Raw genomic sequence first — 60,948 nt, 5'->3', positions numbered from 1 at the left:
AATCTGTTTTAAAAATAAAAAAAAAATTTTAAAAAAAAGCCATTTAGCGGGTCAGCGGGTACCCGTCTAACCAAAAGGCTGGCCCATTACCCGACCCGCCAAACTTCTTTTTTAACGGGTCGGGTACCCGACCCGGTATTTTTTTAAAAAACCAGAAAAATACCCGCTAAAAATTATCGGGTCGGCGGGTCAGAGGGTCGGGTCAAACGGGTCGGGTATTTTTGAACACCCCTATCTCTCGTATTGTACTTGTATCAGTATTTGTTTATGAAAGAATAGAAAAGGTGATGTTATTTTTTAGGCAAAAAAGTGCTTTTCTAATTCAGCAACATCACTTTAAAACTAGCCCTGTTTGTTTGATACAATGTAAAATATATTGAAAATAAATAAATAATTTTAATGGAAAATATCTTTTAATTTCAAGGAAAATGACAATGATAAATCAATTTTCCTTTGTTTGGATTCTTGCAAGAATAATAATAATAATAAAGAATTAAAAATAGGAGTTGCAATGTGAAGTTGATGAGAAAAAAAAAAAGTTAAAAGAAGGTAAGGAGAAGGAAGAAAAAACATAGCTTTCTTGTTTGTTAAGGAAAATGTTTTCTAACATTAAGGATGGATGTAATTTTTAACCATTGCGAAATTTGCTTCCCACGACCCTTCACAAACCAAATAAAGAAAAATGGGAAAAAATGGATAAAAAAAATTATCAAATTTGCATAAAAAAAAAACACGGTGAAATTAATCAATCCATGGCGTTGTTTTTCTAATTAATGTCACGACATTTTCTTTGAAACATCAACCCCATATATCTATTTCCACAATTTGATTTGATCAATAAAAAACAAGCTTAAGTTTAGGTCATATAATAATTGAGGACATGCGATGTTTAGTAAAAAAAAAAGAAAACAAATGAAAATAATTAGTACGAGATTCAAAATAATCTAAAATAAACATGTTGGTCCACAAACATCTCAATAATTATTCTCCAACACTCATGCATGAACTACATTACAAACATAGACTTCTAAAGCCACGAGGAATTCGAAAATAATTAAAAACAACACCGAAGTTGCAACTCCTAATGAACCCCTAATGATATTCTCTCTTGTTCTTTGAAATAAAATTTCAAAAGAACATAATTTAATCTTGGATTTTCATAAGCAATTGCGCACAACTTTATTCTTGAAACATAAAACTCGACCGGTACAATTAATCACATCCACCAATATAAAGATCTTAGACTTGGTGACATTTTTGTCTTGAGCAACTTGTTGACCTCATTTGCTGTTCTCGCACCTACCATGATTTACGCAACAAAGTTAGATTCATTATGTTTAATGAAGATGTAAAAGTTTTTAATAGTGAGGAAATTTTTTTTTTTGGTGTTTATAGAGCCACAAGGGCGGGGTGAGAATCGATCCCAAGATCTCTTGAATTTGGGAGGGAAGCTCTAACCACTTAAGTTATCCCTCACTCTCATAGTAAAGGATTATTGTGTGCATAATAATTGTGTACTCCGTATTATGCGATCCTATTTTTTTTCATATTAAAATGATCTCTTATCAAATATGCCTTAATTTAATTATACAAGGACACAAAAATAAAGAATAAGAAATACCTGCATAATAAGCACCATCTGCATATCCAAAGAGTTCCGCGTGTGTATGCTCTCCAGTGAAGAAAACATTTTTAACAGGAGCCTAATACATATGTACAAAATCACTTAAATTCATTACATATAGTCTTCCAAATTCATTTCAAACAACACTGAAGACTACATATAACAAAACCCTTATTATATAGCGAGGTAAATATAGATAAAACTTACCTTAAGGTTGTTATGCTTTTCAATCGAGTACCCAACTGGCCAATTAGTGAAAGTGCCTCTGTAAAATCTATCAGAATACCATCTAGGGATCATTATATCAGTAGCATCAGGAATGTCATTTCCAAATATTTTCCGTAGAACTTCCATTGCTTCTGCTTTTGTTTTTTCATCTGGTTGTGCCTCTATCCTCTTTGACTCATCGTCTGTGACTGTAACGAACAGAATGTTGGCTCCTGGATACTCCATTTCTAGTTGCTGCAATTGTACAAAATTATAAATGTAAATTTCTTAATTTTTTTTTTTAGGCTGTTGAAACTGAAAGTAGTCCAAATTAAACTAGGTGATTTTATTTCACATAATAATGTACCTGCCAAATTGCATAATATCCACGCCTTTCATGGACATAAAAGAAAAACTCGTTTCCTTCGCCGGTTGGCCAGAATTTCTTAGGGAACTTGAGGAAGATCTTTGTGTATACACCTATGCTAAATTCATCAATGGCACGCCTTTTCCAAAACTGCAATTCATTCAAGTTAATTCCTCAACAACAACAACAAAAACTAGAATTAAATCAGTAGTTTAGACAGACCTTGGGGCATCGTACATAGTACATGACCCGAATTCAAGACGTGGCATCTCAACACCTTCATCTAAGGTATAGTAAATTAGTAATTGACGGAGACATGAAGTATATAAACTAAAATTGGGCATCAACTATTAGGTTAAACTTTTAATTGAGTTAGTGCTCTAACATGGTTTCAGAGCCAATGGGACACAAAAGCCATGGGGTCAAATCTCATCCAACCCACTTTTTCACTTGAATACTTAGCGTTGAGGATAGGGGGCCAGGCCAAGATGAATCCACATTTCAGACCTAACAGGCTCTTATGTGAGGGACGTGATGGGGTATATAAATCAATGTAAGAATCAACTACAAGGTTATTATGCATGCATTTGGTTGAGTAGGTACGTACATACTCTAACATTGACATCGGAAACACACGTAGTCTTACACACTTAGGTAAGGATGAAATACTTACGGGTAATTGTGGTTTAAAGGAGATGAGATCACTTTGGAGAACGCCAATACTCGGGGATAGAATGACAGCTTGGCCTGTATATACTTTGCCGTCTTCTGTTTTTATCGTCACTTTTCCTCTCTTTGAGTAATCAACCTCTTTCACAACCTAATAAATAATAATTTACAACAGATGATAAATGAAACTTTTATTATTTGAAGACGAATGGAGTAATTAAAATGCTTAGATTCTTATAAAAAAAAATTATGATGCCTAAAACATACGTAGCAATTTAATATCTAAGTATACCTGTTTAAAGATGACCCTAGGGTCATTGATAGTATCATTGGTGTAGGTGAGGCAAGTTTTGGCAATTTCATGAACAATGCTCTCGAATCCTCTGGAGTCAGCTACGAAGTACTCACCCTCACCAAAAAGACTAAACTCTGGCCTTGGAATTATATGCTTAAGACTTGTTACCCTAGGTGACTCGGCTTGCTCGCCGTCGAAAGAGTAGAAGTCAATCATCTTTTCTAGGGGTGTTTTCGGCTCCCTGTATGTCCAATATGTTTCAAAGACAATAATATCATCGGTAAATGTCACATGTACTAAAAAAAAACCATATGAAATAATGAGATCTTATAAGATTTCTATTAAATGTATTTTTCAAATACGTAATTTTCATATCTTTATTCATTAACCTTTTATTGAGACGTTCAGCTGCCAAAAGAGACATATCATCATCTTTCCCTTTCTTAGCACTAAACCTTTCTGATATCTTCTCTGCATAGTCTTCATTACTCTCCGCCATGTCTAATGCCGCATCCACCTCTTCTTTTGAATACAGTCCACCCCTTTAAGACAACAATAATATCACAATATAAAAAGAATGAAGTAAGTAATTATTTACTAATCAATCCCCGTTAGTTGTTTAGGCTTTACCTACTCAGATGACTCTATAGTTACAACAACAAAAACAAAGCCTTAGTCTCAAAATGATGACTATATAGTAACAACTGGTATAAAACTTTATTTACGACTCGATGTACTCACTCTTGCTTGTAGGTGTTATATGAGACATTGCTGAAGTCCGAGTAAAAGGACTTAAGCTTGATTTTCTTGGCGATCTCATACATCGGATTCTTAAGAGGACCTTCTGCACCATGAAGCCAATTTGCTCCTTTCTCAACAACATGCCCTCCAAATTCAGTCTTGTGAATCCTACCACCAATCCTATCCGTGGCTTCCAAAATGATAAAGTCCTTGATGCCTTCATCATGCAGGTTTTTAGCTGCTGAGATTCCTGAGATTTGTAGTAGAAAATAAAGTACATTGTTAAAATTGCAACTTGTACTTTTTATTATATACCTTCCTCTGTTTTCTTTTACTTGCAACACTTTCCTAAAAAGGAAATATCACAATACTTGCAACACACTATTAAAGGGAAGTTACTTTAGGGAAAAACTATATTATTTCCCTTATTTAAAGCACATGGCCCACTACATTACACTCCTAACAACCACTCATCCCATTTTAAAGTGTATTATATCATATGAACCCCACATTTCTTAAATACCGTGAAAAAGTGTGTGTTGCATCTAAAAGAAAACGGAGGAAATATATATTTTTTAATTTTTTTAATTTATTTATCATATTGACTTGGCAATTATGCCAATTGCCTAGATACCACACCACCTTGGACATATATTATTATATACAATTCGATCTAAAGTAAAATTCGATTTTTAATTTCAAATCCAATAAATTCGCTATATACAACTTTTTCATTAAATCCAATCTGAATTAAAATTCAGATTTATTTTTGAATTTGATCTGAAAATTCAAATTAACATACCTTGCAACATTTTAGGGCCTAATGTGATTATTAAAATTAAATTGCAATTATTGAATTCAAATCTTGAAAATGTAGTTGTGCATGATTAAAATTAAAATTGTTTTACATGATTTATATTAATGAAATTTAAAACAATCTTTATTAGTAAACTCACTTCATTTATCAATTTTCCATTTTATAGATCTAAACAAGGTCAATCCGATACGATCCAAAAATCCGTATATTTCAAAATTTTCAATCCGATTTGATCTGAATTAATAATATGGGTTGGATTGGATTTTCGGTTTTAATCCCAATAACGAACTCCCCCAATTTCAGTTATACAAATTCATAAGTAAAAAACAACAACTTTGCAAAGCATTTAGCAGGAGGTACAAAATTACATTTTTCTTTTCTTTTTTTTTTTTCCTCCAGAAAATCATACAGTATCAAAGCAATTCCATTTAATCTCCCCTTAATTTTTCACATTTACATTTTTTTTTATTTCATCTCCTCTCGTCCATCATTTCTCATTTCTTATAATAAGTTAATAATGATGAAAGTTCGCCTTATTCAAGAATTTGTATAAGAGTTTTTGTATTAATGCTCAATCAAAGGGTGATGAACTATAAATAATTAAATCCATTAAACCAAATTAAAATAATAAGTTCACCTTATCAATTAGTGTTACATGTTTAACTAATAATTATATATTCTCTTAGCATATTATAATATTATACAGAGTATAATATATATGATTTGAATCTATGTTTGGGTTTTATTCGTCCTAAGTTATTATTTTTAATAATTGTTGAATTGTACTAATCTATTATACAAAAAATGATAATTTTAATACTATAATTACTTCAAAATTACTGGTTATAAGCATAAAATACACTTTAAAATCATAACTAACTATCGTGCGCTCCTAAACTTGTATGAATAATGCAAAAGTTATATATGATACAACGAACATAAATATACATGAATTGATAATAAGAAATAAAGTGAAAATAAAATAAGTAAAGTCAACTGAAAAATTATTAAAGTTTAGCATAATTATAATGAGAAGAACAAAACTTAAAATAGGATAAAGCAAATAAAGCAGCATAGAACTAGGTTAGTCAGTTAGTTAGTTAGAGTCTTGGGTGTTAGCATGCACTAAGATCGAATCCCTTGTCTGGAATCAGTTTTCAGGTTATAATTAGATTATCAATTGTAAAAATTAAGTATGGATAGAGTACTTATTTATATATATATATATATATATATATATATATATATATATATATATATATATATATATAGACAAACTTTTAAATAAATCGGATGTATAATAAATATTGAACATCCGTTATAAAGTTATCCCTAAAATGAACAAAGGTTACCCTAATATGAATAAAAGTTACCCTGATATAAATAAAAGTTACGAAGTATTTATGCTTTACTGATATGATAGAGTATAAAACATATTCTTGGGCCTCAACCATCAGCTTAAGCTTTTGGTTAAATTGGTCCTTTAACATGGTATCAGAGCCAACGTGACACAAAGGTTACGGGTTTGAATCTCATCCACCCCCCACTTTCAAGTGGAATATTAAGCGCTGGGTATGAGGGAGGCCCATGATGCATCCACACTTCTAGCCCAAACGGACTCTCGTGTGAGGGGGCGTGATAGAGTATAAAAACATATTCCTGGGCCTCAACCATAAGTTTAAGCTTTTGGTTGAGTTGGTCCTTTAACATGGTATCGGAGCCAGCGTGACACAAAGGTCACGGGTTCGAATCTCATCCACCCCCCACTTTCAAGTGGAATATTAAGCACATGGTATGAGGAGGGCCCATGCTGCATCCACACTTCTAGCCCAACAGGCTCTCGTGTGGGGGGCGTGATAGAGTATAAAACATATTCCTTAAGTTTTTGGTTGAATTGGTCCTTTAACAAAAAGTTACCCAAAAAAATTGTAAAAATGACCCTAAACTTAATAAAAAGTGACCCCCGATGTACAGTAAATTACTGTACACCGGATGTATACAAAAGTTATTCATATATATATAAATATATATATATATATATATATATATATATATATATATATATATATATATATATATATATATAAATATATATATATATATATATATATGTGGATTATATGCAATTGATAATGTTATATGTTTCTAAACATTAAATTTTTATAATTTTTCATATAGTAAGTATTAATTAAGATGGATAAATCAAATATATATGCATTAAAAATTGTGCATAATGTGAGGTTTAAATAACTTTAGAAAAATGGAGGGAATAATTTATAATTAGTTCGTTCTCTTGAAAAGTAAAGGAAAACTTGTGTCTCACCGGACATTCCAGCGCCAACAATAATGACTGAAGGGGATGAAGAAGCAGAAGCAAGAGTAACTAAGAATACCATGAAAATCAAAAGATGAAACTTCATTGCTTCACCCTCCATTTTTTACCCTAATATTATTGTTATGTGTAGAAAATAACACAAAAAACTAGGAAAAGATAAGTGATGGCGAAGTTTTGTAATAACGTTCTATAACGTATCTATATTTATAGGCTAGCTGGAAAAAAAAAAAAAAAAAAAAAAAAGAAGATATATGTAATAATGATGAGAGATTATATTAAGTAATTAAATACGGAGTATTGAAAAAGGTCGAAAGTGAGTTATGTTCTTATATTATTGTACACAGAAATTTAAGTAAATATCATACAGTTATACTTATACTGTAACAAACTAAGCCACGTCAGCTACGTTTGTTATAACAACCACTTAGTAGCCGCAATAAAAGCTACTCGTAGCAAATAAATGCTATGCAATGTGTTAAAATCACTTGTGTTCTGTTCTTGCTTATTCTTTCTGTTCTTGAGTTCGTTTTTGGGCAAATTTTCACACCTCCAAAATTACATAGAATGACGAACCACAGAAACCCTAACCCAATCTTTAACTTTATCATCGAGTACGTAGATCCGTACTTCAACTTCACTAAATTAAAGCTGCTCAAATTATTTTTAGTTATACGGTTTATTGCTTTTCTCCTACTTTATTAGCAAGCTAAGAGTTAAGTTCCCATATAAAGAACTTGTTTTCATCACATGAAATAAAGAAATCTTTCTGATTTTATTATGGTCAGATCTGATTTAATATTTTTTTTTTTGAAGAGGAGGGGGGGGGGGGATATCATCAAAATAATATTGTTAGATTTGTCTCATTATGAACTTTTCAAATATGTAATTTTCAAAAAAAATTTAATACACAATTAACGATATTTAACAAAAAATAAATGATAATTAGTTTGTTAGTTAAAGTCTTGGGAGTAGTAGTAATATCAAATCTCTTGTATATATGTTTGTTTGGAATCAATTTTCAGGTTATAATTAAATCAATCAATTGTAACATTTCGGGATATATCAGATTGAGTGTATGATCGATCAACTTAAGAATATATACATAATTATGTTGTATTACTTGTATATAACATTATTTGTAATAACATTATTTGTTATATATGCGGATTATATGCAATAATTGACAAAGATATACATATGTTTCTAATCATAAACTTTTTATAATTTGCCATACACAAATTTTTATTTGTGGCTGACCACACCGTGTAGCCGGGGATTACTTATTTAAGCTAAGGGTTACTTGTTTGGTCAGGAATTACTAATAGAGTTATAGTATAGGGGTTACTTATTCAACGATTATTTATTTAAGAATTTACTCGGTCATTCAGGGGTTACTCTCACATGAAAAATACATTAACCGAACAGAGTCACCCCAAAATAAGCAATCCTTGATCAGCTTAGTAACCCCTGAATAAGTAACACTGGCTACACAGTGTTGCCAACCAGTCAACCACACATAAAAAGCACTGTTTTCCACATAGTATACATTAAAGATGGAATATTGATAAATCAAATATGTATTAAAACTGTGCATAAAGTAAGGTGTAAACAACTTTTTAAAACATGGAGGGAATTATTTGACATTGTTTTTTGTTTTTAGTTTTCAATATTTTTGAAAACAAAAAACCAAAAACAAGAAACAAGAAAAAAATATTTTCACTTTTCTATTGTCAGTTTTCAAAATTAACATGATGTTAATAAGTTTGTCTAATTTTTGTTTTACTCTGTGACATATATCATTTGAGTTTGAAAACCCAAAAAACAGAAAATCACAATGATGCAAAACGAACCCTAATTATTATTCTGTTCTCTTAAAAAGTAAAGAAAAATGCGTCTCTCACCAGACATTCCAGCTCCAACGATGATGACTGAAGGGGATGAAGCAGCGGAAGCAAGAGTAACTAAGAAAACCATGAATATCAAAAGATGAAACTTCATTGCTTCACCCTTCATTTTTTTGCCCTAGAAGAAAACTTTTACAAAAAAATATTAGTTTTTCTATATATTTAGAGATCAGATATAATATAATATATAAAACCCTAGAAAAAGAAATGTAATGGCAATGTATTGTAGTAACGGGCTATAGCGTATCTATATTTATAGGCCACTTGAATAAAAAAAATATCAAAAAATGATGAGGTGGAATTTAGAGCTACAACATAGTACTGTATTACAAAAATTTCAATGATTTAACAGTAAATTATGATACTTAATGGAAATATTACTTGTTTCCAGCTATGCAAATTATCAATAGCCTTCTTACGGCCTTAAACGTCCAATCAACAACCGAGATAAGGTTACAAGGCATGCATCACGTTCAAATATTATCTACTATACTCATGAACGATACAGTGTAATTAGTCATTACCAATTTAATTTGTGTTTCCTATACTATCATCATTAGTGACTGTTAACAATAATTGTAATCCCTTTATTTGTCTTTTCCGATATGTTAGGATGTCCTAATTTACAGGGATCGGAGTGATTAATACCTTTAATTCAGATTTTTTTTCTTTATTAATTAGGTTTTGTGTTACGTCAACAGGAGAAATTATTGGGCAATTAAATACGAGTAATAAAAAAGGATACAATTCAAGCCTAGCATCGTAGTACACATAGACACTAGACCTAGAGCATGAAATGGGTTCGAGTTATATATACATTGAATTAGGAAGAATGTACAAAGTGAAGGCGAAAAGAATCAACTACTCCGTCAAACGCAAGTGATGGAGCACTGATACATCACCACGGGTGTGTATTATTATACGTTATATATTACGTAGTACTACGTATATCACTAGCTAAAACTAAGGTCATGCAGTGACACATGCATACATGTACTTAACAGTGTAGTTCAAATTAATCACTCGAGAGTCGAGACTCTTTGCTCAATATATTGTGACTCGTCACCCTTGGGAATGGGTACTTGCTCTTCTTTATAGGAGAGAGACTTGATCTCAAACAATTCATTTAAGGAGCCGCCTCTTTAGGAGTTTTGGATACGGACATTTGAAAGCAATATTGAGTTTCTCATCGCAACGCTAAAACAGAATTAACACCATATCCTTTGAGCAAATCTCCGTGCTCTAAGAATATGACCTGTTGCTGGGAATGAGAGATTGTTATATAAATTTGGGTGTACGTACGAAGCACCTTTCCAAGAGTATTATTTGTTCATTTTGAGGATTATTACTCATTTAATCATCAAATGAGCAAAAAATTATCCTTGAATGCACCATACAACCAGACGTATATAATTATTTTAGCTGGGAATAGAAAAATCCACCTCCATTTCACCTCCTCTCCAAACTTTTTGAGTTATAATAAAATAACACATTTAATGATCTAACTTCCAATTTCATCAATTAGTCTACATAAGGAATAAGGATCAGATTCCTATCAAGTCAATATTATGGCTAGTTTTGAATTTAAAATTAGAAAATAGCCATTTTGGTAAATTGTTTTACTAAATTAGCCTATTCCGTAAAAGCTCCAATATTTAGTTCAAGACTTGAAACTCTTTTCTCCATGAAAAAGATGAGAACTGATTAGCTCTACAACACTTGAATCTCTCTCCAAGCCTCTTGTATTCACCATCTCCGCTTCCTCGCCAATAGTATGAAATGGAACACTAGATAAGCTTTTCTACCCTAATATGAGTAATATCAATGTCATTTTGCCTTCTTTCCTAATTTCCTCTAATTGCAAAAATTAGCTCCAAATTCGTCAATATCAGAGAATAATCAATAATTTAGGGTTTTGATGCATGTGTTAATTTGGTCACTTCATATCAAATGAAACAGTAGTGTAGATGTGAATGTGAGTTTTTGTTCAAAACTTCGCACAATATATACTACCTCCGTTAACGGTTATTTGCAACATTTGCCATAAACGGAAGCTACCAATTATTTGCAAAAAATGTTTTTTTTTTCCTCTTTTAGTAATTTTTGTTGTATAAAATGACCAAACTGCCCTTACTTAACCAACTTACTCCCTTAATTATTTCACTAACCATATACTATTATAAGTTTATAACCCTAACTTAATCATCTAATCTTACAAAAAAAAAATCAGATCTTTTTTCAAAAAAAAAAAATATCCTTCATCTTCCAATCTTCTGTCCAGATCTGGAGGTGGTCTCCCATGGGTTTCGTTGGTGTGGTGGTAGTGGGTGGCACGAGCTTCGTGGAAGGTGGTGTCGTGGGTGTGGTGGTTTTGTGGGTTTCGTGGAAGGTGGTTTCGTGGGTGTGGTGGTTTTGTGGGTTTCGTGATGTTGGGTTTCAATCGGGTAGTGGGTTCTGCTGGGAGGCGTGGTGGTTGATTTTCGAGGGTGGGAGGCGGCGTTGATTTTCGAGGGTGGGAGGCGGCGTGGTGTTGGGTTTCGATCGGGTAGTGTTTGTTTGCGCACTTTGGTGGTTTTTGGTGGTGGTTGTCGGTGGGTTCGTAGGTGTTGGTGGTTTTCGGTGGGTTTTGGGTTGTCGGTGGGTTGGGTGGGTTCGGTGGTGGTGGTGGATCTTGCTGGGTTCGGTGGTGGTGGTGGTTTTCGGTGCTGGGTTTGGTGGTTCTGATTATTTGTGGTTTATTTTTAATTTTTTTTTTTAATTTTTTTTTTTTTAGGAAAGAGTGGTTTATTTTTAGTTGGATTAGTGCTTAAGTACATGCCCTTATATTTCAATAATCTTGTTTTAAAACTTTTGCCTAGGAGTCCGCGCATGTTCCTTTCGTTGCAAATAACTGTTAACGGAGGTAGTAATTTTTTTTGTTTTAGTGTAAGCTAAATAAGGATGTTGACTTGAGTTTTGACCGAGTATACTATAAAGTACTCCGTATATACTATGCACTCGATAAGGGTACACATGCATTCTTAGTAAACTTATTGAGCTAATCATTGGAACACATATAACTAACCTTGATGAGTTTATTTGCATATCTATACAATTACTAAAGTGAAATCTTTTGGTGGGAATATTCCTTCCCAATTTTATTTTATTTTTTTAAATTTAACTTTTAGTTTTTTTTTTTAATTATTATTATTATTTTTTTAAGAATTTAATTTTTAGTCTATTTGAAAATAAAATAATAATTTATACTTCTAGAAAGCATGTTTACAATGTATTGTCCATTTACTACAAGTACATATTAATTATCAAATTACATAGACAGTATTTTAATAATGCTATGATTCCTTATGACATTTTTTTCCCCCTTACTCCATTTATATCATCTAAATTCTCATAGTAGTATATTTAACCCTACAATATATTCATTTAAAAAATCCGAGTATTGCTTGGGTATTTATTTATAGGAAATTTTGTCAGAAAAAATCATTTATAACACCTATTTTGTTGGAAAAAACCTTATAAAAATTTTTTGGCAAGGAGAAACCAAATTATAAAATAATTTTGTTGAAGACAACCTGAGACCTTTAATCACTCAATTAACCACTAATTTTTCCTTAATTCTTCTAATTACTCATAACTCTAACTTAATATCTTTAATAATTAAGCTGATTTATAAATTTAAAAAAAATATATCACCCTCACCACCACCATCCACCCTCTTCTTCTCCCCCTCCCATGGCAGCAGCTCAGCAGCCCCCTCCCCCACCCCCAGCCGCCGCCAAACCAACCTCCACCACCAAACCGACTCCCTCCCTTTTCCCTTTACCGTCGTCGAACACCCTCCTCCGGAAAACCACCCACCAATACCACCTTCTGCCATAACCAAAACCCAGAAAACCACCCTAAAACCCCAACGAAAATGCTTCATACGCAACCAAATCCCCTCCTCGATCTTCAACAATCCCTTCTTATACGCCACAATCTCTCTCCTCCCATCTAATTTCAACTTCAAAATTCACAAATACAAAGAAGATCTAGTGTTGGTGGTTTCTTTGAATGAAATTATTGGGTTAGGGTTTAGGAGGGTGGTCACGACGAGGAAGAAGGGGGAAAGGAAGGGGGTCGGGTCGGTGGTGGAGGCTGATCAGTGGGGGGGCTAGGGGTTCCAGGCGGTGGTTGGGGATTGGGGGGGGGGGGGGTGCTGCTAGGAGGAGGAGAAGGAGAGGGTGGATGGTGGTGGTGAGAGTTTTTTTTTAATTTATAAATCAACTTAATTATTATAGATATTAAGTTAGAGTTATGAGTAATTAGAAGAATTAAGGGAAAATTAGTGGTTAATTGAGTGATTAGAGATCTTTGGTTGTCTTCAACAAAAATGTTTTACAATTTGGTTTCTCCTTGCCAAAAAATTTTTTTAAGGTTTTTTCCAGTAAAATAGTTGTTATAAATGGTTTTTTCTGACAAAATTTCCTTATTTATATTAAGTTATTAACTATTAACTAGTTTAATACAAAAGGTCAAAACCCCCTCTAGCTACCATCTCTCTCTCTCTCTCTTATTTTTTTTTTATTTTTTTTTTTGGAAGGTGATATAATTAATTTGTTAACTTTTGATCATCTGACATGAAATTCAAAATAATGGGACGACAAACACTTTAATTATGGGGCGTCTCTTGAATCGTTGAAGTAGGAATAGAAAGTGACATTTGACATGAAATTCGATATAATGTGGCACATCTTTGATCGGACATTGATGACGAGGTCTATGACACTATCATTGAAAAATATGTGGCTATTCGCTCCTTCGGTCCTTCCACTTATTTTCTATAGATACGTTTTCATCTTTTGAGTTTTCTTTTTATATGGCTACGTTTTCGGTTTTAATAATATGTTTACATGCTTTACTTACTCTCATGTTTACGTACTTAGGGCCTGTTCTCATACGTTGAAATTTAGTTCAGTTCAACTCTTAATTTCCTTCTCTTATAAAATATTCATTTCAGTTCGGTTCAGCTGAGTTCAATCAATAAAAACAGACCCTTAGACTGTAAGTAACTATTCTCATTTATCAAATTATATTTATATAAACCCAAAGTAATTATTTACATTTATCAAAATATTTATCTATTTCTAAAACTAATGTTATCATATATTTTACTTACTCCCAAGCATTATTCTTAACACCCGTGAATAAAACTCAAACGTAGCATTAGAAAAGAAACAAAAGGAGTATAATTTATTTCATACAAACCTTCATGTGAAAAGTAAGCAACTACTCTATTTGTTGTCATTTAAATGCTCCACTATAACTGACACGTACGCTAAAGTAGAAATTTAATAAAAAACTAGTGTTCGTCCCGGGCGTTGCTCCAGGTGTTACTTGAGTATTTTATTATTATTATTAAAGAGCTTGAAACAATTTTTTTAATCGTCAATAAATTATAATAATACAGTGACAATAATAAATAGTATTGAATGATTTTTGCATTTATTTCTAATATGTATATATATATTTATATACATAGATAGAACATGATTAGTTTAAAGCTTAGATGGTAATTAGTTGGTATTCATTCAATAAGGTCTTGTGTTCAAACTTCATTATATGATTTTTTGGTTAACCATGACATGAAACAAAAATATGCTAGAGATAAATGTGGCATATTGAATGATGATGTGGCATTATTCTCGTGCAAGAATGAGATACACGTGGCACATTAACATTTTTAGGAACGCTTTTAAAAATATAAGTATAGATATAGATATAGATGTCTTTAATAATCAATATAGTATTTATATGAGTACAAGATGATCAATTGTATTTTCAAAAAAAAAAAAAGATGATCAATTGTATTGTAATACGTGTATCTATAGAAAGAGATATTCCTTGCCAATGACAATAATTTTTTTTTTTTTAAAAAAAAAAAAATTCTCATTAATAATTGAGATTTGAGACGAGACATCTTGTTTTTATGCATGAGACACTACCTAGATTGGCACATCAAACCTCTTTTCCAGCTGACATAATTGAGATTAATTACTCGTAATGTAATATTTTTGAACTATTAATCCTTTTTTTTTTTTTTTTTGAAATCAACTATTAATTCAATTAATCACTCTCTCCGTCACTGTAAAAGGATTATATATTTATCATTTTAAGCGCACAAACTTTTATAATTATTGTAAATTTATTATAAAGATCTCTCAAAGTGATCAAAAGTTACCCTTAAAATGAATACAAATCACTCAATTATGTTTAAAGGTAACCCAATTAAAATAAAAATAATATATGTTTTAATGGTAAAGAATCACATTTTAAATGACTAAAATTCAATTCTTAGTGATTGAAAGTAATTTTATTACCCTTATAAAACTTTTCTTGTTCTATTTATATATATAAAAAAATCATTTTATGTTCAAAGTTACCCAAAAAAGGGCAAAAAGTTACCCTAAATTGGCTTAAAGTTACCCTTGTACTGCTCGATGTACACTAATATTAGTGTAAACTGGATGTATACAAAAGTTTTTGTTTTAAGCGTTTTCCTTTAATAATTACATTTCAATTATATTAACATAGAAACAAAATACTCCACAGTCTTTCAAAGATTAATTACGTGATCATATTCATCACAAAAATCACAACCACCTCCATTTTAAGTACTCTCTCCGTCTCATTATACAATGTCTGTTTATTGGGTTTCTATGCAGGAATTAAAAAAGTTGAAAACTAATGATTTAAAGTATATATGTGCGTGTGGGGTTAGAGAGAGATAGAGAGAAAAACTAGTTGGGAGTAATTGAAGAGATAGAAAGAGAAAGTGTTAGAAATTGATACAGTGTTAAAAGTACAAAAGAATAAGGAAAAAGATGATAACTCATAAAAAAAGGGGAGTACTAAATGCAGGACAATTTTACCTAAATGCAGAATAAGTTATTTTTTCAAAAAAGATTATATTCCAATTTTGTCCTTGTTTCGACTTAATCCTTTACACTTTTTGTAAATAATTAAAATTAAATCTTGTACCTTTCTAACTATATAATAATCCCAACTATTTAATTTACAACCATACTCTAACGTATTCATTCTTGTATCCTATTTTGTAATACCCCGTATTTTCATACGTATCTTCCAAATTAATTAATTAGGAATTATTTTATAAAAAGGGTATTTTAGTAAATTTATTATTTGGAGCCAAAATAATATTTGAATTTTGGCGCCAAAAGCATTTTGAAAACTAATCATTATTTTGGATAAGATTTATTATCCCATTATCTTATTTTAAAAACCGGATTATTTACATATTTCGGATATTTTAATTTAAGAAAAATAATATTTTATAAATTAATTATTATGGCCGAAAATTCCCATTTATTTAGCTAGGAAATTTGGATTTTCTATGTATATAAAAAAATGATTTTATTAGTTAATTATTGGTGAATAATTGGTATTTTAATTAATTAATTAATTATTTAATTATTCTATATTATTTACACAATTATTTTTATTCCTTAAACCGAGCAAAATCTTCCTAAATACTAGTAGGGGAATCTTCTATTTTCCTTAATTCTAATTCTCCATCTTTTTAGTATCCAATCCTCATATTCTCTTGCCTTTTGTTCCTCTTGACTATTCCCCAAGTAATTCTAATTTCCTTATTATTTTTCATGACATACATACATTCCATATTCAAGTATATACAATCACCTTAATATCCAAACTTTCCTTAATTCTTTATTCACTTCTCCAAGTAATCTCTTAAACCCTAATTACCATAAATCTTCCTACATTTTCCTACTATAATTCATGCTCATACTAGCCTATAAATACCCCTTCATACCTCTCACATTTTTCACACCAATTCTCTTCTTTTCTTCTCCTCAATTTTACACAAATCATCCCGATTATCTTTGAAGCCAATTTTCGGGCACTTCTGGTCAGTTTTTGGGGTATTAACGTTTCACAGAATATTGTTCCTCTCGAAAAATCCTTGAGGTTAGGATCAAGAATCACCCAATTCAGAGTTATATCAAAGGAGTTATAGCCTCTGCAAGTTCTGCCTAGTATTTCCTACGCAAATTCGATTCTTCTTTTTTCCTTGGTTTCTTATCTTTTCTTCTTCTCTTCTCTTATTCAAGTATTATTATTATTATTATTATTATTATTATGGGGGATTTATAAAAATTATTATGAGTAGTTTTAATTATATAAAATCATATTTTAATGATGTTTATGAGAAATTAATTAAAAAGGTTCATTTACATATAGTTGGGGGTTTTTAATTATTTTTTAACCTTATATTGATTAAGGTTATATTTATTTGTAGGGTGTGTTCTATCAAGATTCTTGAGGTTCTTTTGGTGTGTTTGCTAAGCAAGGATCAAGGTACGTTAGGTGGCTAGATACCTTTGAAAGTGATTGGTTTGAATAACATGTTTTATATGATTTGTTTGGTGATGAAATTAAATTGATTTGAATTATGATTTTGAAATAAATTATGTTTGGAGGTATTGATAAAAGTATTTTGAATTATTGATTTTTAAATCATGTTTTGAATGGTTTGATCGAATTACTTATCATGTTTAAAGGAATTGATTTGAAAAGTTTATTGAATTAAATAAAAGGTTTTTTTTTCAAGGAAGAGTTATTGATTTTGAAAAGTATTAATATGAGATTTTATTCTCAAGTATTTATTTAAAAGGTTTTGATTTTGAAAGTATGTGGAAGGAGTTTGAATTATGTTGGAATTATTGGATATTAAAAGGATTTATTATTGAACCATTGAAATATTATTATTAATTCTTTATAAGCATGTTGGTAATCCCACTATGCGGATTTGGTTTATTGATAAGACTATGGACTTTGTATGACCTAGTCTTTCCTCAAGAATAGCCTTGTAATATAAGGAGACTAGCTTGGGGGGTGTGCACACTTGGGTGAGGAATTAGATTTAAATAAATTGGTTCAAAAAGGAATTCGATTTTTAAAGGAATTGGTTTATCAATTATTTTACATGTTGAATCATTGAAATTGGTTTTGAATCATGAGTTTTGGAATTATTGGATTATTTATTGGAATTGGTTTTAAAAGCATGTTTGCAAATAAATTGAGTTTACATTATCTTGCACTTATCGTACATAGCATATTTTGCTAATCCGTATTTCCTATTTGTTTTGGTTCGCCCTGTTTACCGTAATGGTAAGCAGTGTTGACTATTTTCGGGTGGAGTCATGAATGAGCATATGGGAGTCCCGGGATTTGCTTCACCAAGTTTAGGAATGTTGGTCTTGTGTTTATTTTGAGTACTCATAACAATGTTACTATTTTCATAAGTATTAATTAAAGAAAGTTGAGTTTCCGCTGCAAGTTTTTGTTATTGAGTTAAGTATTTTGAGTAGCCTTGCGTAATCACGCGGCGGTAACACGCCCAAGTCTATCTCTACGGTATAATTATACGTATTATACTAGTATTTCCGTAGAGGGAGATTTGGGGGTGTTACATATTTATAATCAATATTATACAAATTCATAGACAATAATAAGTGCATTACGTTATTTTTTTGAGGTATGAAAATTATGTGATGTAATAGATGAACAATCAAACAAAATAAATTTTCCATCTTATATGGCTAAGATTTTGAAGGTTTCTAGCACCCCCGGCTATGATTTCCGGGGGTCTCAAGTAACCCCCGGCTATGATTTCCGAGGGTCTCAAGTAACTCCCGGCTAAGATTTCCGGGGGTGTTAAGTATCCCCCGACTAACATTTCCGGGGGTCTCTAGTACCCCTCGACTAAGATTTTCGGGGGTCTCTAGTACCCCCGAAAACATAGCCGGAAACGTAAAAAACCTAAGACCGGATGGTTTATGAGCAATGAACAACTTCTTCATCTTTAGGGCTCAGATTGAAGAATTTTAAGAGAAATGGTGAAATGATATGAATTGTAAAAAAGAAAAAAAAAATGGTGACTGAAATGAAAAAAATTGGCAAGTAAAATGAATTGCAAAATAAAAAAAAAATGTAAAAACGAAAAGCCTGTTGAAATGGCGAATCAATTTCTTCATTTTAAAAAAGGCTATTTAAGTCATTTTATTATATTTCTATCATTAATTAATTTCTGCATTTATGTTATTTTGTACTGCACACTAGTAGAAAATAAGTGATGGGAAGCCCCAAATGGCAAGCGGTTTTAAAAATCCACTTGCCATTTACCCAATTTTTTAAAAATAAACCTGTAATATTAAGTGGCAAGCGGTTTTGGCACGAACCACTTGCCAATATATGTAATGACAAGCGGTTTGGGGTTGAACCGCTTGCCATTATATATATTGGCAAGCGGTTCAACCCTAAACCGCTTGCCATTTAGAAAAAAAAAGGCGGGATCACAATTCACAAACCCTAAGCCCAATAATTCCCCATCTCACGGCCTCTCTCTCCTCTCTCCCCTTTCACTCCCCTCCATTATCACGCCATCTCCTTATCTCTCCTTTCTCCTTCTCTTTCTCTTTCATCTCTTTGTTTCCTTTCTCACGCCAAGACCCTCATTGCTGCTTGTGGGTTTTTGAGCTAATTCCAGTGGTAGTCCAGTGGGTTTTTGAGCCAATTCGAGCCATTAGTTTTCGAGCCAATTCGTGTGGGTTTAAATGGTGGTAGTCCGGTGGTGGTGCGTCATGCGTGTGGGTTTTTATGGTCGAATTCGACCATAAAAACTTTAGATCTACAGTTTTTATGGTCGAATTTTACACATAAAACCAAATTTAAAGCCAATTTCGATTTTTTTGGGGGTATTCAAGGTATTTCCTTTATTTTGTTTTTTTTTTCAGTTTTTTGTTTTTAATTTTATTGTGATGGGTGGTTGAATTGGTTTGTTTCAGATCTATTTTTTGTTGGTGGGGGTCGTGGTGTGTGGTGGTGTTAGTCGGTGTTCTGGTGCTGGTGGGAGTTGTTGTGGGTGGACGGCTGATGGTGGGCGGTGGTGCTGGCCGGTGTTCTGGTATTGGTGAGGGTCGTGGTGGGCCGGTGATTTCGGTGGTCGTGGCTGGTGGTACGAAGCAACATGAGCTTTTTTTTTTTTTTTTTAATAGAGCTGATTTTATTTTTGATTAGTTTTATTACTTGTATTATTTTTTTTTTGATGTAAATGTAATATTACAACAAATAATTAATAAAAATATTAATGTTTTTACATATGTTTAGTTTGTGTATCAATTTATGTGAAAAAAACCAAAAAAAAAAATTTATTTTTTATACCCATAATGGGCAGCGGTTTGGCGCCAAAACCGCCGCCCTTTTTCTAGTAATGGCAAGCGGTTCTGAACCGCTTGCCATTTAAATGGCTAATGGCAAGCCCCCTAAGCCCATGCGGTTCAAAACCGCTTGCCATTAGGGGGTTTGAACCGCTTGCCATTACGTTTATTCTACTAGTGGCATTTAGTACTTGCGTAAAAAAAAGAGTAATAATGTTAAAAAGTACAACCTTTATATAGAAAGATGCATTGTATTTTAGTTTACCCAAAAAGGAAAAGATGAGCAGGGGCGAAGCCAGGAATAAAAATCTATGGGGGCCAAAAAACGATAAAGTTACCCCGAGAAAAAAAATAAAAAAACGTTCATAATGGGAATTAAACCTGAGACCTCTCTCCCACCAAGTCATCATGAAAAACTCCAACAAACCAACTGGGCTATTACTAACATCATGATATGTAGAACAAATATTAGCTATTTATTAGTTATTTTAAGGGGGCCAAACTATATATTACTTATATCACCAATTGGGCCACAGGGGGTTGGGCCTCCACCAGCTCCCCCCTTGGCTCCGCCCATGATTATGAGACGGAATGAGTAATAAAGATGTGGAATGGGCTTAATTACACGTTTTGTAAACTAGGTATAATCCACCACATGATTCAACCAAATTATTGTTCAAAGCCATCAATGTTGGTGTTGAGGCAAGTAAGCAAGATGAAGTTGGATTTACTTCTTATATCGGAAAAGTTCAGAGTTAAAAATTGTCACAAACAATGTGGATTCAAGTCCTACTAATTTTTTAAGGTTTTTAGGAAAAATTTCTGGGAAACTGCATTAAAATAATCGATTTTTATGAAAAAATATATTTGGATTTTCTTGTACTCTTGTTGGCACAGTGACAATTTTTATAGTTTTGCAATATCTCCTAAAAGCTTGATCAATATACTCCACAAAAATAGTATCAAATTAAATTAATTATTCAATTATATATACACGCGACGTGTCAAATTTCGGTTTCTTCTTTTACTCTTGCCATGTAAGTGTGTCACTCTCACGTAAAAATATGAGCATAAGTTTAAGGTATTGTTAGGTTGACATGAGGATTAATTTTCATATATGTTTATATTTTATTGAAATTAAAATTACACATTAATTTTCATAGAAATTGGCTAAGCTTATTTGGTTGTTAAGAATATATTTACAAATCGTGAGAATTTTGTGTTATCATGAAGAGCTCATTGGTAATTTATTTCTAAACTTTTGTGGGCGTTTTAAATTCGCATGAAATTATCATTTGTACATTTTCCAGTTTTTTATGGTCAGCCAACAAATCCATATTTTCAATTTTGTATAAGTTTCCAATAAATCCCTTTTTTCCAATCAACCAACAATACCAAAAGTCATTAAATAGTTGAAATGGATTTTCAATCTAAAGACAAAAGAAAATAATTAATGTGAGAGATTCAAAATATTCTGAAATAAAACATGTTGGTCCACAATCACCTCAATTTTTATTTTCCAACACTCGAAAGTTGCATTACAAACAGAAACTTCCAAAAGCCACAAGGAAAATGAAACCTAATAAAAAAGACCACAGAATTTGCAACTCCTAATCAAAATCCTTGATTCTCTCTCTTGTTCTTTGAAATTAAATATCATAAGAACATACCCTAAGCCTGGATTTTAATAAGCAATTGCAACAACCTTATTCTTGAAACATAAAACTCGGTACAATTAATCACACCCACCAATATAAAGATCTTAGACTTGGTGAAATCTTTTTCTTGAGCAGCTTGTTGACCTCATTTGCTGCCCTCATACCTACAATCATTAGTGTGACAAAGTTAGATTCATTGAAGATGTTAAATTTTTAAATAGTGAATAAAGGTCTACACAATAATCATGTATGTCGGTATTATGTGATCTTCTTAAAAAAAAAAAAAAAAAAAAAAAAAAAAAAACTCTTATCAAAAGTGCCATAATTAATTATTAAGGGAGACAGAATAGAGGGAAATGTCAACATAAGAATGAGGTTACAAAGTAGTTTTTGTTTTTGTATTATTCGTTTTTTAAGTTAATGAAATTTTGCTTAATTATGCCAAAAAAAAGCTCCTCAAAAAAATCATAAAATGTGATCTACTTTATTAATTTAGGGGATGCAGAAAGAAGGGGAAAAAAATACCTGCATAATAAGCGCCATCTGCGTATCCAAAGAGTTGCGCATGTGTATGCTCTCCAGTGAAGAAGACATTTTCAACCGGAGCCTAATACATTTACAAGATAATATACATTCATTATATAGTCTCTAAATTTTTTTCGAATGACACAGATTACTTTCAGGACTACGTATAGCAAAACCCTTAAAAATAAACTAATAACGAGGTACAGATAAAACCTACCTTAAGGTTGTTATGCTTTTTAATAGTGTATCCAACAGGCCAGTTAGAGAAAGTGCCCTTGTAAAACCGATCAGAATACCATCTTGGGACAAAAATATCAGTAGCATCAGGAATGTCATTTCCAAATATTTTGCGTAGAACTTCCATTGCTTCTCCTTTTATTTTCTCATCTGGCTGTGCCTCTACTCTCTTCGACTCGTCGTCTGTTACTGTAACCAGCAAAATGTTGGAACCTGGATACTCCATTTCCAATTGCTGCAATTACACGAAATTAATTATACATGTAAATTTTTTTTTTCCTAGACAATTTAAAAAGAAAGTACATATTTATTTCACAAAAAATGTACCTGCCAAAATGCATAATATCCACGCCTTTCATGAGCATAGAAGAAAAACTCGGTTCCTTTGCCGGTTGGCCAGAACTTCTTAGGGAACTTAAGGAAGATCTTTGTGTATATACCCAAGCTAAATTCAGCAATGGCGCGCCTTTTCCAAAACTGCATTACATACATTCATGTTAATTGAAACACAAGCAATCTTACTTAAATTAATTAGCTAATTAAGGATGGAAATACATACGGGCAATTCTGGTTTAAAAGAGATGAGACCGCTTTGTAGAACACCAACACTTGGTGATAGAATAACAGCTTGAGCTGTGTATTCATTGCCATCTTCTGTAGTTACTGTTACCGATCCACTCTTTGAGTAATCAACCTCTTTCACAACCTGTTTAAATTCGCAACAGATAAATTAAATGAGACTTTTATTTGGAGATGAAGGGAGTAATATTAATACCCGACTTGCATGTATCTAGGTATACCTGTTTAAAGATGACTCTAGGGTCATTGAGGGTATCATTGGTGTAGGTGAGGTAAGATTTGGCAATATGGTGAACAATGCTTTCGAACCCTCTTGAGTCAGCTACGAAGTAGTCATTCTCACCAAAAAGTTCATACTCTGGCCTTGGAATAATATGCTTAAGACTTGTTACCCTTGGCGACTCAGCTTGCTCGCCGTCGAAAGAGTAGAAGTCGATCATCTTTTCTAGGGGTGTTTTTGGCTCCCTGGTCACCAATGTAAATAATATCATCAGTTAATGTCACATGTACAAATCTACACAGTGTTAGTGGATAGTGGTCGTTTGTGAAAATTCTATAGTGGTCGTTTGAAATATGACTATCATAATATTTTAATGATTATATAGTTCATAATTAACGTATTTTTATCCAACTAATTAATTATATTACTCTATTTTTGCTATAAAATATTATTATCAATATTTTTTTAATTTATCAAATTTTTAGTTTTATTTATGTAATTTTTACTCTTATTTTTATAGTTTCTCAAAAAATATTTATTTTATGTTGGATTAAAATTTTCAAAAATTATATTTGCACTATAGAAATTAGAATACTAATTGTGTCCGATTTATAGTGTGAAAAATGGATCGCTCATATTGTTTATCATTAGAATAATAAGGTTGTCATATTTCAAACGACCGCTATAGAAACATCCTGGTCGTTTGGTTGATATATAGCACATTGGTAGTCAAACTTTCTTATGTAAATCTAGGTTATGGCTAAACTCAAGATTGTGCACATGTATCTCACTTATTATACCCTGTTTAGTAGACCTTGTTATTGTTGACTTGCATTAATACCAAAGTTATAAGTTTATTGTCAATTATTAATGAGATGGAACTACTTAGGGACATATCATCAACGTGTATATTTGTAGCACATACACATTGTATGATAAGTGACGTTATTAACTACCTGTGGTTGAGACGTTCAGCTGCCAAAAGGGACATATCATCATCTTTTCCTTTCTTAGAACTAAGCCTTTCTGATAACTCTTCTGCATAGTCTTCATTACTCTCGGCCATGTCAAATGCCGCATCCACCTCTTCTTTCGAATATCGTCCACCCCTTTAACACAACAACAACGTTATATAACAATGTTATAACAATTGGCTGTTGTTTAGGCTTTGTTCTCTTTACCTGATATTTACTGAGTTAACTATGTTAACAATTAGGTATAAAAATTAGTTTACGAATTCTCTACTCACTCTTGCTTGTAGGTGTTACATGAAATATTGTTCCAGTCCGAGTAAAAGGACCTAAGCTTGATTTCTTTAGCGATCTCATACATAGGATTCTTCCGAGGACCTCCTACGCCGTGAAGCCAATTTGCTCCTATCTCGACAGCATGCCCTGCGAAATCGATCTTGTGAATCCTACCACCAATTCTATCTGTTGCTTCCAAAAAGATGAAATCCTTGATGCCTTGATCATGCAAATTCTTTGCTGCAGAAATTCCTGAGATTTATAGTAGAAAAATAAAGCACACTGTTATAATGTAATGAATCAACTTACAATGCTCTTAATGCAACAATATGAAGAGATACATATTTGTAGACAAGTTTGAAACTATACAACCAGATTGCTTGATTGGCTTATATCAAATTAGATTAAATAAACAAAAATAAGATGAAATAAACATAATTTAATGAATGTAGTAAATGATTATATACAAACCCAAAAAATAATGCAAAAATAAGTAAAGTTAATAAAGCCTCCTATTAACATTTTTATGTTTGTATCATATAGTGACTTGACACATGCCAATTGCCAAAACAGTGAAACACCGTACCACACCTTTGAGGCTTTGACCCTTTTTTGGTTTTCAATTATACAAATGGATATACAAATTCATAAAATAAAAATAAGAATAAGTAAATAAATAAAAATAAGAATTAATTATTTAATAAATAAAATTAAACATAGCAACAAAATTACTCCGTAGATTTTTTCAAAAAAAAAAGACTCACTCCATAAATACTAGATAGTATGCAATTTCTTTTATTAATTTAGACAAAACTAACATGATTTATTTTTTATTTATGTGAAAATAAAGGTAAATACGGTAAAACTTATAAACATTGAAAGTAATAAGTTAAGATAGACAAACATAAGTAAAAATCACCAAAAATTATCTAAATTTGGCAAAAATAAAATGAGATGAACCAAACTTAAAATAGAACAAAAGAAAAGGTATAACATCAGTAATAGCTTATTATTGTAAATAATAAGGAAGTACATACAAGTATACAACCCTAATAAAAGACGTCAATTTAAAGAAAGCAATTAGCAATACTTCAATTTGTCAAAATGCACTACATTATGTACTACGTTATGTACCACGGACTAAGAATAATGTCAAAATGTTTGGTATGGATTTAGAAGTGATCTAGCTAAGATATAGCGCACTGATTTATCTCAGCAATATGTGTGTATGTCAATTACTCGTATTTATATATATTAATATATGGGATTTGGATCGAGAAATTATACTCGCTCCGATTAAATCCATTTGTTTAAAATTATTTACACTTGAAGTCCATAAGAATTGTCAATGCAAATGCAATCTAATACTTTATCAATAAATATATATATATGTATATATGTGTGTGTGTGTGTGTGTGTGTGTGTGTGTGTGTGTGTGTGTGTGTGTGTGTGTGTGTGTGTGTGTGTGTGTGTGTGTGTGTGTGTGTGTGTGTGTGTGTGTGTGTGTGTGTGTGTGTGTGTGTGTGTGTGTGTGTGTGTGTGTGTGTGTGTGTGTGTGATCTTTTTTTTTTTTTTTGGTGCAAAAGAGGGTCAACGCCCATATTATTCATAAACATAAAACGATTACATAACAAAGCGAGAAGAAGTTACACCCAAGACATCCTCCCAAAGAAGATTTTTTATTTCGATCGGAGGAACATCGAAATAAACTATCTTCTCTTCAAACACTACTCCCATATTAGCTAACTCATCAGCCACTTTATATGTGTGATCTTGATTGCCATGTCTCGTTTCATAGTTTTCAACGTTAACCTTTCATAATCTTTATAATACATATTTAAAGATATTAGTAAATCAAATATGCCGAAAGTGAAGTGTAAGCAAAATTTTTTTTTCTATTTTTAAAAAAAACAACACACGGAATAACTAAATTAGTTCACTCTCTTAAAAAGTGTTAAAGAAACGTGTGTCTCACCGGACATTCCAGCTCCGACAATGATGACCGAAGGGGATGAGGCAGCAGAAGCTAGGGTAACTAAGAATACCATGAAGATCAAAAGATGAAACTTCATTGCTTCACCCTTCATTTTTTTCCCTAATTATATTTCTATATGTAGAATAATGTAACATAAAATAACTAGAAAAAGATGAGTAGTGTGGCTAAGTGTTGTAGTAACGGTGCATAACGTATCTATTTATAAGCCAATTGAAGAACAAAAAAAAAAAAAAAAATCAAAATATGAGGTGAAACATAGTGTTAGGTGCCACGTAGTAACATATACTCGTACAAGTATTTTAATAATTTAGCAGTTATAAATGAAACGTGATGAAAATATTACAATTATTATAATGTCAACAATTCCAGCTATGCAAAAAATCTATAGCCTTACATGTCAAATCAGCAACTTAGATAAGGTTATAAGGCATGCACCACGTTGAGAAACTATGATGATAATCGACCCCAACTCAGATAAGGTTAATATCATTATTCATTATTACTGGTTTATCAACATTGTGTATCGGAGTACTTTAAAAAATAAAAAAAAATAAAAAAAAATAATAAAAAAAAGTAATAAGAACTTGATATATATAAGTAATAAAGTTACGGAATAAGATGAATCAAATTAAACAAGTCGTTCATCTTTACTTTAACCTTTTTTTTTTTCTTCTTTGGGTAGATTTTAAATTATGTAAAGTACAAATGAATATGGGCATACAAATACTTGTTCCAATTTTCTTATGCGGCTTTTTTTTAATACTTGCTTCATTTCCTTATTTGGAAAGCTTTTATAATATTTAATTCAATTTTCTTAACTAGTGGTACCCGAATTACTTTTAGACTACCTCTCATCTAATTTACCTTCCATTAAGCCCATTACCTCTATATTTTATTACTTTCTCCAATTTCTCCTAAAACTCCGCGCATGGAAAACTGGAGTAAGTATTTAAAAACAGCTAAAGGGAGTACAATTCAAGTCCGGTATGCTAATATGTAGACCTAGAGTGCACGTGATAAGTTCAAGTTATAAGTTAAACAAAAGAGGCACAAAGTGAAGACAAATTGAAACAACAAAAAATCAGATGAGCTACTGATATACCACAAGCTAAAAGTCAAGTGTAAGCAAATTTTAAAAAACGGAGGGAATAACTTAATTAGTTCACTCTCTTAAAGAGTGTTAAAGAAATGTGTGTCTCACCGGACATTCCAGCTCCAACAATGATGACTGAAGGGGATGAAGCAGCAGAAGCTAGGGTAACTAAGAATACCATGAAGATCAAAAGATGAAACTTCATTGCTTCACCCTTCATTTTTTTTCCCCCCTAATTATATTTTTCTATATGTAGAATAATATAACATAAAATAACTAGAAAAAGATTAGTAGTGTTGGCTAACTGTTGTAGTAACGGTGCATAACGTATCTATTTATAAGCCAATTGAAGAACAAAAAAAAAATCAAAATATGAGGTGAAATATAGTGTTAAGTGCCACGTAGTAACCTATACTCGTACAAGTACTTTAATAATTTAGCAGTTGTAAATGAAACGTGATGAAAATATTACAATTATTATAATGTCAACAATTCCAGCTATGCAAAAAATCTATAGCCTTACATGTCAAATCAACAACTTAGATAAGGTTATAAGGCATGTACCACGTTGAGAAACTATGATGACGATCGACCCCAACTTAGATAAGCTTATCATCATTATTCATTATTACTGGTTTATCAATATTGTGTGTCTAAGTACTTTTAAAATAAGAATGTAATAAGAACCTGATATATATATAAGTAATAAAGTTTTGGAATAAAATTAATCAAACAAAACGTTACATCTTTTCTTAGGGTAGACTTTAAATTATATAAAGTACAAATGAATATGGGCAAACAAATATTTCGTATGGAGTAAGAAATAAAGATACAATTCAAGTTCGGTATGCTTATATGTAGATCTAGAGTGCACGTGATAAATTCGAGTTATAAGTTAAACAAAAGAGGCACAAAAAAGAAGACAAAATGAAACAACAAAAAATCAGGTGGAGCTAATACAACATGAATGTGAATTATGCTACTGATATACCACAAGCTAAAAGCTAAGGTTGTGTACTGTACTAGATCGATCATTTACAATGTACGTACTTCGAAGTTATGTCTGTTTACCATTCAAATTGTGTAAATTTTTTCTTGCTTTATAATTATTTGCTTATAATTCTTGGGTATTGTTTATATTTCCTATCTGTCAACTATATTAGGAAATAGTTTCCTCAAGCTTCTAAATCCATGAAAAGTAAAGGTGTGAATCCATGCATTATTTACACTAAGTAAATATTATATTGAGTAAAGGTGTGAATCCATGCATTAATTACACTAAGTAAATATTGAAAAAGACCAAAAAATGTGTTATGTTCTTAAATTATTGTACACAGAAAATTAATGAAGAAAATATTTCTAACCTCTGATTATCCAAATTGAAGATGTACAACGACCAACAACCATGATGATAACCTAACACTCCTTAATATTACGACGTACTGTACTATGCCCTCACTCTTGAAGAACGGCGCGCGTGCGTACTCAAACAACCTTTCTCCGTTTGCTAAGCCGTATTGAAGTTATGAAGTAACCCACAACTTCGCAAAACCAACAAAAATCCATACTTAACCTGAGCACGATGAACTACTACTACAATGAAGAAATGAAGAAATGAAAGTTCAATTAAGGAATTTTCTACGACTATTTCAATTAAGGGTCTGTTCAAATTTTCCTTAGATCAATTAAGGGTCTGTTCGAATTTACCGAACTGAACTGATTAGAGCTGAACTGAACTGAACCGAACTGATTGGAGTTGAATTGAATTGAAATGAACTGAACTAAATAGAACTGAAATGAATATTTTATGAGAGAAAAAAATTAATTAGGAAATGAACTTAACTGAAATGAACTGAATGGAGCTGAACTGAACTGTACTGATTGGAGATGAACTGAACTGAACTGAAATTAAACTGAAGTGAACAAGCCCTAAGAAATTAAAGGAATATAGACATACCATTAGAAGATTTAGAACTATCAAATCAAAGCACTGTAAATATGAATGTGATTTTTCTTGTTCAAAACTTTTGCTTAATTAATAGATTAGTGTGTTTAAGTGTTTGCTCAATAATTAACAGTCTTTGAGTATTATACACACTCGATAAGGGTGTTGAGTATATGCATATGCACTCTTACTAAACTATTAAGCAAACTATTGTTGAAACAAAACTTATGAGATGCGATCAAATTAAACTCTTAAAGCGTATATACTTTCATTTGTCTATACCTAGACTCTACTATTTTTTATCACTACTCTTGTTTCTTCTTTCATTAATCATTTACTAAATATGACTCTCACGTACTAATTACGAAGTGTACGATTTCTATAGACAACATTCCTTTAAAATTCAAACACATTCTAAACCTCCTCTAGTTGCCAAGAATGCCAACAATAAATTTGTCTCTTCTTCTTTTTTTTTTTTCTTTTTAAATATTTATTCAGCAATTCTAGCTTATTTTGATGTTTTATTATGCTATTTACACTACTATATTATGGGGTGTCTCTCGATCAATTCCATTGAAGTAGGAACAGATAGAGTGGCATGAATTTCAGTCCCACAATATTTAATGTGATAGAAATGTAATTGGACATAGATTATGACACTCTCATTGATTTTTCTCAAGAAAATGTGGCTACAATTCATTTCATACAAACCTCACGTCGGTTTATCCACTCCTAATTAATTAATTAGATCTTATTTCATGATTATCAAATTTAATTGTACTCGTAGTACACTCGTATATGAGGCCGATCCGGTTGATCAGCCTGATTAACCAATTCTTGTTAATCAGCTGCATTTGTGGGCCCCACTTACCAAACAAATTGACGGAGATTCAAGAAACGTTAGCTTTACTTAAAGTCTCATTTTTTTTTACAATTTTTTTTTTTGTTTTTTAACCCATCTTCTCCAATCTTCCACTGGCAACGAGCACCACCATAGCCACCATTTGGTCCACCACCATCACATCGACTACCATCGGAACCCCATCACAACCACCACCATCACATCGACTACCATCTGAAACCCATCACGCACCACCTGTTAGTGGACCAACTCAACCAAAAGCTTAAGATGATGGTTGAGGCCCAGGAATATGTTTTATACTCTATCACTCCTCCTCACATGAAAAGCCCTTTGCGCTTGAAATGTGGATGCAACACAGGGCCACCCATACCTGGTGCGAATTAATTCCACTTCGAAGGAGGGGTGGATGAGATTCGAACCCGTGACCTTTGTGTCACACTGGCTCTTGATACCATGTTAGTGGACCAACTCAACCAAAAGCTTAAGCTGATGGTTGAGGCCCAAGAATATGTTTTATACCACCATCTCTCCTCTTTCCGCCGATCAAACCCACAAAGGCCTTCCACATCCTCATCTTCTTCCCGTCGTCCTCCTCTTCTTCCTCAACAATGGCCGCTTTGCGGCGAATCAAAAAGATACCCTACTAGAAAAGAGTGTAAATTAGGGCCATATCAACCCCTTAGGGAAAACCTTTCATTCGCAGCAGCATTTTGAACTACCATAGGCGGTGGTGGCGTGGAGGAAGAAGTGGGTTTTTGGGTTTTGGTTTCTGGTGTGGAGGAAGATTTGGGTTTCTTACTTTTTGGTTTTGGTTTCTGGCGTGAAGGATGGGAATGAGTTAACGAGCGTTATCCCAACGTTTGCCAAGTTATGTGTGCATTGACAAGAGTACCCTTACTATTATGTATGAAAAGACAAAATTAACCCCTGATTTACACAAGCTGTAAATCAGCCTGATGAACAAGAATTTCCTCCTCGTATATATAGAGTTGAATTTAAAACAGTACATAATCGATCAGCATGTAACAAACATACTACATTTCATATTGGATTTAATTTGGCACAATTTATATCCTCCCTTATTTAATTTTTAATTATTCTTTTTAATGTATCACTTTGAGTACACATTTATCTTTTATAATTCGTTAGTAAAAAAAAATACTTAAATGCACTTACTTAAAAAAATGTGATGTTATATACTTCGTATATTATGAAAATATGCTGCATTGTTACTATATAATCTATAACATTTTATATATATGAGTAATAATTCATGACAATTACATACAATTTTGTATAGTCAAAAACAATTCAAAAGTTAGATCGGTGCACGCATTTATTAAAAATAGTGTTTCTTACTTTACAGCTTGACTCAATCTAGCTTAGGTAGGGTAATGTATGCGGATAACAAAAATAAATTAAAGTAAAAAGTTCAAAGAATAAATAAACAAAAGCTAAATATGAAGTTTGTACCCTAAGGGATTCGATCACGATTCACAGGTTTTGGGTACTACCTTCAAGACTATAATCAATTAAAGGCATTTTCGGCATTAACATATGCGTTTGCAATCATTAAAAAAAAAAAAAAAAAAAAAAGGGCATCACTAAACATATCAGATCCATGTGCTATTAGATGATAAATAACCGTACAATAATTTAATAGTGCCACATATTGTAAACCCTAGCCTCTCTCCTCTCTCTAAAAACCCTAGCCTTCATTGTTGAATTCTAGAGGTGCTTCCATCGGCTTTTAGCGGTAAATTAATTTCTGTTTAAACTTATCATTTTACCTAAACCCTACTTTGTGAGCTGGGGAACTTCTATAAGTACAGAAGTAATACATTGAAGCAAAGTGAGAGTTTTAAGCGTGAAAATCATTTGGTGCTTAAGAGTAAGTTCGCTAAAGGTTTAAGCTTTATCATTTTGATTTCGGGTTTCATGTGTAGCTTTCCATTTATGTGTTAGAGTGAGTCTTTGTGTTGTAATTGATTTTTGGGTGTTTGTGGATTCTTGACGATTCACATTTGAGTTTAGGAGTTTAATTCTCTAAAATTCGTTTGAGTCTAGGAGTTTGAAAGTCTCTAAAATTTGAGTGGTAGCTGTGAGAGCACACTGAGTGAGCTTCAGGCAGGAAGCTGAGTGTAGGCACTCCGGGAGTGTAAAGTGAACCTAAGTGGGACTTGAGATGGGTAGGATAGGGTCCTATCAGGTAGCAAGTGTCCGTGGAGTAACTTGTGAGAAAGGTCTGTAATAATAGGTTGTACTAGGAGAGTTGCCTATTATAGTGGAGTTTGTTTGAAAGTTCCGAGAAAGGCCGAGATTTTATTTCCAGTTAGGCCCTGGATGGTTTCCTCGTAAAATCATGATGTGTTCTTTAAGTTCCTTTTATTTTCTGTTTTTAAATTCTGCAAAAGTTTACCTAATTGGAACCTACTACTATTCACCCTCCCTCTCGTAAGTAGTTCATCAAAACTAACACAATTTGTTCAATTAAAAAAAAAGGTAGTTGTTGGTTTTTTCCATATATATTCTGTTTTTAAATTCCGCAAAAGTTTACCTAATTGAAACCTACTACTATTCACCCTCCCTCTCGTAAGTAGTTCATCTAATCTAACACGATCTTTGTTCAATTAAAAAAAAAGGTAGCTGTTGGTTTTTTCCATACATATTTAAAAGTTACAGCTATTCAACCACTATTATACCAAACACTCATACTTAATTATTTATCTCCACTTTCTCAAATTATTTATCTCCACTTTCTCAAATTAGATAAAAATTGTTTATCTTCGCAATTCACAAATTGTTGACAGCTAACAGTTATATTTTGCCGAACAACTACTACCACAACTACCTGGCCTCTATAGCTATATATATTTTGCCGAACATGGCGTAAGTTAGTTGGCATTTACAGTTTCCACAAATAATTGATGTTTTAAAAGTCAAAATTTCCTACAAGTTTTGGGTAGCCATTAAATAAACTTCCTTTTTATTCCTGTGCACTATGTTAAGACACATTTTGAAATGGATGTTAAAACACTATGTTAAGACACAAGAAATTCAATTCAGTGTGAAGACAACAAGGTCACTCTCCAACACACCAATGCTGGAAGACAGAATAACAAGGTCGGCTAATTGACACAATTTGTACTTCACACTACCTTTTCAATGGGTCAATTTTTATCACAACCTTTACAAATAAAATTAATTCTCGAACACAAAAATACGGAGTACAAATATAGGAAAATCAGTAGACCTCCAATCACAAATTGACAATTAAGAAAGTTTCATAAAAAAATCACATCGACAATTGAGATGAGGCATCTTTTTAGCTTGTTTTTTTATAAGATTGGCACATCAAAACTCTTTTTCAGAGACATAATCGAGATAAATTAGTAAAGTACAGAATATTAATGAATTTACAATCCAACTTGATATTAATTAATTACTCCGTAATAATTAATTAAGGAGAGAAACCCATAATTATTCTTGTTTGGAGCTATCCACTGCAACTCTTATTCCTCAAGCATTTTATTACATCCTTTGCAGTATCAGCACCTGCAAATTCACATCCCACGTCATGAAGAATTAATTAACTAGCTGATTATTTTTACGTTGTCATTTTTATATGTTGTCTTATATTGACGGGTAATTGAGTTATTATTATTTTTTTTTTTTAAATACGAGTACTAAAATTGGAACAACATTTAAATACAGAGGGAATTATAAAACACAATAATTGGCATTGTCCCATTAAATAGCTAGAAGTTAAGTACCTGAATAATATGCACCGTCTGCATATCCAAATAATTTCGGGTGTGTATGCTCTCCTGTGAAGTAAATTTTACCAAAAGGAGCCTATACAACCACAATTAAAATATAGTTTAGTACTTATTCTTTTCATAAATAATCAAATCAGACATGTGTAAAATTCATATTATAGCAAAATTAATTAAGGGTTTCAGAAATCATAACGGTGTAAACCTAACAATATTAAATTCAATTAATATAGAATGTAAAGTACACTCGGGCAATCTTTGCCTAAGCGTAGTTTAAATTTAATTAATTTAGAATTTAAAGTACATTCGGGTGTGTATACATTCGTATTTTATAAGTTTAATTACGTGTACATATATTTAAGTGGTGGTAAAATATTACCGAGTAATAAGAAACAAATAAACTTACCCTCAACTGGTCATGGCGCTCTTGAGGATAGCCAACTGGCCAATTAGTAAAACTACCACGGTAAAATCTATCAGATTTCCAACGAGGAATCATAATATTTGTTGGTTGAGGGATGTTTTTCCCAAACATTTTTCTCAATACTTCCATTGCTTCCGCTTTTGTTTCTTCATCGGATTGTTGCTCTACTCTTATAGCCTCGTCGTCTGCTAACGTTACAAACATAACGTTCGATCCTGGATATTCATTATCCAAATGCTGCAGTTGTTTATTTCTATTAGCACGTACTCATCATACTAATTAATTAATCATCTAGCTAATTAAACATTTTGATTAATAATGTACCTGCCAAATCGCGTAATATCCTCGTCGTTCGTGAACATACAAGAAAAATTCAGTGCCGTTGCCAACAGGCCAAAATGTACGGGGAAACTTGAGGAATATCTTGGTATACAATCCAATGCTAAACTCTGAGATTGCGCGCCTCTTCCATAGCTGTTTATGTTAAGTATCAAGTATGTGTACATCATTAACATAAGTAAAAATGTAAAATACTTACCTTCGTTTTTTTTTTAACGTGTAACAAAGGAATATTTTATCGAAATATCTTATAATAATACCTTTTTGGTTGTACTTAATAAGAAACATAAGTGATATAACACTATAACACACAATTGATAAAAAAATACGAAGTAATGTATGTGCTTATAATTATAAACTACTCCGTATATGGTATGTAATTACTAATCTAACAATGTGTCAAAAAAAAAAAAATTTACTAATCTAATGTATACAACGATTATACGAAATATAATTTGTGTTACACTCCAACTTATAAGTCCTAGGTAAAGTATGAATTAAGTGAGAGGTTATTATATACAATTGAGTGTACCGTACACCCATGAGTATTTGTTCTCATTTTGATGATTTTTTTACATTTTATCATCAAATAAAGAGCAAAAACTAATCTTTGTTGAGTTGGGTATAAAGGTCCACGTACATTCAAGTGTATATAACAAAATTTAAAGTTAAGTGGTATTATTAGTACGAGTAACTTACTGGAAGTTGTGGTTTGTAGCTGATAAGTTCACTTTGTAAGACACCAAGGCTAGGAGAGAGAATAACAAGTTTGGCATGGTATTGCTTCCCATCTTCCGTTCTTACAGTTACTCCGCTTTTTGATTGGTCAATCTCTGTGACAACCTGTATCAATTAGATACCAAAATATTAGATTTATAATTAGCATAGTGGACGGATATAAAATTACAAATTTCCCACTGTATTATTTTTAAAAAAATTCTCCACATTCTCGATTAGAGAATACAATTTAACTATTCAAGTTGCACTTATTATAAAAGACCCAAAAGTAGTAAACGAATAAATAAATTCAAGTTGCATGCACTTATTTAGTAAGATAAGCTGATAAGGTACTTTAATACGGTAACATGACTAATTCAGATGATTTGGGGTATAATATTGACTTTAATAAAATAGCTTCTTTTTTTTTATATAATTATTATTTGTTTAGGAAAGAAAGATCTAGCCGGGTTCCTTAAGATAATAAATTAAGTAAGAGTACAAGTTAATTAAATCGTCCTCACAAACAATGATCGAGAAAACACGTTACTTGAATGATCAAATTAGAAAGAAGTGATGTACAATTATGTCAAAATTATAAGCCATATATCCGTTGACATGCATGTATTAAAATTTTATATTCCGTAAAAAACTTATGATGATATTTATTTAAAAGACGGTATAATACATTAATACGTGGTGGTATAAAATTTCAAAGTAATACATACTTGATTAAATTTGACTCTTGGATCATTGATAGCACCATTTTTGTAGGAGAGGAATTGTTTGGCAATGAGATGAACTAAGCTCTCAAAACCCCTAGAGTCAGCTACAAAGTACGCATTTTCACCAAACTCATGGGACTCTGCCATTGGTAGTACATGCCTCAAGCTTGATACCCTTGGCGCCTCCGCTTGTTCTCCATCAAAAGTGAAGAAATCTACCATTTTTTCTAGGTTACTTCTTGGATCACTGTCAGATCATCAAGTATTGTTTCATTAACTTTTCACAAATTCAAATACACTATAGATTAATACTCGTAAGAAACAAATATTATTTGTCTGCGTTCACTTCAGTTCCAATAAGTTCAGTTCAGTTTAGTTCAGCTTGGTTCAGTCAATCAGAACAGACCCTTAAGAGAACTTATTTGATCTTATTTAAATTAATTTGAATTACTTGAACTTATCTTAAATTATTAAACCTTATGAAAACTTATGTTAATTATAATCTAAACTTGACTAATCCTTATCGGGACTTATTTTTCCTGAATAGAATTTATCTGAACTTATTAGAATCGCAATAAGTGAAATTAAGGTGAATATAAGACAGTCCCTGAAATTATACCATCTCTCCTCTTTTTCTAATGTGCGACATTAACAATTCATAATTGGGTCTACATAAGTTTCAACAAGATTATAATATTAAGTTAAAGATGTCTTTGTCCAAATGAAACTAATTACTACACTTGTATTTGAATCTTTCTTTCACAATCATGTCTCCCATTTAACATTTAATTTCTATCTTCGGCCTCCATTGTTTATTTACTTCTTTTGGTCAAAATAATAGTGCTTCATATTATAAGTTGAACTTTCCCGTTTCGCCCCAAAGGCTACTTTTGAATACTCGTCTAAGATCTATCTAATAACAAAAGTGTTAAAAAGAAAAAGTCTTAATTAATTACGGTATATTGTTAATACTACGTGCATATATAACGAGACTTGATCAACAATAATTAAAAAAAAAGCCTTAAGCCCTGTTCACTTAATCTTAAAATAATAATATTAATTAAGAAATTTTGACAATTACCACCTTCTGTTATGTCCATTTTAGCAATTACAACCTTCTATTTTTTTTTTTTTTTTGAAAATTACCACCTTCTATTTTCAAAAACATCAAAAGTTACCACCTTCCTGCCCCCCAACTACCACGTGACATCATGTTGAGCCCACTCTTTTCCTTCCCTCCCTATTTCCCTCACATTTCTCATTCCTATTTGGATTCTCATCTCCCCTTTCACTTTTTTTCCCCCAAACCACCAATAATTGTTCGTCATTTTTGATTTGGAGGAGTGAATTGAAGTGTTTTTGATTGTTTGGGGGAAAAAAGTGAAAGGGGAGATGAGAATCGAGTTAGGAATGAGAAAAGTGAGGGAAATAGGGAGGAAAGGGAAAGAATGAGCCCAAAATGACGTCATGTGGTAGTTAGGAGGCAAGAAAGTGGTAACTTTTAATGTTTTTGAAAATAGAAGGTGGTAATTTTCAAATAAAAAAATAGAAGGTGGTAATTGCTAAAATGGATATAACAGAAGGTGGTAATTGTCAAAATTTCCTATTAATTAAAAATAATTTCAATTCAATAAAAATAAGTTCAGATCCGTAAAAATAATTCCATTTCAGCAAAATTCAGTAGCCATAAAGAAGAAAAATATAATAGAATATCATTAAAAATAATTTAAGCTCGGCAAAAATAACTTCAATTAAGTAAAATTAATTTCAATAGCTATTGAGTTGAATTCATTCTCTTTTTTCGTTAATCTAACTTAGTTGTAGGCCTCTTAATTGTCAATATCTTCTTTCTCCTTCAATTAATGCTGAAAAAATTTCAACATCTCCAATGATCAAGCAAGAGATCGGACTTGCTTGCAATTTTTTGAAGTCTTTATTATTAGCTTGACCATTAGAGCTAATTATTATTCTTGTAATAAGCTTCGGCAAGCCAATTTGCTTGACAAAAAATTCCAAAAGTATGAAATATAAATATATTAATTAAATTAAATTATGAAAGGCTAATTGAAAAGGTGTGGCTCATTTAAACAATGTTTAAATACTCATATACTTGTATGTAGATGTATTATATAATCTCATAATTTATCACCAAACAAGCTCCATAAATTAAAAGAATTAAAAAATATGAAATATATGAAAATTGATAGATGCTCCAAATAAAGAATCTTAAGTAACAAGATATGTTATTTAATTTATAATTACTTACGTTTTCTGGAGGCGTTCAAGATCCAAAATGGACATATCGTCCCTATCAATCTTCGAATTCAAAACCTTTGAGAACTTTTCACCATCGTCTAATGTTTTATCAGCTTTACTAAACGCAGCATCTACCTCACTTTCTTTGTACATTCCACCCCTAAACATAATAAATAAATAAATAAAAAGGTTAGGTTACACATGTAATTATGTAATGTATTACAATTTATATATAATGGTAAAATAAATAATTTTAGGCGTATTTAGAGTTTGTTTGTTTCATTTTATTTCAGTTAAAATAAGTTGAGACAAAATAAGTTTAGAAAAAATAATTACACGTACAATATATTTAATTGAAATAAATTCAAATAATATTAGTTGAAACAAAATAATATAACTTGATTTTAGATAAAATATAATAAGTTATGACAAAATAAAATAAGTTTAATAAATGATTTTAGACAAAATTGATAGATATTATATTTATGATTTTTCCCGAAATCTAACAAAAATAAATATAATAAATTAAACATAGCCTTAAAGTAATGTCAAATTATTACGTACTCTTGCTTATAGGTGTTGAGTGAGACATTGTTGAAGTCGGAGTAAAATTTTTTAAGGTGGATTTTTTGAGACATTTCATAGAGAGGGTTTCTCTTTGGACCTCCTACTCCATGAAGCCAATTTGCTCCCATCTCAACTGTATGTCCTGCGAATTGAGTCTTCTTGATTCGGCCACTGATTCTATCGGTTGCCTCTAGTATTAGGAAATCTTTGATCCCTGCATCTTCAAGTCTTTTTGCCGCCGAAATCCCTAGAAATTAATTGCTTCAAAGATTAGTACTAGTATGTTTATGCCATTTTTCTGATGGTAGTTAATAGTGCTCATGATGAAATTGAACTAGTAACGTGAAAATAAATGTACAAATATATGGTATGTAGTATTTCCTTCGTCTCTTAATACAAAGCCTCTTTCTAACATTTATTACTCACATATTAAAGAGAAAGAGACTTTAAATTTAGGGACGGAGGCCTCAAAGGGAATATGTAGTTAGTATGTACCTGACATTCCGGCACCGACTATAATGACGGAGGGGGATGAAGATAAAGCATAAGTTGAGGCTAACAAAAAGGGGAAGAGGAAGAAATGCTTGAGCATTATTACATTTAACACCCTCATCTTGTGTTTTGTAAGATGGAGTGTTAGTTCACTTAGTTGCCTGCGATTTGCGAGAATTAGCAAAGAAAATTACTCTACTTATAGGGCTTAATTAAAGTCTTGAACTTGTGCTTAGTATTATTATATTAGCTCGAGATTCACGAAAGTATTCTACGAATAGTCATTATATATACATGTAATCAACAAGTGGTTTATTCTAGAAAAAGATAATCAAAAGTACTCCGTCCATTGGTGGAACCATTACATTGTTTGATTATGTCCACTCCTACATAATTAACGCATATGTGTTAATAGAGTTATTAATTTATTTATTTATTATTATTATTAGAGCTATAAGATAGCCACAAGAATGAGCGATGAGAATCAATTCCAAGATCATCGATCTGTAATCGGGTGAGGAGCTCTAATCACTTGAGTTATCACTCACTCTCATGTTTAGAGTTAATTTTGAATGGTGGGAAACATCATATATTGACAATGTTAGCTTAGTTTCATTATGACTGTTAAATTATGGTTATGTTCTAATCACCCTATTTTTGATGATCTAAAATTATTTTTATTGAAGTGAAATTATTTTTTATTGAAATTAAATAATTAGGGCCTGTTCTCATTGACTGAACTGAAATGAATATTTTATAAGAAAAGGAAATTAGAAGCTGAGCTGAACTGAGCTGAACTGAACTGAACTGAACTGAACTGAATTTCAACGTATGAGAACACACCCTTAGACTAAACTCAAGCAAAATTATTAATCTTGATTCCTTGTTATATTTCTTCTAATAACTTATAGATATTTGCTTAATTAAACTTATTTTTATTAAAATTAACTTTTAATGAATTTATCTATATACTTGTATCGGATTTCCCTCCAATTGTCTACTTCGTAACTCACACACCACTAAGTAATCAAACATTACACTTTAATAAACAAAGAGTCAGATGGTACCAACTACCAAGTGTGTAAAGCCGTAAAGGCATAAAACTACGGAAAGACACGCCATACGCATTGGCAAACTTTTTAAAATCTCTCATGAGTAGATTTGAATGAATATGTTTTCATTATACGGAGTATTAGTTTAATCCTTTGCTAAAAAGTTATAAAGTCCTTTTTTTTACACCTTAATAAAAGTAATATTCAGTACAAATAATTTAAGTTTAATATAAATAAATTTATTTCAATAAAAAAAAATCAATAAATTTAAAGAAGAAAAAAAATAATACAAAATAAGGGCCTGTTCACATATACTGAACTAAACTGAACTGAACTGAACTGATTGGATCTAAACTGAACTGAACTGAACTGAGCTGAAATGAATATCTTATGATGAGAGAGGGAAATTAGGAGCTGAGCTGAACTGAACTGAACTGATTAGAGCTGAACTGAACTGATTGGAGCTGAATTGAACTAAACTAAACTGAAATTAAGTAAATGTGAACAAGCCCTAAGTCAAATTAATTTTAATTTGGTAAAAATAATTTAAATTCAACAACAAAAATAATTTAAGTGCAGTCTAAATAATTTCAGTTCATTAAAATTATAAATTCATTTTAGTAACAATAAGGTGGAGTAAATCGGGTCTAGCTTTATGAAGGTTAAAAAATTATGTGTTTTGCCTTTGGCACTGATTCAAAAATGTGACTCAATAACCTCTACTTAAGAGTCCCAGGCCAAGCTCGTTCACTTTTTCTTATAGTTACGCAATTTAATTTTGAAGTGAAAAATATGTGTATATCCAACAAATATAACTCCATCATAGTGCTATATGATTATTGATTAATCCAAGTTTGTATAAGCAATCAAATCAAAATTTTCTTAAAACATCCCTGAAACGAAACCCTAGTCCACACGTTTTACAAAAGTATGTATATTTCATTGATTGTAACTTTTTGGTAATTTAATATGAAGTGTTCGTAGAAAAGTGGGGCTTTAGCTTTGAATGTTAAAAAATGATTTGCGATTAAACCATTAACGGTGTGTTTGGATAAAAAAAAAATTGGAAAGACAAAGAAGGGGAGGGAGGTGAAGGGGAGAGAAGAGAAAGGGAAGGGAGGGAAGAAATAGTAGTTTTCCTTTCAAATCTCTGCATTGTTGGAGGGATTAAATTGAAATTAATTTCTTTCAATTTAATCCCTCCATTTCTCTTCCCTCCAATTACCTTCTTTCTTTATTTATTAAATGAAAGATACCCCATCCCCCTATTTCCTTTCTCTTCCTTTCCTTCCATTTCCTTTTATCCAAACACCCCGTAAATTCCTAAAGTTATCCACAAGTTCCAAACGTCAATAACCTACAAAATTATTTCCGATCCAAATAGATTTTTGATTTGGAGTCTAGCCAATTCAAAAATATGAATCAATAACCTCATAACGTTTAAAAGACTTTGTCACGGTTGGTTATGCAATTTTGAGAAGAATATATGTAACAATTTTAACAAAGTAAAATTGGCCTCATTAACACTTTTAACAAGGTGCACGTAATAGCATGAATTTTGAAAAGTAGCAATAGCCAATAACAACACAAACTTCTTTATCAGGTGCACAAAATATCATAAATGAAACTCGACACAAAATTGTCTTGAATTATGTGCCTCAATTTGAATGCGGGAAAATTGATCAGACAAGGTATATATTGGGGGTCATTTTAGTCGACATGGGTCAATTTTGATATCAAATTTAGCAAAAATTTACCAAAAACGCATCCATTTGCATGCTATAGAAATTTCTCGGTAAAAATTCTATTTACACTCGGTTTAAATACTATAATCTAATATATATATATATATATATATAAAGGGGAGTTTTTTCCCGAGATTTTAGAGCGCCACGTAGGATTTTTATTTTTTTAAAATTATTAGAGCGCCACATAGGATTAATATTTTTAAAACTCTATAATAGGATTATGCCACCTAAAATAAGTTAACGTGCCACGTAGGATTATAAATTATAGTTATATCCAATAAATAATTCAAGTGCCACATAAGCATAATTGACCAATGAGATTTTAATAGTTACATTAATTAAATACGAAATATTATCATTTGAGATTAAGAATTTTATCTAATATTTTAAAACAAATACGGAGGAAATGATATATTACGTAAAACTAATAAAATTTATAATCACATAAATATGAAAAATATTTTTTTTAAAAAAAAAAAAATAGATCAACCCGTGCATCGCACGGGCTTCATCTAGTATACTATAATATGTACTTTGTATATTATAAATGTAGATTCGATTTATCAATTTCTAACCACAACACTCCAAATTCTTAATCTAATTTTCCATGTCTGATGATGATCAAACATTCAAACCCATTAAATAACTCATGGCTGATCAAAATATTGGTTTAATCATAGTATGACTCAAAATAAATAATCACCAATGTATAATCGCCTTTTAATTTGCTCTAATGACTGAAAACAAAAATTGAGTCTTGAATGTGATTTTTCTACAGAAAATAATAGCGCAAAAAAAAAAAAAAAAAAAAAAAAAAAAAAAAAGAATGTGACATAAAATTAGATTAGCACATTAATTTTTGTACACCTTCATCAAAAAAAAAAAGAAAATGAGATTTTAGTTAATGACTGACAACAAAAATTGAGTCTTGAATGTGATTTTTCTACAGAAAATAATAGCACAAAAAAAAGAAAAAAAGAATGTGACATAAAATTAGATTAGCACATTAATTTTTGTACACCTTCATCAAAAAAAAAAAAAAAAAACAAAATGAGATTTTAGTTAATGACTGACAACAAAAATTGAGTCTTGAATGTGATTTTTCTACAGAAAATAATAGCACAAAAAAAAAAAAATGTTACATAAAATTAGATTAGCACATTAATTTTAGTACACCTTTATTAAAAAAACAATGAGATTTGGGTGAACTAGCATTGAAAGACCTTAACAACTTTGGTTCCAACAAGACCACAATTGAGCTAATAAATACAAGTAATATATCGGGCTCATTATGGGCTTCTATTTGATAAATTTTCTCATGGGCCGAGCTTCAGTCAGAACAAATAAATAACAACAAAGTGGGCCGGATAGCATATACCCTTTAAAATCTCTCTGATTTTTGTCACTTGAAAAGTTGAGATATGTATGAGTACCAAAATTAGGATAATTGGATACTATCTCTGATCCAAACTCACTTTCTTGAAAAGCCGGTGTTTAAATACGGAGTGAGTACATAATTTACTCTCTGGCCATAAATATTTTTTTGATATCACTAATTGCGTATTAATAAATTTATTAAAAAGTTGAATATTGTTTGAAAACTTTGACCATTTACAAGAAATATGAAGGATTTTAAGAAACGAATGAAATGTTTTTGACTATGTCTACTATCGAGTATTATGTGGTTACTTGTAGCTATTTGGACATTAATATTTGTAAAGGTGTCAATAAACAAACTATTTGTTGAGCTAAAGTGTTCTTAAAGCTTGTTACATTTTATGAATGATGATTGTTGGATCTATATTTTCAAAATTCATCATAATGGAATGGTTCTCCATATCATCATGATATACATCAACTACTAACCTCGTGGAACCTTGCTTAACTTATCATACATGATTGATCAAATGTTATTTATATAATATAACACAGTATTGTATACATAATGATAAAAGAGAAACTTTATATAAATGTATGATTATTAACTCATTCTCACAATATATGTATTGAGACATCATCATCTATTTCAGCCTAAAACAGCTTGGCCATATTGTTTATCTCTTGCTTGCTCTTTTTTTATATATTTGCAAAATTCTCAAGAAGTTTATGTGGATGCAATGTTAGATAATTTAGTTAATCCGTAAAATTTTGGGTTCGCAGAAAGTTTATCTTAAGCCTTGAATTCAAAATACCTCGTATTTTAACCAAATAAATTAGGAAGAAAACAAAACTAACACTCACAAAGAAGATTGGACATTCAATTACCAAGAATAGCTAATTGGCCTTGTTTACAACTACAACCAACTCTTCTAAGTTCTTTTTCGTAATAATAAACCCTTAAGCACAATACTGCCATCTCGGAACAAAAAATTCTTCTGTTTTAAAATAATGGTTACACTTAACTTTTCACACTTGTTAATGTACGAGTAATAGTTTGAACTTCTATTTTTTTTATGTGTGAACTTTTTATTTTTTCATGTGTGATTGTGTACTATGAATTGTGATGTTTGTGAATAGTTCATAATTCAAACCGTAACCATTATATTGAAACGGATGGACTATAGCCTATAAGGTATAGACGTACTAATTCCTTCACTTGATGAAATTTTGTCATCTTATGGGTGGAGATGCTCAACAAACAAGACCCTTTGCAAATTTAATTTACCCTCCAAAGCTGGAAGGTTATATTATATGCTGACTGAGAATACGTAGTAAAGAGTAAAGACTAAAGAGCATGGCAGAAAAGATGTGGTAAAGAAACAAAATTGAAAATTCTTATTACTAGTACATCGTAAAAAGTAAATTCCACTATAAATTTTGTGGTTCATTGATAAAGGATGTACGTGCCCACATGTTCTGCTTCAATCTTCTGATTCTTGTCTTGCTTTATAATTATGGAGCTCTGGAATCCAAATAAAAGGAATTGCTTACAAAATTTAATTCAATTTGTAACTTGTACAAACTTATTCAATAAGCATAATCAGCCCTACTTATTATTAGTAGAGGTGATCGAGCACGGTTTGGTCCCCTATCCCGATTCTATGAAAATTTAAGTTTGAATTGTAACATTGGTATATCATTGATATGTATGGTACAACTCATTGAATACCATTTTGGTCTTTAAAATGCTAGTCTGCCCGATCTATAATATCCTGTTTCTACTACTTCGTATAATGTTAGTTTGATTTTAGGTCAGTCAATTCATCAATGATCAACTTGATCTCTACCGTTTATCACATTACATGTATGTCGATTCATTTTCCTAGAATGTTTTTCCATGTACCATAGTCAACTTGACTAGTTTAAGCATTCTTAACTGTAGCCTTGTCTTAACTCTTCTAGATACAAAGTTAAAAATTGAAACTTGTAAGGAAGCAATAATGTCAGTTGGTACAAATGGTATTTCTTGAGCTCATAAAATTATCAATATAACATAGTTTTACCTCTAGTTTATTAATTAATCTCATCGTTAATCGTAAAGACTCGTCGTAATTAGCAACTCCGATTCCCAGTAAATATCATGTATGGTTTGTTAATTAACTTGCATTGTTATCATTAACCTATACATGCAGTAGTAGTTTAGTTCAGATTCTTTATACATAGTAGTGAGATGATTGTTTATAATTATTCCCATACTTTGTTAACTGTATGTAGCAGTAGCCCATACTCATCCCACATTACTCTATATAGAAATAAGTCAAAATGAAGTCAGAAAACTAAAGAGATTCTTTGCTTCAACAATTAGGAGTAAATGTCTGTTGTTTACTTTGTTGCATATTTTTTGTCTTACTTAATTAAGTAAAAAGCCTTATATATAGGAGGCTGCCTAAAAGCAATATACTCTTAATAGTAAAACTTGATTATTTTCTTACTTTTTTCTGATTTTAAATGTAAAAGAAAACCTAAGCTAAGATCATGATATAATAGCTAGATATTCTTGTTTTATCTTCATCATTAAATGTAACTATTGTTACATTTTAACTAAAGTTGCTCACTTAATTTGGTTTATTTCTAACTAGTCATTGGCTCATTTAAGACTTGTTCACATTTATTAAACTGAGCTGAACTGATTGGAACTGAACTAAACTGATTGGAGCTGAACTGAGCTGAAAAGAATATTTTATGAGAGAAGGAAATTAGGAGCTAAACTAAACTGAACTGAACTGATTGGAGCTGAATTGAACTGAAATTAAGCTGAAGTGAACATGTCCTTAATTAATAAAAATCTTTTAAAGTTTAATTAGGTACGGCTAGATTCTTAATTTGATCAATGCTTTGTAGTAAAGACATGATACTAAAATTCAATTTTATCATGACTTGGCCAATTTCAAATACACTATAATTTAAGTACTTTTCAACAATAATAATAACCATAATGTGGTTTATAAAATGAGAACCACCTCTCTCAAGAGTCACAATCTTGTGGCCCCCAAAGGTAAAAGAAGGTCCATTTGTGAAAAAGCATACTCCGTACTTTTTATTATTTGGTTTGAGTAAGGCTAATTTCTTGACAATTAGTATTGTACACAGTAATTAAGAGTAACATACATACGAATGGTATAAACTTTTGTTTTTCTCACTCTAACTTTTCTTTTTTTTTCGCCGTCAATAATCTAGCATATTAAAAAGGATTACTTAGATGTTAGGTTTCTAAATTCTAATATAATACGAAATATCTACTTAATTTTTTAATTGATAAGAGTAAGGCTAATTGGTTAACAGTACGCCACCTAACAGTCACACTTATTAATTTTCTTTCCAACGATATAAATATTAGCCGTTAAGCTAGCCATATACAAAATCTTTGCCACCCTCCTTTGTCAAGGAATCTTTAATGGATAATTGAAGCATAACAACAAATAAATTGTACTAATCTCTCATTAAAACCTTCTAAACAAAACCTTAATGTCAGTTTTAGAAATCTAGTAAATCAATAATCACATAAAATCCTCTCTCTACAACAATATATATACATACATTTGTCCCCTTCTATCCTGCCAAACTCCATTCAACCTACATCTCATAAAACCAACAATGTCCAAACTACTCAACTTTCACTTGATTTTGTTCTTATTCCCTTATTTGTTCCTACATGTTAGTTATTTTTTTCTCCTTTCATTGAATTAATCAATCCTTATTATTATTTTTTTTTTCTTGTATGTTAGCTTGTTTTGTTACATTAATTATTAATGTCATTTTATAAATGCAGGTCACATTTGCAACAGATGAACACAAAGAAAACCCATTTTCACCAAAAGCCTCATTAATCCGTTATTGGAACACCCACATTGCCAACAACCTTCCACAACCATCCTTCCTAACCTCCAAAGCATCACCCCTCAACGCCGTCGATACCGCCTTTTTTACAAAACTCGCCTCCGAAAACACCCTTAACACCCGCCTCTCCACCTTCTGCTCCGCCGCCAACTTATTCTGCGACTTTGACACGTCATCGCAAACCCACCGCCGTCCTCCAACACCTCCGCACAAAGATGACGCCAACTTTGCCTCCTACAACAATAAACAATTTACCACATATGGTGGGTCCCGCGTTGGCGGAGCTGATACGTTCAAGAACTACTCGGATAACATCAACATGCCGGTTAACTCGTTCACTCGTTACAGCCCTAACACGGCCGGTCACGGTGAACGATTTACGAGCTATTCAGACAATGGCAATGTTGCTAATGATAGTTTTAGCAGTTACGGAGCAGGTGGAACGGGTGGATTAGGTGAGTTTAAGAGCTACGAGTCAAACGTGAATGTTCCTAATCTCAAATTTAGTAGTTACAGTTCTAACGGTAACAATCATAAGCAATCATTTAGTTCCTATACTGAGAATACAAACTCGGGTACCGAGGTTTTTACCTCTTATGGTAAAAACGGGAATGGGGTCCCTACCGAGTTTGACAACTACGGTAAGTCCTCGAATATTGTCGGGTCAACTTTTGCCAGCTACGGGCAACTGGCCAATGCGGCGAATGATTCATTTAAGGGTTACTCGTCTAGCGCGAATAACCCTCATAGTACTTTTAAGAATTACGGGGCTAAGGTAAGTTCCGGGGTTGAGAAGTTTGAAAATTATAGGGATGAGGCTAATGTTGGGGATGACACGTTTCAGAATTATTTAAGGGATTCCACGTCTACCAAGGCGAGTTTTGTTAATTATGGGAAGTCTTTTAATCAAGGGCTTGATAAATTTAAGGGGTATGGTAAAGGTGCGGTTAATCGTCAAATTGAGTTCAAAACTTATGGTGTTAATAATTCTTTTAGTGGGTATGCTGATAAAAAGGGTGTTAGTTTTACGGGGTATACTCAAAGTGTACCTCAAGGTGGTAAATTGGTAAATAAGTGGGTTGAGGAGGGTAAATTCTTTAGAGAATCTTTGTTGAAGCCTGGAACAGTTATGAAGATGCCTGATATCAAGGATAAAATGCCGAAAAGGTCGTTTTTGCCCCGGGTTATTTCATCGAAATTACCATTTTCGACATCTAAGTTAGGGGACCTAAGGAAAACGTTCAAGGCCAAGGAGAATTCTACTCTAGAGCGTGTTATTGTGAATGCGCTAGGTGAGTGTGAGAGGCCGTCGAGCCCTGGTGAGACCAAACAATGTGTTGCATCCGTAGAAGACATGATAGATTTTGCAATTTCGGTCTTGGGTGACAATGTGGCGGTCCGGACCACGGAAAATGTGAACGGTTCGGGTAAACAGGTCGTAATCGGGTCAGTAAGAGGGATAAATGGGGGTAAGGTGACAAAGTCGGTATCATGTCACCAAAGTTTGTTACCTTATCTACTTTACTATTGTCACGCTGTCCCTAAGGTAAGAGTGTATGAGGCTGATATATTGGACAAGAAAAGTAAAGCTAAGATAAATCAAGGTGTTGCAATTTGTCATCTTGATACTTCAGCTTGGAGTGCAGGGCATGGAGCCTTTTTGTCATTGGGTTCTGGGCCGGGCCTTATCGAAGTTTGTCATTGGATCTTTGAAAATGATATGACATGGGCAGTCGCGGATTAATTAAGAAGACATACAAAACATGGAAGATCAAATTGACTGTACTTGATACATTGCCGAGGTTGTGTTTTTGTTGTATTTCTAAAATGTCACAAGATTTGTACGGAGTACTACAATATATTTATGAGAAAAATTGATTTGCTACCAGGTGATTATTTATTTGAGCAATTTAACTAATGCTAATTTCTTACTAAATTTATGTTCTATAGTAATAGTTTGATTATTAACATGAATGATGGTGTTTGGAATATTGAATATGCTCATCATTTCTTATATTCATGCTTGGATCGGAGGGCAGTGACTGATGATTTCTAGCCCCACAAACAACTGCTAGGCTGCTAGAAGGCGTGTACTCTACTGCATAATCATGCCAGTTATATATTTCTCCTTTGGCAACCTCTGCCCCAAAATTAGGTTGATCATTCACACGTACTAGCAAATCTTTAATAATTTACATCTTTAATTACATTACAATAAACATTACGAGTACAAAATTTATTTAATGCTAAAAACAAATTTGAAACAAGTTATAACAAGATCTCACATAATATTTTTTCATTGTATATTAATTAACATTATCATATTAATGGACTAATTCAACCAAAAGGTTAACCTGATGGTTGAGGCCCAAAAATATGTTTTTAAGAATTCGTCTCTCTTGACTTTGGCACAATGTGCAATGCACATTTTATTAATTGTACTGTGAAATTATAAAAAGTTTAAAACAAGTAAGTAATTTGTACGAGTAATATATTGCACTTAATTTAGGACGGAAAGTTGGATAGCCATTATGTTGTAAATGACCCGGTGACATGACCAGTACTTTACTACTCCATAAAATTTCCCCTGATAAACTCTATTACTCATAAAGGGCAACGTGCTCAAAAGATCATCATTTTTTTGGTTTGGGGGTTGGGGAACATAATTTAGCTCCAGTTATATTTACAGATAACTTACATGAAAAATTAAATGGATAACAAGGCAGAGTATTATTAATATCAACCCTGTTTTTTCTGAATAATTGAAGTTGCAAAACTTGTTGATTTAAAGATGCAGTTGGTGATGTCCTTATGCAGATGTGATTTTTAGATAAGATATTTAAGAACTTTTCAGCTAATACATTAAATATTTCATTAGTTGTCTTCCCTATCTTCACATGGCCAAAATAAATTAGAATTTTTCTGTAGAAGTTAGTTGCTACTTGTTATATAATGATAAAATTATGTACTCGTATCTTTTAAGTTTATGTAAATACTAGCTTCGTATATCTTAATACCTTAATGATGATGTTCATTATGAGATTAACACACATTAAGACGATATGTGACATTGTGACACTTGCACAGTATTTGGCCTTATGACTTACAAGTATGTGTTTCAGGCTTCATTAAATTGGTTGTTCTAGTAGTCCATGATAGATCGTCGCTCACAATGCTCGTGATGACATCTAGCTAAGCTAGTAGCAAGTAATGTATATCCATGTAATTGTTAAAAGGAGAGCATCTTCCATATATGCAACGGAGTATTTCTTTTGCTAATTAAATTCTACTCCGTACTTGTTTAACTACAAATCAAACGCCTAATCAAAGTGGTTTTGATGATGCATCCCTTCTATATAGCCTCTAGGTCCTAAAATCTTACTGTAATACTGTAGTAGGCATTTCATTAGCTTTATCTGTCTCTAATCTTATTCACATTTCACTTTGTTTCATGCTAACCACTCCACGTTATAATCTCTATTGCACATTATACTCCGTATTGCTAATAGCGCAACTACACTGAAACTGATAAGGCACTAGCACACACTCCGCACAACTACACAATCAGCCGGGATTAAGGCCGGCCAGTAACCGGACTCCTTGGCCTCATTTGACACATTTCTCATTCCAAGGCGAGGAATAACTAAGAATAGATCTAGAACTCGCTCATAGATAGCAATCTAGCTTTTGCTTAATTCCACTACCATACATAAAAAGCATGCATAGTTGCATATAGTATATTATTATGTACTACAGACTCGTACATGTACATAGACGACAGAAGTCCCTTAGAAAAGAAGTAACGCACAAGTATCAATAAAGGATGATATTTATTCCCAAATATGATTGCCAGGCCAATAGGTGCTCGTACGTAAGACGTGTCCAATTTAAGTATAAAGGAATTTGGCATGACAAAATTGACAATATAGTTCAGTGTTATACAATCATCGATATTGTAAATATACCCTACCTTTATTCCTCTATATATAGTGCGCATGTATGGAGTATGGACCGACCCCCTAACATATAGTGTACGTGTACTATTTACTAAGGTTATACTCACTACTCAGTAATCACTACTTTTTTTTTTCCTACATATAATACAAGGGAATTCAGCCTTTTTATGACGTAAAAAGCATGTAATTCCACCTGTTGTGTCTTATTGGTTAAAAATGTCCATTGATTAAAATATACTACGTACGAAGTACTAGCTTCCCATATTAGCTGATTAATTAGTTGCACGTTCGGGCTGGCCCAAGCCCAAGATCATCTGTAGATAAGTAGACACAGTATTATAAAAGAATTTTGATACCAAAAAATTAAAAAAGAACCTGAATTTGGTGGGCGTAAGCGAGTATAGTGACAGAAAAGGATTGGCAATTGGGCATTTTCATGACCCAATGGGCTCAATTGAACCATATCAGATTGTTCTTGGGCTTGGTCATTGGCATCCAAGTTTGAATATTGAAAAAAACAATGCTGGCATATACTTGATAGAAATATAAACCAACAACCACCAGTTTAAATTTATGGTTGAATAACGAGGTGCATTCCTTTTCTAGTTGGGATATAAATTCAAGATCTATTTGTTAAAGTCTTTTAAGTAGTAGTATTATAGAAAATCTTAAAAACATGTGAAATGAAGACATTGTAGTAGTATTATTCAAACAAAAAAAAAAAAAAAAAAAGACATTTTAGTAGTAGCATGAATGGCTGCTACCTAGTTCTTTTTATTTAGCTTTTATGTTTTTTAATTGGTATTTTCTTATTAATTTCCCATTTTTTAGGTTGAATTCTTGCCCTCCCAATCTCCCATAAACATTAAGGGCCTGTTCTCATTGACTGAACTCAGCTGAACTGAAATAAAAATTTTATAAGAGAAGGAAATTAAGAGCTGAACTGAACTGAATTTCAACGTATGAGAACAGTACCTAAGTGTGTACTTTAATTCATCTTACAGGCTCACATGATAGTCCGTGCTCAATATTCCACTTTGAAAAGAGGGGTAGATGAGATTCGAACCTGTGACCTTTGTGTTATGTTATGTTAAAGGACCAACTCAACCATAAATTTAAACTGGTGGTTGTTGGTTTATATTTCTATCAAGTATATGCCAGCATTGTTTTTTTTTTTTTTTTTTTTTTTGCATGATTTAAGCCATTTTTCATTCAAATTTCATGTCAAATGAACTAATGTAATTGAAGTCAAAATATTTTTCCAAGGCCAACCAAGCATTGATCTTTTTTCTTTAAACAGCATGTCAATGCTTTTTTATGAATAATTATCTTAAACAAATTGAATATTCAATCCTAATGGGTATTATAATAATTCTTTTTAAGTGGACAACACCACCACCTTCCTCTTCACTTATACGAAGTATAATAAAGTTAAAAAAAATGTACTGTACTTCGTAATACTTTTACCAAGGACAAATTAATCTCTTACCCTCACAATATTTTCATTTTCGTAATCACCTCTCTTATTATATACGAAGTATATGATTTATATCTACTTTGTTTTTACACTCACACACTCTTTTACATTATTTGTCTTACCTTAACCACCTTGTTCTTACATTTACCCACACACTTCCAATTTTTCTTAAAAGTCAAACAAATGTATAAATAATTTACGAGTTTCATTCGAGTCGGGTCATCTCCAGGTCGGTTCATGTTCGAGTTCGGGTCTCAAATATTTGGGTCAACTCAGGTCTAGGGTTGGTTTCAAGTCGGGCCAGGTCGGGTTCGGGTCACCATTTTTTCGGGTTCAGACGGGTCGGGTAATAATCGAGTTCGGGTCGGTATTTTGGGTCGGGTCAGCTTTTGACAGCTCTAATCTTACCATCATTATATGGAAACAGAGGTAATAATTATCAACTTAGTTAAAGCATTGCACCTTGATTAAGGCTATACTTTGTTCACTTTATAATTATTACTGTATTTATGCTTCTAAATTTTATGGATATACCCATCTATAGTACTCCCTCCATATTTTTTTAAGTGATACACTTTGACCGGCACATAGTTTTAGGCAATTTAATTGACTTAAATAAAATAAGAGGTAAGTGGGGTAGTGGAGTATTAAAAAATTGTTAAAGAAAGATAGTGGGGTTAATAGTTTATTGAAAAGTAATGAATGAGAGAGGAAAGATATAATAAAAACAAAAACTTTTGCATGCCCCCGGTTTACAATAATTTTATTGTACATCGAACAATTTTTTTAAAAAGTGACTCTTTTTATTTACAAAAGTTACCCTTTTTCCTTACAAAAGTGATCCTTTTTATTACAAAAGTAACCCATATTTTCACAAAAATGACCCTTTTTTTAACATAAGTGACCCTTTTTTATACAACAGTGACCCCTTTTTTCACAAAAGTGACCCTTTTTATCACAAAAGTAACTAAGCTACATATGCAAATTGCAAAACATATATAGTATCAAAATCTCACTAGTTTTTTTGTTTTTTTTTTCAAAAGTTAACCATACAAGTATTATTTTACTTTGATTCCAAAATTTCTGCTACTGCTTCCAATTACCATACAAGCATCAGCACCATCATTACCTTCGGAAGCAAGGAACGAAGAGCTTGATGACGCGATCGAAGGAATGAACGGCCAAACACTCAACAACTGCCAGATTACTGTTGACGAGGCTCAAGCTCGCGACATTGGTGGCGGCTCCCGTAGTGGGTGAAAAATAAGTGAGGAGAGAGAGAGGCTCAAGCTTGCGGCGGTGGTGGCGGCGGTGGCTTCCGTATTGAGTGAAAATAAGTGAGGAGAGAGAGAGAAACTGATAAAAGAAAGTAATGAAGAGGCTCACGTGCTATTGATTTACAATAGCACTATTATACATTCGATGTTTTTAAACATTAGTAGTGGGTTTGGGTGGGGACCATGAGAGGAGAGAGATATAATATTTTAATGTATTTTTTTGCCAAAAAAAGGAAGTGTATCACTTAAAAAAACACGGCCGGAAATGAAAAGTATATTACTTAAAAAAACACGGAGGGAGTAGATAGGTTATGCTTTTAAATTTAAGTTAAGCCCGGTTAGATTAAAAAAATATACTATACTATTTCCATTCTTTATTATGTGCACTTTTGTGTATTATTTGTGAGATTAAAAAAAATATTCTAAAATTGCACATAATAATTGATGGATGTAGCTAGGCGAGAAAAGCATAAAGGTCGATGATAGAGCGTTTTACACAAGTTCACATTTGATCCAACATAGTCATATGCAAATAAGCTGATTTTCTTAAATTGAAGACAGGTCCAAATAAGAACAATTCGGCTAGACCATATATTAAAATTTGGAAGAAATAAAACATGCTCAAAATCAAAGGTACCACTAGGAGTCTTGGTCTTACAATGAGTAAAGAGTAATATATGTCTCCTAGCAACAAAATCCATTTTAAATAGGGCGGTTATACCCATTATTACTTTTATTTTATTTTTTGTCTTGTTTTTTTTGGTATTATATCTTGTGCAAAGTCATGCTAATGAAAAAGACCTACATTCATATATCTCCAAGAACAAGTAAGTGTGAAAAAGCATGAGAAATAACGGCAAGATCTTTTTTTTTTTTTTTTTTTTCGAAGAAAATAACGGCAAGTACTTAAATGTCATGGAATCTTCCTATATATATATATAATATAATATAATTGATCATCAAAATAAGTATAATTTAGTTGCATGCTTATTACAATACGAGTATCATGAAAAGGAGTTGCGATGAGAACCCTTCTTCATCTTCAAAACATCCGCAGCAAAGAGAGAGTAGTAGATCTCATTTCAATCAACTTTGCTCCACCCTCACTTCTATTATTCCTCCTCAACATTTTCAAAATTCAGCGGTAAGTATACGATCGCATTCATATACATTATTTCTTCCATTGTAGTATGCTACATTTATTTCAAGCATGATTTTGTGCTACATATATAGATTCATGAATCATGATGATGTTTATTAATCTTGAATAAAATACAAGTATACAGTTTTATTTGCTGTTCATATACTAGGTTTTTTTTCATGTCCCCATCAAAAAAAATACTAGTCAAGTCACTAGTCAAAAGTTATTGGAAATACTAGGTTTTCTATGTTTCTCTCATTTATTATTGTTTTCGGAAAAAAATATTTTAAAGTTATAAATGTCGTCTTAGGGCCTGTTCTCATTGACAGAACTTAGCTGAATTGAACATATTAGAGCTGAACTAAAATGAATATTTTATAAGAGAAGAAAATAAGGAGCTAAATTGAACTGAAAATAATCGTTTGAGAACAGGCTCTTAGATCGAGTTTTGTGATCTAATTTTAGGACTAGGAAAATGTAGTATTGTAGTTAATACAATTCAATATTTTAGAGCATATTTTACAGATTTATATATGCATGCTATTTAATAAGCTTTTTTTTTTTCTTTTTTTTTTTTTCCTTTTTGTGGAAAATTTAATAAGCTAAGTTTGTTATGTAGGATATGCTATCTCAAGCTGATAAGATAGGAGAGGCAACAAATTACATAGTGGATTTGAGACAAAGAGTAGAGAACTTAAACAAGAGAAAAGAGCAACTAATTGTTAACCAAGAAGGAACATCCTCTTATACCGAAAACTTTAGTTCTAAGAAAATAAGGAGCTAAATTGAACTGAAAATAATCGTTTGAGAACAGGCTCTTAGATCGAGTTTTGTGATCTAATTTTAGGACTAGGAAAATGTAGTATTTTAGTTAATACAATTCAATATTTTAGAGCATATTTTACAGATTTATATATGCATGCTATTTAATAAGCTTTTTTTTTTCTTTTTTTTTTTTTTCCTTTTTGTGGAAAATTTAATAAGCTAAGTTTGTTATGTAGGATATGCTATCTCAAGCTGATAAGATAGGAGAGGCAACAAATTACATAGTGGATTTGAGACAAAGAGTAGAGAACTTAAACAAGAGAAAAGAGCAACTAATTGTTAACCAAGAAGGAACATCCTCTTATACCGAAAACTATAGTTCTAATGATGCAACGGTGATGACAAATTCCGGCTTATTACCCACCAGTATTGAAGTGAGAGATTTAGGTAGTGTTATAGAGGTGCAATTGGTGGTGCAACAAGACCGCGACATCAAATTACATGAAGTGATTAGGGTTCTTGAGGAAGAAGGAGCTGAAGTTATCAATGTCACTTTCTCAACTTCTGGGAACTATGTCCTCCACACTCTCCATGCTAGGGTATTTATTATTTATTTATTTTAAGTTGATATTGGATACAAACATTATTTATGCTTTCAATTAATGTGTTACAAACTAATTTTATTGTACACTGGGTGTATAGTCTGTATACAAAAAGTTTTAGGTGATTAATAATGGCATAAATGACTAGCTGTAAATAAGTATACAGAGTAATTAGATGGAGGAGGCTTTCACTTGGAGCATTGAAGTATCAACATGTCACAAAATATAACATTATTTTTATTTATTTTTTTTGAAGGAAAATATAACATTATGTTAGTAGAGTAGTAATTAATATTATTAAATTAATTAGATGAATGAAATAGTAAACTAAATGTGCACCTTTTCTAAAAAAGTTATAAGGAGTAGCTGAGTACATACATTTTTTTTATACAATATACTCCGTATATAATTTGTATTTTTCTATAATTAGAAAAACATTTCCGAATTGAAAAAAATTATGCACCTACAATTCAATTGCATGAAATAAAAAAGATGTAAAATTATACCATGTAACCTTGTGTTTTATATAATTTTCTTCTCTATTATACGATTTTCCTATCTATATAATCCTATCTTTTACCCCACTTCAATTCCTAAGGTAACCCTAAATTTGCAAAATGTCATTAAATTTGATGAATTGAATAAGGTAACTCCATAATATTTTCGCGTCAAAATCTCACTAGTTGCTCTCTCTCTCTCTCTCTCTCTCTCTCTCTCTCTCTCTCTCTCTCTCTCTCTCCATTAATGGTGGATCCAAGTATAACTCTCCATTAATGATGGATCCAAGCAATATACTCTCTCATTACTACCTTCTTCTTCTTTACAATTTAAAAAGTCAATTTAAACATAACATATTTACCCTAAACAGTGATTTTTCTTCGTTTCTATTCATTTAACTCACATTAATTTAAAAATTATAAACGATGTTGTCTTTTCCATCCAATTAATTTAATGAATTTTCGCAAGTTTAGCCATTTAGGGTTACCTTAGGCAATAGTATAAAAATTAGGGCTACATAAGAAAAACACGTAAAACACAAGCAAAGGTTACATGGTATAATAATCCAAAAAAAAAAACATTTATTTTATTCTTTTCATTTTAAGACACTTGTCATTAGATTCCAATTTCCAACCCTAAATTTTTTTGTAAGGTAGTTTTCAACCCTATATAATACCTCACTTTTATAATTTTTTGAGTCACTTATTGCAAATATGTAATTCAAGAAAAAAATTTTAAAATGTTGAGTGGGAGTAAAAAAAAGTAAAGAGAGAGTGTAAAAAAAAATAATAAATAAAAAGGGTTTGTGCAAAGATAAAGTAGAATATATTGTGAAATTTGTAAAAAGGTTAGTAGATATAAGTAAAATTACGAGAATGAAATTGAAAAAGTTAAAATATTGTAGGAGCTAGTATAAATATTGTATGTCAAAAACCTGTTTTTTTTTTTTTTTTTTTTTTTTTTTTTTTTTTTTTTTTTTTTTTTTTAACAGACTTATCTTTAGATACCTCAATATAATGAGCTACGAGTCTACAACTATTTTTCATGTTTCCATCCCATGTTAAGTTCCACATATGAGATTGAGACAAATTTTTGGTCACTAAAACTGATGGAGGAAATAATCAGAGGGTGATTTGGAGAGATCACGTGTTTAAAATTTGGTAATTATTAAATTTAGGAATGTAATAACTATATGAACTACTCCGTATTCAATGTATGGCAATTAGATTGAAACCGATCTAAATAATTTTTGTAGAATTTAATGTGAGACAAAGAAAATATAATACGAGTATAAGAATTTGTCTTGTTCTACAGGCTCGAAATACCAGAATTGGAATTGGGACTTCCAGAGTGCAGGAAAGATTACGTGAGCTGATTTGATCTTGTGTATTTTGAGTTTCATATAATGATATATGTATCATTTTCTATCATTGATTCTAAAGGTATTTAATGTTTCTACATTTGCAAGGTTGATACATTGTATATGACTTCGTACGGAGTACATTTCAAATAAAGACTTTCTCTTATCAAATTTATTACTTTCCTATAGATTTTTTTTTTTTTTTTTGAGGGATAATAGTATAATTTTCTAACTATTACTTTTTTATTTATTTTTTATCTTTTTTTTTTTGAATGGAATATAACTATCGATCTTAAGTTAATTAATTTGTGAGATTTTACTACCTTAACCGTTTTGTGGCTGCTAACCTTGTCAAATGGGACCCAAGCACTGGCTTTCCCCCCTTTTTTTGCCCGCTTGATCTTTAAGTTTATTTTTAAAATTAAGATACATGAAGGAGATTAGGCATGTCTTCTAGCAAGACGCGACCTAAACTATCAAGGAGTAAAAAATAAGAAAATTTACTATCTAAAAACATAGCTATATCTTAATGAGTCAGAATAAAATAGTCGAGAGAGGCAACATAATCTACCTGAAAACTCGAGAAAGGATTCAAAATAGTCTTGATATCTAGCATAAGAAGATGAAGATTCCATGGATGGCTAAAATGACCCTGCAAAATATTAATGACTATCAAATCATCACCTTCAATCAAAATACCAAAAATATTAAATTTCGTAGCCAGTAGGAGCTCATTGCGAAGGGAAATAGCTTCTGCAAGGAAGGCCGGACAAGAGCCTAAATTCTAAGTACGTTTGGCCATATGATTACAGGTGGTCCGGAATTACAACACTTGTATAGTAGCATAATTCTGATTGGCTAAGCCATCAAAATTAAGTTTACAAGAATCAATGGGAGAGGAAACCAAGAGATTACGGGAGGGGGAGTAGGAGGAGGAGGTAGAGGGGCTGCAGTAGTAGGAATATGGATGACATCAAGAAGAGAACGAGATTTTCACTCCTTAAATAGAAAGAAAGCTCGAATATAAAAGCAGTATGAATATTAGCCGAAGAATTCTTAAAAATAATTGCTTTTTAATGGAGTAGTAGATCCATTAACTTTAAGTATATGATGAAACTTATAAGAGTTATAACCCAAAGCGCGCGTGCGCACACCAGAAAAAAAAATCCAACAAATTTTTAAAGAGAGCTGGGATTTACCCTTCCCATGCCCCCCCTCTTGACTTTTACCCCAAAACTCTAAATTGAGCACTATTTGTGTTAATTACCAAGCTATATATATTTTTTATTTATTAAATAACTCAATTTGAAGAAATCCTCGATTTGCATAAGCACTCTTAAGTTTTAGGTTTTGAATAAGATTAAAAGTAGTCATTTTGCCCTAAAAATAATGTGAATTGTGATAGTAAATTAGTGCAGTAATATGAAGGTAATAATTGTTGCAACTTGGGCTCAATTTTGATAATTGATGAAATTCCCAAATTTTTATATGAATCATAATACATAACCATAAATCAAATTTTAATGCATTTTTAATAGTTTGATATCCTTTAAATGATCACCAATAATCAAATCAAAATTACTTATAAAACATTTGCCTTAGTCTAATTTTTATTTGTTGGAAAATTTTCAATATAATTATGACCGCAATCAATTTGAAGACATAGTTCGAATATTGAAACTTTTAATATAAACTGGGACAGAAGTAGTAGCTAACTATATATCCCTATCTTTTAAAAAGTATATATGAGAAAATACTCTATAATAGTGTGATGAGTACACTTATTTCTTTAAAAATATTTGTTTACCTATATGCCTCTATTGATCAATATGATGTTAATTGTTTCTAAGCTTTTCCTTATGTTATTTATTGATTTCTCTTATGAATAGTGTTTGAACAATTATGCTCTTTAAAATAATGTTTATCTATTTATTTGCC

The 60,948-nt window shown here is 31.7% G+C and overlaps 5 protein-coding genes across 5 annotated transcripts; 2 read left to right on the top strand and 3 right to left on the bottom strand.

The window, feature by feature from the left end:
* Positions 1–1,216: 1,216 nt before the first annotated feature.
* On the bottom strand, positions 1,217–9,068 carry LOC145597171 (polyamine oxidase 1-like). Its single transcript, XM_081653328.1, has 9 exons — positions 8,957–9,068; positions 3,904–4,153; positions 3,552–3,704; positions 3,160–3,403; positions 2,872–3,018; positions 2,199–2,348; positions 1,832–2,086; positions 1,622–1,703; positions 1,217–1,299 (listed from the first exon to the last, which is right to left on the bottom strand). Exons 1-9 carry the CDS (start codon positions 9,066–9,068, stop codon positions 1,217–1,219), a joined length of 1,476 nt encoding a protein of 491 aa, XP_081509454.1.
* Positions 9,069–21,693: 12,625 nt separating this feature from the next.
* LOC145598613 (polyamine oxidase 1-like) lies at positions 21,694–26,799 on the bottom strand. The gene is made up of 9 exons (XM_081654989.1): positions 26,641–26,799; positions 24,668–24,917; positions 24,375–24,527; positions 23,420–23,663; positions 23,179–23,325; positions 22,947–23,096; positions 22,600–22,854; positions 22,383–22,464; positions 21,694–22,021 (listed from the first exon to the last, which is right to left on the bottom strand). The coding sequence occupies exons 1-9, from the start codon at positions 26,750–26,752 to the stop codon at positions 21,939–21,941; spliced, it is 1,476 nt and encodes a 491-aa protein (XP_081511115.1). The 5' UTR covers positions 26,753–26,799; the 3' UTR covers positions 21,694–21,938.
* A 7,258-nt stretch (positions 26,800–34,057) lies between these two features.
* Positions 34,058–39,957, bottom strand: LOC145597170 (polyamine oxidase 1-like). The gene is made up of 9 exons (XM_081653327.1): positions 39,861–39,957; positions 39,363–39,612; positions 38,809–38,958; positions 36,546–36,789; positions 35,800–35,943; positions 35,086–35,235; positions 34,744–34,998; positions 34,335–34,416; positions 34,058–34,116 (listed from the first exon to the last, which is right to left on the bottom strand). The coding sequence occupies exons 1-9, from the start codon at positions 39,955–39,957 to the stop codon at positions 34,058–34,060; spliced, it is 1,431 nt and encodes a 476-aa protein (XP_081509453.1).
* Positions 39,958–47,636: 7,679 nt separating this feature from the next.
* Positions 47,637–49,841, top strand: LOC145598129 (polygalacturonase 1 beta-like protein 2). Its single transcript, XM_081654440.1, has 2 exons — positions 47,637–47,751; positions 47,867–49,841. Exons 1-2 carry the CDS (start codon positions 47,692–47,694, stop codon positions 49,676–49,678), a joined length of 1,872 nt encoding a protein of 623 aa, XP_081510566.1. The 5' UTR covers positions 47,637–47,691; the 3' UTR covers positions 49,679–49,841.
* A 5,802-nt stretch (positions 49,842–55,643) lies between these two features.
* On the top strand, positions 55,644–59,552 carry LOC145599500 (transcription factor bHLH168-like). The gene is made up of 3 exons (XM_081655867.1): positions 55,644–55,785; positions 56,787–57,149; positions 58,965–59,552. Exons 1-3 carry the CDS (start codon positions 55,651–55,653, stop codon positions 59,028–59,030), a joined length of 564 nt encoding a protein of 187 aa, XP_081511993.1. The 5' UTR covers positions 55,644–55,650; the 3' UTR covers positions 59,031–59,552.
* Positions 59,553–60,948: the final 1,396 nt, after the last annotated feature.

Source organism: Chenopodium album, chromosome 20, assembly GCF_948465745.1.
Source record: "Chenopodium album chromosome 20, dcCheAlbu1.1, whole genome shotgun sequence".
Taxonomy (NCBI): Eukaryota; Viridiplantae; Streptophyta; class Magnoliopsida; order Caryophyllales; family Amaranthaceae; genus Chenopodium; species Chenopodium album.
This window is presented reverse-complemented; position numbering and strand designations above follow the sequence as displayed.

Excerpts from the sequence above, each read along its gene's own strand:
- LOC145598613 (XM_081654989.1), bottom strand. The coding sequence starts at position 26,752 with ATGAAGGGTGAAGCAATGAAGTTTCATCTTTTGATCTTCATGGTATTC. Across the intron at positions 22,465-22,599 it reads AAAAGCATAACAACCTTAAG|GCTCCGGTTGAAAATGTCTT; the intron begins GTAGGTTTTATC and ends TAAATGTATTAG. Across the intron at positions 22,022-22,382 it reads AGATGGCGCTTATTATGCAG|GTATGAGGGCAGCAAATGAG; the intron begins GTATTTTTTTCC and ends TAATGATTGTAG.
- LOC145598129 (XM_081654440.1), top strand. The coding sequence starts at position 47,692 with ATGTCCAAACTACTCAACTTTCACTTGATTTTGTTCTTATTCCCTTAT. Across the intron at positions 47,752-47,866 it reads TCCCTTATTTGTTCCTACAT|GTCACATTTGCAACAGATGA; the intron begins GTTAGTTATTTT and ends TTATAAATGCAG.
- LOC145599500 (XM_081655867.1), top strand. The coding sequence starts at position 55,651 with ATGAAAAGGAGTTGCGATGAGAACCCTTCTTCATCTTCAAAACATCCG. Across the intron at positions 55,786-56,786 it reads CTCAACATTTTCAAAATTCA|GATATGCTATCTCAAGCTGA; the intron begins GCGGTAAGTATA and ends TTTGTTATGTAG. Across the intron at positions 57,150-58,964 it reads TCCACACTCTCCATGCTAGG|GCTCGAAATACCAGAATTGG; the intron begins GTATTTATTATT and ends CTTGTTCTACAG.
- LOC145597170 (XM_081653327.1), bottom strand. The coding sequence starts at position 39,957 with ATGCTCAAGCATTTCTTCCTCTTCCCCTTTTTGTTAGCCTCAACTTAT. Across the intron at positions 38,959-39,362 it reads CTCAACACCTATAAGCAAGA|GGGTGGAATGTACAAAGAAA; the intron begins GTACGTAATAAT and ends TATTATGTTTAG. Across the intron at positions 34,999-35,085 it reads GATATTACGCGATTTGGCAG|CATTTGGATAATGAATATCC; the intron begins GTACATTATTAA and ends AAACAACTGCAG.
- LOC145597171 (XM_081653328.1), bottom strand. The coding sequence starts at position 9,068 with ATGAAGGGTGAAGCAATGAAGTTTCATCTTTTGATATTCATGGTTTTC. Across the intron at positions 3,705-3,903 it reads TATAACACCTACAAGCAAGA|GGGTGGACTGTATTCAAAAG; the intron begins GTGAGTACATCG and ends GTTGTCTTAAAG. Across the intron at positions 3,404-3,551 it reads GCTGAACGTCTCAATAAAAG|GGAGCCGAAAACACCCCTAG; the intron begins GTTAATGAATAA and ends TTGGACATACAG.